The 72,089-nt window shown below is 40.5% G+C and overlaps 3 protein-coding genes and 1 pseudogene across 4 annotated transcripts; 2 read left to right on the top strand and 2 right to left on the bottom strand.

The window, feature by feature from the left end:
• Positions 1 to 348: 348 nt before the first annotated feature.
• Positions 349 to 22,657, bottom strand: LOC120864026 (zinc finger protein 177). Its single transcript, XM_040240795.1, is given in 9 exon segments — positions 349 to 1,606; positions 1,608 to 2,128; positions 3,584 to 3,666; positions 4,037 to 4,129; positions 4,554 to 4,680; positions 5,285 to 5,370; positions 16,172 to 16,254; positions 18,037 to 18,121; positions 22,148 to 22,657. Coding segments are annotated over 6 exon segments (960 nt in total). The 5' UTR covers positions 5,318 to 5,370; positions 16,172 to 16,254; positions 18,037 to 18,121; positions 22,148 to 22,657; the 3' UTR covers positions 349 to 1,503.
• Positions 22,658 to 26,741: 4,084 nt separating this feature from the next.
• ZNF699 (zinc finger protein 699) lies at positions 26,742 to 48,915 on the top strand. 2 transcript variants are annotated; one of them, XM_040240772.1, is made up of 5 exons: positions 26,742 to 27,170; positions 34,166 to 34,218; positions 35,428 to 35,554; positions 43,937 to 44,117; positions 44,469 to 48,915. In XM_040240772.1, exons 2-5 carry the CDS (start codon positions 34,171 to 34,173, stop codon positions 45,925 to 45,927), a joined length of 1,815 nt encoding a protein of 604 aa, XP_040096706.1. In that variant the 5' UTR covers positions 26,742 to 27,170; positions 34,166 to 34,170; the 3' UTR covers positions 45,928 to 48,915. The 2 variants fall into 2 exon arrangements, with proteins under 2 accessions (XP_040096706.1, XP_040096704.1); XM_040240770.1 differs by lacking the exons at positions 26,742 to 27,170; positions 34,166 to 34,218; positions 35,428 to 35,554 and having other exon boundaries at positions 43,440 to 44,117.
• Positions 48,916 to 53,314: 4,399 nt separating this feature from the next.
• On the top strand, positions 53,315 to 54,535 carry LOC120864579 (annotated as a pseudogene).
• Positions 54,536 to 55,277: 742 nt separating this feature from the next.
• Positions 55,278 to 56,283, bottom strand: LOC120864580 (olfactory receptor 18-like). The gene has a single exon (XM_040241631.1). The coding sequence runs from the start codon at positions 56,130 to 56,132 to the stop codon at positions 55,278 to 55,280; it is 855 nt and encodes a 284-aa protein (XP_040097565.1). The 5' UTR covers positions 56,133 to 56,283.
• Positions 56,284 to 72,089: the final 15,806 nt, after the last annotated feature.

The following is a 72,089-nucleotide window of genomic DNA, read 5'->3' on the forward strand; positions in this document are numbered from 1 at the left end:
CTGAACTGAACTGAACTTGTTAGCATGTGAGATGAGTGCAATTGTGTGGTAGTTTTGAGCATTCTTTAGCATCTCCTTTCTTTGGGACTGGAATGAAAACTGACCTATACTCAACAATTACAGAATACACATTGTTTTCAACTATACTTGAAGGATTAAAAAATTTTTTTTTAATTGGAGAAGAACTGCTTTACAATGTTGTGTTGGTTTCTGCCATACAACCACATGAATCAGCCATAAGAATACATATGCTCCCTCTCCCTTGAAGGATTCTTAAAGCTTGACCATATATGAGATGCATCAGTTAAGACTGAAATCCACTGTAACAGAGTGTTCCCACACGAGTGATTTAAACCAGTTAGGAGTTTATTTTTCTCATGTTACATGAAATTCAGAAACAAGCAACTCATAGTTGCTTATATACAGCCAAAAAACACCTTACGTGTCTATTATATAATCAGTAGTCTATGACTGTCATCTTATTGGTCTATTCTCTAAGAAAAAAGAGATAAACCTTAGGGCAGATGGTAAAGTGAAAATGCCAGATGCCATGCTCCCATTTCTATGGAATTCTTTAGAATCCACAAGCAGTGACCTCTTGCTTCTTTCTCACAGACCAAGACTGTGAGCTCATGGGCACTCACAGCAGCAAGGAAAGCTGGGAGATGAGTCCTCAGAAATTATCTACACTGCTAATTTGAACACAACTGTAGTTCTGTTACTTGAAGGAAGCAAGGTAGAAATGGATATTGGGACAGGAACTTCTTGTATCTCACACATTAGGCAAGTCTCTAATAATTTTCTGTTTGTATGTTATTGAATCTATGTCATGAAGATCAGGCATTCTGTGGACAATGCAATTCAATTAGAAATCTATAACTGAAAGATAACTAAAATATGCCCAGTCTGCACATTAAAATATGTATTTCTAAATAAGCCATAGTTCAGTCCAAAATATCTTGATGAGAAGTGCACAATACTTAGTACTTAGTTATAATAAAAACATTACATACCTAAACTTTAGTGAGGGACTTCCCTTGTGGTCCTGTGGCTAAGACTCCACACTTCCAATGCAGAGGGCCTACCTAGGTTCAATTCCTGGGAATTCAGGGAACTAGATCCTGTATGTTGTGACTAAAGATCTTGTATGCCACAGTGACGACTGAGGATCCTACAGGCCACAATTAAGACTTGTTGTAGCCAAATAAATACATAAATATTAAAAAAGCAAAACAAAACAAAACAACAAAACCTTTGTGATGTTAAGGGGAATTTAGAGTGCTACATAATCTTTAATACTCATCAGCTAGTGAGTCATCACACTTTAAATACTGATAAATATAATCACAGAACCACAACATTTACAACGTTTGCCCCAGTATAATGTAACTCAAGAGTTGTACCTGATGGCTTTCTAAATTGGTCGTAATATGGTTTCTCTCCATAGTGTATTAGAAAATGACGGAGGGGGGAAGAGGCCCTTAAGGCTAGCTTGTAGTCATTTCATTCACAGAGCTTCTGCCCAGTATGTATTCACTTGTGCATAAGGTTAGTGCTAGTGCTGAATGCTTTTCCACACTGGATACATTTATAAGGCTTCTCCCCTGTGAGTTCTCATATGCACTCTTAGGCAAGAGGAATTCCTAAAGGCCTTCCCACATTCTTTACATGCACAGGTTTTCTCTCCAGTGTGAGCTCTCTTGTGCACAGTGAGATAAGAGCTTGTGCTGAAGGATTTTCCACAGTGATTACACTCATAAGGTTTCTCTCCAGTGTGAGATCGGGTATGTTTCTTAAGGGATGACTGATCAATAAAGGCTTTCCCACAGTCACTGCATTCATAGGGTTTCTCTCCAGTATGGGTTCTCATATGTTTCTGAAGGGATGAAAGAACAGTGAAAGCCTTGCCACATTCCTTACAGTCATAAGGTTTCTCTCCAGTGTGAATTCTTTTGTGAACGTTAAGATGAGAGCTCTGGCTGAAGGATTTTCTGCAGTGATTACACTCGTAAGGTTTCTCTCCAGTGTGTGATCTTACATGTTTCTTAAGGGAAGACTGAAAAACAAAGGCTTTCCCACAGTCCCTACATTCATAAGCTTTCTCTCCAGTGTGAGGTCTCATAAATATCTGAAGGGACAAGGGGCCAGTGAAAACTTTCCTATGTTCACTACATTCTGAGCTTTCTTTCACAGTACACATTTTTTTGTGGACACTATGGGAAGATCTTTTTCCACAGTCACTGCATCCATGGAGTTTCTCTTCAGTAGGTATTTGTTCATGTACTGAGAAGGAAGACTGTAATTTGAAGGACATAAGATGTTGATTACACTCAGATTTTTCTCCTGTGAGAGTTCTGAAGTGTTTCCTAAGGGATGACTCTTGATTAAAAGTTTTTCCATAATCACTGAATTCAAGAATTTTCTCTCCAATGTGAGTACTCAAATGACTCCTAAGAGTTGAGGGATAGTCGAAGTCTTTCCCATATTCTTTATATTTGTAGCATTTCTCGCCCTTGCAGTATCTTGTACGAATAAGGTGATAATTCTTTCTGAAGAATTTTCTACAGTGATTACATTCCAATGGGTTCTCACCAAGGTGGGTTGGTGCCTACAGGAAAAGGAGTAAATGATGACTAAAGGCTTTCTTGGGGCTTCCCTGGCAGCTCAAACAGTAAAGAATCTGTCTGCAATGCAGGAGACCTGGGTTTGATCCCTGGGTGGGGAAGATCCCCTGGAGAAGGGCATGGCAACCCACTCCAGTATTCTTCCCTGGAGAATCCCATGGACAGAGGAGCCTGCCAGGCTACAGTCCATACGGTTGCACAGAGTCAGACATGCCTGAAGTGACTTAACACGCATGAAGGCTTTCTCACTTTTATTACACAGGAATGCATTTCCATGTGGATCCCGTCATATATAGGCAGTATATTATTATGACTAACATTTTTGCCATTTTCAGGGTGTGTGTATATTTTTTGCCTTATTCTTTCAAGTTGAAATAGCTGAATACTCTTCCCAAGGCCCCATGGAATTCATTCCATCAAAGAGCATCCTAATTATAGAGTTTTTCTAATCATGGGTGAAGAATGAATGATTTATTAAATATTTAACAGTGGAATGACATTTAAGTAAATATTGTTGTTGTTGTTTAGTTGCTATGTTGTGTTTCCTTTGTGACTTCATGGGTTGTAGCCCACTAGGTTCCTCTGTCCATGGGATTTCCTAGGTAAGAATACTGGCGTGAGTAGTCATTTCCTTTTCCAGGGGATCTTCCCAACTCAGGGATTGAACCTGTGTCTCTTGCATTGGCAGGCAGATTCTCTACCACTGCACTACCAGGGAAGTCCAAGTAAATGTTTACTTTTTGATATTCTCTACAAGGATGCAAGTGTTGAGGTAGGTTTGGAGATTTCTCCAATTTTATGGGATTAACAAAGGATTTCCTGATGCAGCTTTCTGATGAGTGAATTCTACTTGCCTCAAGTGTCTCCTCTTGCTTGGGTGCTGCTGCTGTTTTAATTCCTTGAAATTCACAGAGATCTCCCAGTCTTAAAAAACAGGAATCATTTCTAGTGAATCTCACCATCTTTATGCCATTGGCAGTTTTTTCTCCAGGAACATTCTGCATGAGAATTACATCTTTCGATTCAAGTTGAGTAACCCCATCTGAAAATGAATGGGGAAATTTTTTTTTTATAATTATTGGGAGTAAAAGTAGGGGTGAAAGAAAAAAGGAGGCAGGCATGCTATGGATTTGTTTTCAATTAATAACACTAAATAAAGGAGGAAAATGTGAGAGAGAAGATGTAACCAGTGATCAGAGAAATTAATTTAGGAACTTGGCTCTGGGAAGAGATGCCAATGATAGGAACAAGCAACGGGAAATGAAAGATATTTTACATAGAATTCTGGAGGCTTGAGACAGAAAGCTCATGTAATGGTCTCAGCCTTCTTATCGCACAATGACTGACAACTGTACCACCCCTCACAGGCTGTGGCTATTCCATACAATGACCCCTTCCTGCCTGGGACTCACCTGTACAAGCACTTTGGAGAATTCCTCTCTCCTCTGGCCTCAGCTCTTCCTGTGCCACCTCAGTGATTGGACTGTGTTTGCAGAGATGATACCCTGCTCATGGGGAAAGACACATGATGTGGGGAGACTGTGAAGGAGACAAGGAATCTTTCCACAAAACTGATTCCAATACTTTGGTTTTCAAGGATTCTGAAGATAGGCAAGAGCAGCAGAAGAATCAGATTACATAGCCCTTTCACAAAGCACCATAAGACAAATACCCACACACCTTTTCCCACATGATCTGACCCTTGAATTCTAAGCCCAAGATCTGTAAATTACCTAAATTTTTTAAGGACTGAGGAAATACAATCACTGAATTTTCTTGGGAAGTGATAAGACTGCCCCACAAGGGCAGGAACCATCCATTCTGTGTTTACCATGTATAGCTGTTCTTTTCAGTTCCTGGGAGAGACAACTGATGAAGAACTAGTACATGCATGAACAAATGAATATGAAGGAATGAGGCCAACTTTACCCACTAAGGCCAGGTTCCTAAAGTTCTCCAACATCACATCTCTGTACAGGATTTTCTGAGTGGGGGCCAGCAGGGCCCACTCCTCCTGTGAGAAGTTCACTGACACTTCCTCGAAGGTCACCAAGTCCTAAAATGTATACATTCAGGTTTAGCCAAGAACTATCTCTAACTCTGAACCAGAAAGATGATGGGTGAGGCTGATAAGACTTGGGGAGAAGACCCAATGTGTAGTAAGCTCAGACATTCTTCAGAGGCCTCTCATCATCTCAGCCAAGTTCTTGGAACTTCCCACTTCTATTCTCACTCACTGGACCATCTCTTTCAGGCTCATGGTTTTTAGAAGCTTTTCTAACACAGCTTAGCTGATATTGCCACAACTAGGTTGCAAGGAGTCTTCTAATCTTATTCAAGATCTAGTACAGATTGAGCATACTACAGAATGAGAAAAATACTTGGAAAATGAATGTTTTTCCTAGTGAAAAAAGTCTTTATTTTCCTTCATGGCACCCAGCAGAATATGGAACTCTCACTCACCCTGGGGGATTATCTGAAACACAAAACAAATGTTGAAGCCTTTCCTTAAACATTCTCTCTCTCCCATTCTAAGAAGCCCAAAGAACTGAGGGACCCTGAGGCTAGCCTGGTTGGGCTGTGAAGCTCTGGGTCATGGACAAGAGATGTACCCTTTGGGAACAGTGGTGTTTTTTTGGAAAGAGTAACTTCCCACATACCTGTGACCAAGTTGTCAGAAATCCTGCAGCCATTCTTTCTTTTGTGTGTCTCCCTCCTGGCTTGGCAGGGTTCTGAGCATGAAGACCTAGAAATGAAGAAAGAAGCCATGAGATTCTGGGCCTGACAGATATTCAACACTTAGAGGCCTTGTAAGCTTCCTCATACTAGCTTGAGTAACCATATGCACCCAAATGCACATATAGAAACACATAATACAGTAAAGAATTTATCTCCCTACCCAAGAACAACTAGGAATTGGGAATACAGTATGTTCTTATTTTTAAAAAACTTTTCCCTAGATTGAGCCACCAAAATTGCCTAGAGTCACTAACAACTCAGGAGCAATGAGTCCTCTAGTATTAAAATTCCTCTGTATAAGAAACCAGGACTCCTTTGGGAACTATGTTCAGTGTGAAACAAGAAATGTTCAGCATAAGCCTGGAACAGTTTATACCAGAAAGGAAGGAATCTACCACACAGAAGACGACTTAAAAAGGTTCCCACTGGCTTACGATGGAACAATTTAATAAAGAGTAATGATTACAATCAGTTGAAATACACCAAATATAAAACACAACCATGAGTTCATAATGTTACTAGAAAACGGTCAGTGGTCACTGCCGGAGGTGGCCAAGATATAATTTTGTTATTCTGAAAATTCGTAAAAAAAAAAAAAAAATCAAGCCTGTATCATCCTGTCCCCTCCTTTATGAACAACATTTTATTATTACTAAACAGTTGTGATACAGGAAAGTTCTTTCCAGAATAATCATACAAACTTTATTCTAAGTTTCATTTAATATGAAGAAAATGCTAGAATCAGAAAGTCACCATTTTAATGCACTTAAGCAATGACAATCAATGGTTACTAACATATTAGGTGAAAAGTGAATGGGAATATTTATTTTCAACTTCAAGCTTTGAAAAAATTTCAAACTCAAAAGTTGTAAAAATTAGTGTAAAAATGATGAGCTTCCCTATACTCTTTACTAATTGTTAAAGTTCTGTCACATTCGCTTCCTTTCTCCTCTCTGTAGGGGTGTGTGTGTGTGTTTCATCAAGAATACTGAGAGAAAACAACTTGAGAGGAAATTGCAGGTGTCAGACCCTTTTTTCCTATATATTTCAGAGTGTCATAGGAACTTGGGACTTTCCCTAACAGGATCAAAACCAGGATTTAATATTTATTATCTAACATATAATTCATATGCAGAATTTTACCAACTAGTCCAATAATATCCCTTACAGCAGCCACTTTAAAATTTCCCATCCAGAATTATGCCCTCAGACTATGTTTCTTTCATCTTCTTTAATCTGGACCAGTCCCTCGGCCTTTCTTCATCTTTCCAGGTTTGAAAAGTCCCAGGTCAAATGTTTTATTACAGATTACATCTCAGTTTTAGTTTCTCTGTTGTTTTCTCATGGTTAGATTCACCAAGTTTGTTTTTGGATGATGTATTTTGTAACTGATGCTTGTCCTCAGTGAATCACTTTAGGAGGCATATGATGACAGTGTGTCTGATTACTGACGTTAATTTTGATTGTTGGTTAAGGTGGTATGCAGCAGGTTTCCTCGTTAAGTGACACCCACCCCCCATTTTTTTTGTAACTAAGAAGAAACCTGAAGGGGATAATTTTAAAACTAAATAGATGTGCTGGGCAACTTTATAAAGGAAGATCAAGCTGATAAACCTTAACATCTTAAAGAGACACCTGGACACCATAAATTCTAATATGATGCAATAACAGACAATACCAATTATAAAATATTTTTTGCTAAAAAAAAAAAAGTCCTAACAAATCCTTTCATCTAATTAGCAGTTTATAGAAGAAGGGTAAGAGAAGGGGACAGAGGACATGCTAATGATATATAGAGGACATAATCAGAAATATCCAGTTTGGAGGAGAAAGAGGAAAGGAGAACTCTTCCTGGTTAAGAGACTTAAGAGGTGTAACAATTCACTGCAATGTGTGGCCCTTACAGCTTAAAAAAAAAAAAGATAATAATGTTATTTATTTTAGGCTGTGCTGGGTCTTCATTGTTGTGTGGGCTTTTCTCTAGTTGCAGTGAGTGGGGGCTACTCTCTAGTTGTAGTGCATGGGCTTCAGTAGTCGTGGAAAATGGGTTCAGTAGTTCAGTGGAAAATGGGTGCTTGGGCTTAGGTGCTCTGCAGCATGTAGGACCTGCCCAGACCAGGGATTGAACTCATGTCTCCTGCACTGGTGGGTGGATTCTTTACTACTGAGCAACCAGTTCAGTTCAGTCGCTCATTCGAGTCCGACTCTTTGTGAACCCATGAATCGCAGCACGCCAGGCCTCCCTGTCCATCACCAACTCCCAGAGTTTACCCAACTCATGTCCATCGAGTTGGTGACACCATCCAGCCATCTCATTCTCTGTCGTCCCCTTCTCCTCCTGCCCCCAATCCCTCCCAGCCATCAGGGTCTTTTCCAATGAGTCAACTCTTCGCATGAGGTGGCCAAAGTAGTGGAGATTCACCTTCAGCATCAGTCCTTCTAATGAACACCCAGGACCAATCTCCTTCAGAATGGACTGGTTGGATCTCCTTGCAGTCCAAGGGACTCTCAAGAGTCTTCTCCAACACATTTTAAAAGCATCAATTCTTTGGCACTCAGCCTTCTTCACAGTCCAACTCTCACATCCATACATGACTACTGGAAAAACCATAGCCTTGACTAGACGGACCTTAGTCGGCAAAGTAATGTCTCTGCTTTTGAATATGCGATCTAGGTTGATCATAACTTTTCTTCCAAGGAGTAAGCGTCTTTTAATTTCATGGCTGCAGTCACCATCTGCAGTGATTTTGGAGCCCCCAAAATAAAGTCTGACACTGTTTCCACTGTTTCCCCATCTATTTGCCATGAAGTGATGGGACCAAATGCCATGATCTTTGTTTTCTGAATGTTGAGCTTTAAGCCAACTTGTTCACTCTCCTCTTTCACTTTCATCAAGAGGCTTTTTAGTTCCTCATCACTTTCTGCCATAAGGGTGGTGTCATATGCATATCTGAGGTTATTGATATTTCTCCTGGCAATCTTGATTCCAGCTTGTGTTTCTTCCAGCCCAGCGTTTCTCATGATGTACTCTGTACAGAAGTTAAATAAGAGGGTGACAATATACAGCCTTGATGTACTCCTTTTCCTATATGGAACCAGTCTGTTGTTCCATGTCCAGTTCTAACTGTTGCTTCCCGACCTGCATATAGGTTTCTCAAGAGGCAGGTCAGGTGGTCTGGTATTCCCATCTTTCAGAATTTTCCAATTTTCCACTGTTTATTGTGATCCACACCGTCAAAGGCTTTGGCATAGTCATATAAAGCAGAAACAGATGTTTTTCTGGAAGTCTCTTGCTTTTTCCATGATCCAGCGGATGTTGGCAATTTGATCTCTGGTTCCTCTGCCTTTTCTAAAACCAGCTTGAACATCAGGAAGTTCACGGTTCACATATTGCTGAAGACTGGCTTGGAGAACTTTGAGCATGACTTCACTAGCATGTGAGATGAGTGCAATTGTGCGGTAGTTTGAGCATTCTTTGGCATTCCCTTTCTTTGCAATTGCAATGAAAACTGACCTTTTCCAGTCCTGTGGCCACTGCTGAGTTTTCCAAATTTGCGGCATATTGAGTGCAGCACTTTCACAGCATCATCTTTCAGGATTTGAAATAACTCAACTGGAATGCCATCCACCTCCACTAGCTTTGTTCATAGTGATGCTTTCTAAGGCCCACTTGACTTCACATCCCAGGATGTCTGGCTCTAGACGAGTGATCACACCATTGTGATTATCCGGTCGTGAAGATAATTTTTGTACAGTTCTTCTGTGTATTCTTGCCACCTCTTCTTCATATCTTCTGCTTCTGTTAGGTCCAGACCATTTCTGTCCTTTATCGAGCCCATCTTTGCATGATATGTTCCCTTGGTATCTCTAATTTTCTTGAAGAGATCTCTAGTCTTTCCCATTCTGTTCTTTTCCTCTATTTCTTTGTACTGATCACTGAAGAAGGCTTTCTTATCTCTTCTTGCTATTCTTTGGAACTCTGCATTCAAATGCTTATATCTTTCCTTTTCTCCTTTGCTTTTCACCTCTCTTCTTTTCACAGCTATTTGTAAGGCCTCCCCAGACAGCCATTTTGCTTTCTTGCATTTCTTTTCCATGGGGATGGTCTTGATCCCTGTCTCCTGTACAATGTCACGAACCTCATTCCATAGTTCATCAGGCACTCTATCTATCAGATCTAGGCCCTTAAATCTATTTCTCACTTCCACTGTATAATCATAAGGGATTTGATTTAGGTCATACCTGAATGGTCTAGTAGTTTTCCCTACTTTTTTCAATTTAAGTCTGAATTTGTAAGGAGTTCATGATCTGAGCCACAGTCAGCTCCTGGTCTTGCTTTTGTTGACTGTATAGAGCTTCTTCATCTTTGGCTGCAAAGAATATAATCAATCTGATTTCGGTGTTGACCATCTGGTGATGTCCATGTATAGAGTCTTCTCTTGTGTTGTTGGAAGAGGGTGTTTGCTATGACCAGTGCATTTTCTTGGCAAAACTTTATTAGTCTTTGCCCTGCTTCATTCTGCATTCCAAGGCCAAATTTGCCTGTTACTCCAGGTGTCTCTTGACTTCCTACTTTTGCATTCCAGTCCCCTATAATGAAAAGGACATCTTTTGCAGGTGTTAGTTCTAAAAGGTCTTGTAGGTCTTCATAGAACCGTTCAACTTCAGCTTCTTCAGTGTTACTGGTTGGGGCATAGACTTGGATTACCGTGATATTGAATGGTTTGCCTTGGAGACGAACAGAGATCATTCTGTCATTTTTGAGATCGCATCCAAGTACTGCATTTCAGACTCTTTTGTTGACCATGATGGCTACTCCATTTCTTCTGAGGGATTCCTGCCCGCAGTAGTAGATATAATGGTCATCTGAGTTAAATTCACCCATTCCAGTCCATTTTAGTTCGCTGATTCCTAGAATGTCGACGTTCACTCTTGCCATCTCTTGTTTGACCTCTTCCAATTTGACTTGATTCATGGACCTGACATTCCAGGTTCCTATGCAATATTGCTCTTTACAGCATTGGACCTTGCTTCTATCACCAGTCACATCCACAGCTGGGTATTGTTTTTGCTTTGGCTCCATCTCTTCATTCTTTCTGGAGTTATTTCTCCACTGATCTCCAGTCGCATACTGGGCACCTACTGACCTGGGGAGTTCCTCTTTCAGTATCCTACCATTTTGCCTTTTCATACTGTTGATGGGGTTCTCAAGGCAAGAATACTGAAGTGGTTTGCCATTCCCTTCTCCAGTGGACCACATTCTGTCAGAACTCTCCACCATGACCCGCCATCTTGGGTTGCCCTGCAGGCATGGCTTAGTTTCATTGAGTTAGACAAGGCTGTGGTCCTAGTGTGATTAGATTGACTAGTTTTCTGTGAGTATGGTTTTAGTATGTCTGCACTCTGATGCCCTCTTGCAACACCTACTATCTTACTTGGGTTTCTTTTACCTTGGGTGTGGGGTTATCTCTTCACGGCTGCTCCAGCAAAGTGCAGCCGCTGCTCCTTACCTTGGATGAGGGGTGTCTCCTCACCACCGCCCTTCCTGACCTTCAACATGGGATGGCTCCTCTAGGCCCTTCTGCGCCCACACAGCTACTGTTCCTTGGACATGGGGTTGCTCCTCCTGGCTGCTGCCCTTGGTCTTGGGTGCCACCCCTGTCCTTGGGCGCTGCCCCTGGCCTCGGATGTGGGGTACTCCTCTGGGTTACATGTGATTATATCTCAATAACACCATTACAATTAAAAGATGCTCCTTGGAAGGAAAGCTATGACAAACCTTGATAGCCTATTAAAAAGCAGAGACATCACTTTGCTGACAAAGATCCATATAGTCAAAGCAATGGTTTTTTCAGTAGTCATGCAGGGATGTGAGAGTTGGACCATAAAGAAGGCTGAGCACCGAAGAATTGATGCTTTTGAACTGTGGTGCTGGAGAAGACTCTTGAGAGTTCCCTGGACTAGGGAGATCAAGCCAGTGAATCCTAATGGAAATCAACCCTGAATATTCACTGGAAGGACTGATGCTAAAGCTGAAGCTCCAATACTTTGGCCATCTGATGGGAAGAGCTGACTCATTGGAAAAGACCATGATGTTGGTAAAGACTGAAGGCAAAAGGAGAAGAGGGCAGCAGAGGATGAAATGGTTAGATAGCATCACTGACTCAATGGACATGAATCTGAGCAAACTTTGGGAGATAATGGAGGATAGAGAAGCCTGGAGAGCTACAGTGCATGGGGTCACAAAGAGTCAGGCATGACTTAGCAACTCAACAATAACAACAATGAAAACTATTACAAAAAATAATGTTAATAAACAAACAAACAAAAAGCAGCATAAAAGGAAATGTCTTTAAACCTGAAAACATGTCAAAAATATACAGCAAGTGTTTCAATTTACTAAGTAAAAGCTGAAGGCCTTTGAAACACAGAAAAACAGTGGCTCCTTCTACTAAGCATGTTACAGACAGCACAGTAAATTGGGGAGAGTGGACAACGATGGGGAGACATGAGAGGCTAGAAGATAATAAAGGAAGAATATCATCCTGCCATTCTTGGATGATATGACAGTGTGTAAACATCCAAAAGCATCTACAGTTAAGATTAATTGAAAACTGGGAGATATGCAGCTTGCTGGATACAGAATATAGCTCTGAGGACTCAAAACAGAACAAGGGGGCAGTTTGCAGTATACAGGAACAGCACCTATGACCCAAAAACTCAAGTTCTAAAAATCGACCTTAAAATTTAAAATACTAAGTCCATAAATATGAAGAAACATGGACAAACCCATTCAGATGGAACAACTCAATCGTCCACCAACAGGATGATTCCACACAACAGAGCTGTAGAAGAGGTTTAAAGAAAAAAAAGGCAGATCTCCGTGAACTAATGAGAACTTCAAGACACGTCATTAACTTAAGAAAATGAGACACAAGAATGGACATCTTATGGATACGCAGTCTGACTTCGGCGAGGCTTTTTAAAGAGGGTGGACAGGAAATGGAGAAAAGACCCCACACACGTGCCCTGTCCGCATCTCCTCCTCGGTACAGACCAATCAATTGAGCAGTCTTTCTGGAGGTGGGAAAAGCGCGGTCCCAACAGGTGGGGATGGAGTTGGTCGCTGCTGGGAGTAAAAGCGGCGGGTCTTGCAGCCCCATGCACGCAGCTAGGGCTAGCAGTCGTGCGAGAAGCTTGGCAACAGGCGCTGCGGTCCCGAACAGCTCGCGCCTTCTATCATACCCATGATCCTTCCCCGTTCTCCAAAGGCCATCCCAGACTCGCAGTCAGAACCTGGGCTTGGGTCTGGCCGGATCGGATGTCAAAGGACCACGCCGTTCACGGAGGCGCACTTCTGCTTCCGGTCTCAACCTTAACTCCGAAGAGTGGGCAGGGCTGCTGCTGCTGCTAAGTCACTTCAGTTGTGTCCGACTCTGTGAGACCCCAGAGATGGCAGCCCACCAGGCTCCCCCGTCCCTGGGATTCTCCAGGCGAGAACACTGGAGTGGGTTGCCATTTCCTTCTCCAATGCATGAAAGTGAAAAGTGAAAGTGAAGTCGCTCAGTCTTGTCCGACTGTTCGTGACCCCATGGACTGCAGCCCACCAGGCTCCTCTGTCCATGGGCTTTTCCAGGCAAGAGTACTGGAGTGGGGTGCCATTGCCTTCTCCGGTGGGCGGGGCTAGGATGCGGCAAAGCAGAGAGTGGCCAAGGCCCAGTGAGGCTGCTGGGCCACAAGCTGAGGACAAGCCCAGTAAAGTTTGGGGGTTTGCCAGATGTGTCGTGTTAAAGAATCCACCTGGCAATGCAGGAGACAGCAGGTTTCATCCCTAGATTGAGAAGATCCCCTGGAGTAGGAAATGGCAACCCACTCCAGTATTCTTGCCTGGAAAATGCCATGGGCAGAGCAGCCTGGCAGCCTGAAGTCCATGGGGTCACAGAAGTTGGACAGCCTGAGAACCCATGCAGGACATTTTATTTTAAGCAAAAGAGGCTTATCAAGTAAAGTAACTTACTCTTGATGTCACATTAAAATATAAAATGATCCCCAGGTACATGAGCCCAGGTCTTTGACTCCATTTGCTCTCCCCAAGGGAAAACATAGAGGTCCCCAAGGTTTTGAAAAGGAGACCAAGCAGTCAAAAGGAGTCCAAACTTCACTTCCTCAGCCATTATGGATTCTCTTGTGTAGTCAATGCCTCTCCCTTCTTCCTAACCAAAATAAGCCCCCCAGAAGTCAGAGACCTTTCTGTCCCAATTCTGATTTAAACAATGATTATCCTGGTATTAAAAACAAATAACCAGAGAGTCTAGATCAGACTTTAAGCTACCTGCTGAGACAGACAGACAGAGACAGGCAGGCCACTACAAATCTGAGAATGGCCAAAATCTGATACTAATAATGACAAACTCTGGTGAAGATATAGAACAGGAAAGCTCATTCAGTGCTGGTGGAAATACAAAATTGTATAGCCACTTTGGGATACAATTTGGTGGTTGCTTATGAAACTAAACATAATCCTACCAAGTAATACAGTAGTCACACTCTTTGATATTTAACCAAGTAAGCTGAAAACGTATGTCCACACAAAAACCAGCACATGCATGCTCTGGTTTTCGGGGGGAAGGGGTTGTTTCTTTGCACACAAACGTTTATAGCAGTTTTACTCATAACTGCCAAAACTTAGAAGCAGTCAAGATGTCCTTCAGAAGGTGAACAGATAAGCAACAACAGATTACCAGAGCTAAAGTGAATGAACTATCAGGCCATGAAAAGAACTTAAATGCATATATATTAAGTGAAAGAAGCCATTCTGGAAAGATTAAATACTGTATGATTCCAACTAAAAGACACTCTGGAAAAGACAAAATTGGAGACCAGTGATTGCCAGTGATTAGCGAAAGTGATTGGTAGAATATATAAGCAGGGCACAGAGGATTTTTAGGGCAGTGAAAATACCCTGTATGATACTATAATGAATATATACCATTACAGTTGACCCTTGAACAACAAGGGTTGATCTGAACAGGTCTACTTATATGTAGATTTTTTTTTTTTTTCAATGAGTACGTACTAGAGTACTACACAGTTCATGGATGGTTGTATTCACAGGTACAGAACCCAGAAGGCTGACTGGTGAGTTGTACTGGGGTTTTTGACTTTGAAGAGGGTAGGGGCTTTAGACCCCATGTGTTCAGCATTCAACTGCAGTTCTCAAATGAGATTCATTCAAATGAGAAATTCACATCTGGTTCAATAGTTTTATGCCAGCTTCATCATTCCTGGCCTCAGGTTCTGCTTGGCACCTGGAAGCCATCTATGTGGGTACCCTCAGGACTTACTATTACATCAAATTAGTGTCCCCCACCCCTGTCCTAAATATTTTTATCCATCAGAAGTAGGAGCAGTGTTTGGCGGTCCTGAAGTGGAAGAACCTTGAGGTCAGGGCCAAAAGTTGTTTATGATTATAGCAGGGAGCAGAGCAAAGTTTGGTGAGAAGAGACATGCCACTTGTCTGAATTTCTGGGCTGTCTGACCCCTTCTGGAACTTCCTTCTACCTCCTCCCTCCCAAATTAAAACAATGGAATAGACCTCTTCAGTGAATTCTCCTTTCTAGGCTGTATCCCAGTGAATAAGCAGCCTGCCCTCTGTGTTTCTGTTGGTTGCAGCCTTGTCATTTCCTCTAGGAACAAAAGGCTCTGGGTTTCTAGTGAGATGCATGTATGGATGGCCAGGGCAGAGTTACTGGCAAAACGTGTGTGTGCTTGTATTTACAGTAGAGCTCAGGAAGGCCCTCTCTTTTTTCTGGTGATATATGATGTGGACCATCTTTTCACACGCTTATTTGCTATTTGTATGTCTTCTTTGCTGCTGTGTCTATTAAGGTCTCAGTACATTTTAAACCAGCTATTTGTTTTCTTATTGTTGAGTCTGAAGAATCTTTTATCAGTTGTCTTTTGCAAATATTTTCTCTCAATCTGTGTTTGCCTTCTTACTCTCTGGACAATGCCTTCAGCAGAGCAGAAATTTTTAATTTTAACAATGTCAGTTTATCAATTATTTCTTTTATGGATGTCTTCCATGTTATATTTTAAAAAGTATTGCCATTTCCCAAGGGCTTCTAAGTTTTCGCCTGTGTTATCTTCAAGGAGTTTTACAGTTTTGTATTTAATACCTAGGGCTGCAATGCATTTTGAATTAACTTTTGTTCAGAGTGTTAAGGTCAGTGTCTAGATTTATTCTTTTGCATGTGGATGTCTGGCTGTTCCAGCATCATCTGTTGAAAAGAATTATATTTCTACATTCCATTTCCTTCACTCCTTTGTCAAGGATCAGCTGACCATATTTATGCTTAACATCATTAGTCTTTAAAAATAAGAGTATATACAAGAAACAAATTGGTATGATTGAAGTTTTTTGTTTTTTCCTTTCATTTTCACTGCAGGCCTCACTGCTTTCAAGCAAAATGAAGTGATCATTCTGCAACAAAGCTCTGTTGTATTCTTTACTTTCATAAGGATTCTTATAGAGTTGAGCTGATAGTTGACCAAAATGAAATGATTTATCCAAAACTTCATCAGAATGACATATATGGGAATATTTAGCCAAGTGAATTCTATGTAAAGAAATACTTTGTGAGGGGTATTTCAAGTATCTGCCAAATTCACAATGCTCAGAGACTGAAAAACAGGTGAATGACACAAGCCTCAAATATCTGTCATGGTTATCGTGTTGCTTTTCTATTTTATGGAACTGTTAAACTTCTACTAGTGGAAGGGAAGGAATTATACCTTGTGAATCTTACCATGTTTACCACGTTGGATTTTTTCCCATTCAAAATATTCCACTAAGGTGCTGACCTTCTGGTATTGAGACAAATCTCCCAATCTGAAATAAGATTACAAAAAATTATGTTATTGGAAAATAAATGGAAGGAAGGTGTTAAAAATGAAGGCCAATGTGTATTTACTTTCAAACATTGACTTAAAATATATTTTAGAACAGAAAGAAAGAATAACTTAAGTTTGGCTGGATTAAGAGTTTGGCATGATAAGGTGCTGTGGTCAAATTGGTAGGTGATTTACTAAGAAACGATTCTATAAGTGTTGAAACTGACTATGAACAGAAAGCACTATGGAGGAAAACAATGGTGAAAGGAAATGGACAAAGAGCTTAAGGCAAATGCAAAATTTAAATTAAAAAATGGGACAGATTCTACTGTCAGGCCAAAAGAAAGTTTCCCAAAGTGAGGGAAAAGTTAAAGAGAAGAAAAGTTTGGACTTCCCCGGTCGTACAGTAGATAAGAATCCACCTGCCAATGCAGGGGATGTGGGTTCGGTCCCTGGTCCGAGAAGATCCCATTTGCTGTGGAATAACTTAGCCCATGTACCACAACTGCTGAGCCTGAAAGCCTAGAGCCTGTCCTCCACAACAGGAGAGGTACGGAAGGCTGACTGGTGAGTTGTACTGGGGTTTTTGACCAAAATGAGAAGCCTGTGCACCACAACAAGGAGTAGTCCCCACTTGTCACAACTAGAGAAAGCTGCGAACAGCAATGAAGACCCAGCACAGCCAAATAAATAAATAAATAGCCTTTTCCCTCTCTTGGAAAACTTTCCATTTTCTTCAGCTTTCCTCTTAGTTCTACCTGAAAGATCAGACGAGGTCTGCATAACTGGTGCCCTGCTCTGAGAGGAAGATGCCTGATATAAGCCTAACACATAAGGGATGACAAATACTTCCATAAATAAGGGGCCGAGAGTCTGCTCTTCAGGGATACCAAATACTCTCAGGTATAACTTGAGAAACAACAAAATGTTCATGTCAACGTTATCAAACCAGTAAACTTTAAAATAAAACTAAAACGCACACATATTCACATTCTCTCTCTCTCTAACCCAAGCTCAAGCTTATATACACCATTTTGAAGTCCTAAGCCTTTTATCCTAGAAAAAATAAAGTCAGTACAACGGACAGATCTTCATTTTTCAAGAGGAAGCCACTGTACTGTAAAGTCTGTGACCTCAAAGGTCACTAGATCCTACACCATCACAAACATCCTGGCATCAGGCAGTTGCCATCTCCATCAGTGTGCACTTGAAAAAGAGGAAGGGAGACCCAAAGCCTAGACAGGTTTCGTGTTCTCCCACCATCAACCCTGGGGCTTGATGGTCCTTAAGCCCCTTCTCCCCTCTACCTGGACATATTCATAGTGATCTCATTCAATTATGTAGCTTAAGAGCACCTCTCTCTCTCCTAACGATGTATCTCACCACAACTAGATTGTGACCTCTTCTAGTCTTAATTTTCTCTAGTGATAGGATTAGCAATAGTTCTGAGCACATTACAGACAATAAATGCTGGAAATGCATCAATCCTCCAGTGACAGCACAAATTCTCAGAATCACATGTCAGCTCCCTGTCTATTATAGCAAAATGAGGGCACACAATCAGCATGGATGATCAGACTGAATTAGTAAGTACTGGGATGATGGTATCATTCTCTTATGTAAATGAAAGGCCCTAAGATCTGAGTAAATTTAACTTGGACTCAGTCCCTAAGCAGCTTCTGTTAGAATAAAAAACTCTATTTCACTAGAAGGAAACACATCTACCTGGAAGGAAGAAGCATGTGCTTTTATAAAAGAATAGAATAAATTTCCTATTCACTTGAAAATAATTTGTCAGACATCCAGTCACAGTCCTTTCCCCTTCTGACGTCTCTTCATAAAGACAGAAAAAGTCCTGAGAAAGCCTTAAGGAGAAGAAACAAAACCTGAGAATTCAGGCTGCCCACAGTTCCCATACTCACAAGCCTGGAAACACCCCACACTAATTCTAAGTAAACACATACACACTGCTGCCATAAAATGCCCTACAATCTGCCTCACCTGAAATTAGAAATGGATTTTGATAAAAAGGAAAAAAAGTTTAATAATCTAATTTCATTTTACAGATAAAGTCTAGACAGGTAAAAATTTTTTTTTTTTTTGCTAACAGTGATAATTCATCATGTTATTAAGCAGAATTTCTCTCAAAAATGGGCAGACTTACCCCTCTCTCCCCAAGTCCCAGGATTTACACAACAGGATATTGTTATATACTTAAGCATCCTCCTAGACAGCCCAGAAGCAGGACTATGTAGACCCAGACCACAAAGACATTCTGCTCACAGGCCAGTAAAATACTGTCTCTGAAACGAGCATCAGCAAGTACTTGCCACAAGGGAAAAAATCAAGGGCTGGCATCTGTGAATCTGACAGTGAAATCTGCCTTATACATGTTATTCCCGAAGTCTCTTCAAGACAGTTCAATTCCGATTAAGTAGTAGTGGGAGTCTTGCCTCATGCCATCAATCTTTAAGCAGTAGGCATTACTGATTTGTCATCAAGCATCATTTATTAGCCATCGCTCTTAGAAGACGGCCATTATATATTATGTGAAAGTCATTAGAAACTGTAGATGACATGAATATAAATAACTGTCATTTACTGAGGACCCATTATGTACTGGAAACACTGAAAGCTCATATGATTATCAAGTTATTCTTACTGTCATTCAATAGTTGAGGCAATTCATGCGCAAACAGCAGTAGTAATTGGTCCAAGATCACCACTTAGGAAGTGGTGAGCCAGAGCCTGAATCGAGGTTACTCTGTCTCAAAAGCCTGAACTCCTAAGATTATTGTTAATTCTCCAATATGACTGGACAGTGATCACGAAATAGTGTGCAGGAAATGATTAACTTAGCAGGTCTGGGTTACCCAAAATTTTTACTAGGAATATGAGTATGAACCTATGATGTAAGAAAAAATATATTTTAATTGGGTTTTTGAAGAATAATAATATGAGAGTATGTTCACAATATAATTTATATGGAAAGGAGGATATAAAGTTATAAATATTTTTTAAAAAACTTACTTATTTACATTTTTGGCCACTTTGTGTGGCATGTAGGATCTTAGTTCCCCAACCAGGGATCGAACTTGTGCCCCCTGCAGTGGCAGCATGAGTCTTAAGCACTGAACCACCAGAAAAGTCCTGAAAATATCGATTTTAGATATCCACTGAAAGGCCTAGACACAATTAAACCCCAGGAGCACTGAGTCCATGTATCATACAGACCTTGGTATCTACAAGGAAACAGGCATCTTGGAGAAATCATTGATTATGGTCTGTTAACAGTCAAGTTTGGGGCTTCTCTGGTGCCTCAGCAGTAAAGAATCTGCCTGCAATGCAGGCAGGAGACCTGGGTTTGATCCCTGGGTTGGGAAGATACCCTGGAGGAGGGCATGGCAACCCACTCCAGTACTCTTGCCTAGAGAATTCCATGGAGAGAGGAGCCTGGCAGGCTACAGTCCGTAGGGTCACACAGAGTTGGATATGACTCAAGTGACTAAGCAGCAACAGTCAAGTTCAAAGTGAACTGGGAATTGACGTTCAAAGACTTATAGGGATGTGTTGAAAGGACACATGAATCAAATTAAAAGGACTACTCTTGGCCAAGTTTGGGAGAGCCTGAGCATCAAATAACAGCATCTGTTTATAATATGATAAATGAAAGAGAAATAGGGGAATATGTTGTGAAACCCTGAAAGGGAAAAAAAAATAGAGAAGGCAGGGTAAGTGGGGAGAGAAAGCTCTTGTTTACAAAAGACTGACAGCAAGAGAATGGAAAAATTTGGAAAAAAAGAATTAGAAACAACAACAACAACAAAAAAAACCACTTTTCAAGACTCCAATGTAAAAATAGGTAGAAGTGAAGATCAACAAGTGATGCTAAAACCACTGGGTGAAAGGGCTGGGCAACAGATTATTCCCCTGTTGCCAAGTTATCACCCTCAGATTGCTGTTGTTGTTTAGTTGCTGAGTCATGTCCAACTCTTTTGTGACCCCACAGATTAGCCCATCAGGCTCTTCTGTTCATGGGATTTCCCAGACAAGAATCCTGGAGTGGGTTGTCATTTTCTTCTCCAGGGGATCTTCCTGACAAAGGGATCAAACCAGCATTCCTGCACTGTGGACAGATTCTTTACCACCGAGCCACCTGGGAAGCTTATCACCTACAGATTACCACAAAGAAAAATGTGACTGTGCGAGACAGAGATGGGTACCTTAACTAAACGCGTTGCGCTCCTAATACACAGTGGACGACTTGCATTTATGTGCCTCCTGATGTGACATAACATGAAGTACACATCACCTGGGAAATTTTCAAGCCTTTAAACTTGCAGTCTAACGCAGTCGTCATTGTCTTGCTCTATGTGGCTATTGTGAGTATGAAATGTGGCTAGTGAGACTGAGGGGCTGAATTTGTCACTTTACTCACTTTTAATTAAATTTTAGAAATAAAACTGTTTAGTTACTAAAAAAATCTTTCAGTATGTTTGGAGCAATCTGGGTTTCCCCAAATATTTTTTTTCAACAGTCAATTTTCTGAAAGCTAAATACAGATCAGGAATTTCTAATAAAAATTTAGCATCCATACTGAGGTGAGCTTAGGTGTAAAATACATATCAGAGTCCAACAACTTGGTACAAAACAAATGTAAAATTTCTCACTAATAACTTTCTATTAGCTACATTGGTCATTAATTTCACCAATGGTTATATATTAATAACTGGGTAAATTGGGTTAGCTATGACATATTATTAAAAATAACTTCACATGTATATTTTCTCCTAATTTGACTACTAAAAATTTTTAAATCACAGTACATTTGTATTAGATACTACTGGCTGTACCAGGTGACTCAGTGGTAAAGAACCTGCCTGCAAAGGCAGGTGACCTGGGTTTGACCCCTGGGTCAAGAGGATCCCCTGGAGGAGGGAATGGCAACCCACTCCAGTAGTCTTGCCCAGGAAATCCTATGGACAGAGGAGCCTGGTGGGCTACAGTCCATAAGGCCGAAAAAGACACAGACACGACAGCACACACACCCTAGACTCAATGTCCACTTTATGAGATACACAATTACATGAAATTATAGGAAAACATCACCATATGCGAATGCCAACATTTTTCAATATAAATCTCCTGGACTGCAGGAACCAAAAATACTGGCAAATGTTTTAGGTAAAACAGATGTAAAACTTAAATGCAAGGTGCAAACCTTATTTGAATCCAGCTCCCTCCAAAACCAGACAGCTATAAAATATACTTTTGAAAACTGGAGAAATTTTGATTTTCTTGGATGTACAATGGAGTTTTGTTCTTAGTAGGAAACTGTCCTCATTCTTAGAAGTCAATGTCTGCAATTTACCATTAAATGGTTCATCATTTTATATATATATAAAATGACAGACAAAATCTTAAATTAGTGAACTTAGATTCATGGATATTCCTTTTACTGACCACAAATTTTCTTAAGATAAAAATTTCAAGATGAGGGAATTTCTTGGTGGTCCAGTGGTTAGGACTCCGCACTGTCAATCCCGTGGGCCAGGGTTCACCTCCTGGTGGGGGAACTAAGATCCCTCCAGCCGTGCAGCACGGGCGAAAAAAAAAGAGAAATTTTATGAATACCTAGAATAAAAATCTACCCGTCAAAACTCATCTTACGTAAATTCAGTTCCAACGGCGGCTACTAACGGAAAACAGCCTCGACTGGCTTCCTTCCCAGAGGCTTCTATATTTTGAAGGTTTGGGGCTTTACGGGGCTCTCATATGGTAAATTTATTATTTATATGAATCCCTTCACTCCTGCTCTTATTTAGATCAAACACACATGCTCTCTAATAACCTGCAAAGGTTTCTTCTCTTTCCAAAGGATTATGACTTACCAAACTTCAATAATCGACAACCACGGCCGGAGTAAAGCCACCGAGAGCTCACCGGGACCCGGGGAATCGAGAAGGACGGAGATACTATTTCTTTCCTTGTGGAGGAAGGACCCAAAGCCTGCTCTGGAGGCTTGGGAAATCCGGAGCAACGCAGATCGAGAGTAGGCCGGGCCGACCCGCCTCCTCCCGGAACTGCCGCCGGGACTGCGGCGGGCCGAGTGGGTCCGAGCTCTCGGAGGAGGGGCCGCCGCCCCGCAGCACCGGCGGGAAGCCAGGGCGGCCAGGTCAGCCCTCGAGGCCACTGTCCTTTGACTTCAAGCCTCCTCTTGGGTCTGTTCCCTTCCTGCTTGACCACAGAGAGACGAGACGAGAGAAACGAAAATTTCACCTCACACCCGAGCCGGGGCACACAAATAACAGAACTTCCGCATTGCGCACGCGCAAATACAAACGCGCAGGCGCACTTCCAGTGCCCGCGTGCAGCCTAAAGGGTGGGGCCTCGGAGGTTGGGCGGGCCCCAGAGGCCACTGCTTCTAAAGTCCCCGACCCGGGAGTTATACCCTTTTCCTTCCGCTGAGAGGCACTGAGGCGCAGGTTCCGGACCCGCATTGCGGGGCTGTGGCCCAAGATTGGCTCGGAGGTTTGTTTTCCTCAGTAGTTCGTGCATCTTACATGAATGACAATTGCTTTCAAATTTGGGTGCATAATTGAATAGTCATATCATAGAAGGAGGCAGATAATTAAGGTGACAGTGCACAGTTCACAATAAGCTTTAGGAATCCTAAATACGTGAACCGTGAATTTCCAGATGTTCAAGCTGGTTTTAGAAAAGGCAGAGGAACCAGAGATGAAATTGCCAACAACCGCTGGATCATCGAAAAAGCAAGAGAGTTCCAGAAAAACATCTATTTCTGCTTTATTGACTATGCCAAAGCCTTTGACTGTGTGGATCACAATAAACTGTGGAAAATTCTGAAAGAGATGGGGATACCAGACCACGTGATCTACCTCTTGAGAAACCTGTATGCAGGTCAGGAAGCAACAGTTAGAACTGGACATGGAACAACAGACTGGTTCCAAATAGGAAAAGGAGTCCATCAAGGCTGTATATTGTCACCCTGCTTATTTAACTTCTATGCAGAGTACATCATGAGAAACGCTGGACTGGAAGAAGCACAAGCTGGAATCAAGATTGCTGGGAGAAATATCAATAAGCTCAGATATGCAGATGACACCACCCTTATGGCAGAAAGTGAAGGAGAACTAAAAAGCCTCTTGATGAAAGTGAAAGTGGAGAGTGAACAAGTTGGCTTAAAGCTCAACATTCAGAAAACAAAGATCATGGCATTTGGTCCCATCACTTCATGGCAAATAGATGGGGAAACAGTGGAAACAGTGTCAGACTTTATTTTTGGGGGCTCCAAAATCACTGCAGATGGTGACTGCAGCCATGAAATTAAAAGACACTTACTCCTTGGAAGGAAAGTTATGACTAATCTAGACAGCATATTCAAAAGCAGAGACATTACTTTGCCAACAAAGGTCTGTCTAGTCAAGGCTATGGCTTTTCCAGTGGTCATGTATGGATGCGAGAGTGAGACTATAAAGAAAGCTGAGCGCCGAAGAATTGATGCTTTTGAACTGTGGTGTTGGAGAAGTCCCTTGGACTGCAAGGAGATCCAACCAGTCCATCCTAAAGGACATCAGTCCTGGGTGTTCATTGGAAGGACTGATGTTGAAGCTGAAACTCCAATACTTTGGCCACCTGATGTGAAGAGCTTACTCATTGTAAAAGACCCTGATGGTGGGAAAGATTGAGGTCAGGACGAGAAGGGGAGACAGAGGATGAGATGGTTGGATGGCATCACTGACTTGATGGACATGGGTTTGGGTGGACTCTGGGAGTTGGTGGTGATGGACAGGGAGGCCTGGCGTGCTGTGATTCATGGGGTCGCAAAGAGTCAGACACGACTGAGCAAATGAACTGAACTGAACTGAACTAAGTTGTCTTTCAGCAAAAGGAAATGGAATTTTTAAAACTTTATTTTACTTTATATTGATGTATTTACTTCGATGCATTGGATCTTAGTATTGGCGCACAGGCTTAGCTGCCCTGCAACATGTGTGATCTTAGTTTCCCCACCAGGGATGAGCCAGTGTCCCCTGCATTGGAAGGGAGATTCTTAACCACTGGACCACAGGGGAAGTCCCCAGGAAAGGGAATTTTTAATAGCTGTTATTCAGTTTGGTGTGAGGACTTGTTTCTCAGTGTTACATCATGAACTATACAATTAACCTACTAAATCTGATTTAATTATAATTTATCCTCAGAAACTTTGTGTCTTATTTCTTTAATTTTGGCTGGGAGGCTTGCAAGATCTTAGTTCCATGACCAGGGATTGAATCCAGGCCCCCTGCAATGAAAGCACTTATCCCTAACCACTGGATCACCAGGGAATTCCCAGAAACTGTATATCTTTAGATAACAAAGTTTTCCAGAGATAAAAATATTTCTCTTGGGAGGTTAGATCAGGTGAATATAAAAGTTCAGCAGAGGATGAGATGGTTGGATGGCATTACCAACTCAATGGACATGAGTTTGAGCAAGCTCTGGGAGATGGTGAAGGACAGGGAAGCCTGGCATGCTGCAGTCCATGGGGTCGAAAAGAGTTGGACAGGACTGAGCGACTGGACAACACCACCACCTAGAATCAAAGTAGAAGAATAGGGAGGTTGAAGGAGTTGGAGATTATGGTTGAGAAACTGGAAGAAGTAGGAGGGGATGTTAGTGAAGCCTTGTGACATCACACTTCCAGGTGTATTGTTTTGTCATACTAAAGTGAAAAGGTATTTGGAGTCAGGATGTAAAGGAATACTAGAGAAAGCTGAACAGAGACCTACTACTGTGAAGTATGCTGATTTCAGAAGTAAAGAAGCCAGAATGGCAGTTGGGTTGGGGGGCCACAGGAAATGCGGGCACATGATAGAATTTATAACCCTTAATTTTTTTTTTTTACAAAATAATTCCCCTTATAATTATTTTTTTAAGAGGATAGGAGTGTTTCAGAGATTAGTACAAGGAATGAGTAAGCTCTTGACTATGAAATCTGCAACAATAGATCATAGTGCCTCTAGTTCTTTGAGATTGTTGTTGTTTAGTTGATAAGTCACGTCTGACTCTTTTGCGATCCCATGTTATATAGCCCACCAGGCCCTTCTGACCATGCGATTTCCCAGGCAAGAATTCTGGAGTGGGTTGCCAGAACTGTGCCATTGCAGAGGCATTGTGATCTTTCTTTCCCTCACATCTGTAGATGAGAAGTCAGTTATTGAGAAAAGTAAATCAGAAAACTGAACTAATTAGTGAGCTGGAGAAACACGAGTGGAGGGTCTTTAAGGGAAGCCAACATAAATTAGTATATTAGGACATCAGAGCCTGAGAGATTAAAGAAGGGGAAAAAAATCTTTCAGGTGTGAACCTAATAGTGGCTCTTCATTGAGTCAAAAGTTCCCATCTAAATAGGTTAGTGGGGATGAAGAACTGAGAAAGATGTGTTGAGTATTAACGGTCCCAGAGAGACAGGCCGGAGAAGGCAATGGCACCCCACTCCAGTACTCTTGCCTGGAAAATCCCATGGACGAGGAGCCTGGTAGGCTGTAGTCCATGGGGTCGCGAACAGTCGGACATGGCTGAAGTGACTTAGCAGCAGCAGCAGCAGCAGCAGCAGCAGCAGCAGCAGAGAGACAGGCAAGGTTGGGAGAAAAAGACAGAGTGGGAGAGACCGTGGAAACATATGGTTGGTAAATCCCACCACTGAGAACTTTTTATTGCTCCAAGAAAGATCCATGGAAGACTGAGAGAAATTAACGGTGGAGAATATGTCTCAAGTGTCTTAAAAAACTGGATGTTTGATGGCAACTCACAAGTAGAGTTATTTTACCTTGCTGACCCAAGGGCCATTTGTAATGTAAGTTTTAAACATATTCACACCCTCTTGGTGTATGTGTGTGTGGCAGAATATCTTGACACGCAAATAAAGTTTGGGGTGGGGGTTCCGTTCTGTATCTGCAGAGTGACTATGACGATAGGATAACTGGTTCTGTGGATACCAGTAAGCCTCCTTTTCCAGCTGCTCTTGTCTCCCCAGTGGGCTCCGGAACAAAGTAGCCACGGTGGCAGGGATGAAAGTTATACATGGGCTCAGCAAAAACCTACTACCTCGGGACTTCTCTGGTGGTCCAGTGGTTAAGCATGTGGTTAAGATTCTGTCTTGCAATGCAGGCAACAGAGGTTCAATCCCTGATTGGGAAACTAAGATCCCACATGGGAATATTCAACTAAGCCACGCCCCTAGGCCTGGTCGTGTCCCAGCTCCGCCCCACAGGCCTAGCCAACCAAGCCCCTCCACGGGCCTGGTCCTGGTCCAGCGTCATCCAGCGCCAAGTCCTCGGCTGACCCGGCTCCAAGACTCACACGCGTCTCTCCCTGGAGGAAACTAGCACTTCTCCCCTTGCTGCTGGAAGCTGCTACCGCCCTCCCCAATTTCCCAGCCCCCGAGACCCCGCCCCTTACGCTGTACGTGGCTCGGAAACCGGAAGCAGCAGCACGCTTCTGCGCGTGCGCGAGCGGGCGGCCTTGTCTTCTTGCATCTCGGTCTAAATCTGATAGAAAATTTCCCACCCAGTTCGACCCAGCCGGCCCAAAGTCTGGTGCTCGGGAGGTGGAGAACTCGGCCTTGGGATCTGTGGTCAAAAGGCTGCCGCTTGGGCTCCCCGCCGCTCCCGGGGTCTGTAGCAGCCGCGGCTGCTCCCAAACTCACTGAATCAGGAACTCTGTGAGGGTCCAGCAGTCGGGGTGAATCGGGTGCAGGCAAGAGTTGAAGAGCCATTCTCGTACTTAATCGGCCTCCAAAAGCATCCTCTGCTCTCTTTCCAGAAAGGAAAAGCATCCTTGCCATTCGGGTCACGGGGACGTGAGCCTCCACCTCGTTTCTGTGCTGGTCTGTGGATTTCGGTTTGTTCGGTGAGTGCGGGGTGACGTTTGCTTAACTCCGTCTGCAACTCCCTTCCAGGTGCAAGAGATACATTTTAACCTGTTTTTTCTTTTTCTCTGATTGTGGGAGTTAGTTTGCTACATTATATTCAGCTACATACTAGTGAACTGATTACTTAGTATCTTTTTAACCGCTGTTTGCCAGTTGCTGCTCTGAATGTTGGTCAATTATCCATAGATTTTTTAAAATTTTCACACCGGAAGTGTGATCATATGCCAGTTTCAGCGTTTTCTTTTTTATTCCTTGTATCTTATACTTTTGTTTATTTAGTGCATTTGCCAGGATTTTCAGTTCAATGTAGAAAAGCATATAAGTTGCATCCTTGCCTTATTCCTGATCCCAGAGGGAATTCTGTCATTTCATTATTAAATAGGATGTTTGCTATAGCTGTTTGTAGATAATATATATATTTTCTAATTAAAGCCTATTTCCTTCTAGTCCTAGTGGGTTAAATTATTATCATCAATGGGTATTGATAGAGATCAGTCACTATTTTGTATTGAAAGGGATAAGTCATATGATCTTTTTCTATTGATGTGAATTATATTTATCGTTTTAACTATATAAATCATTTTAACCACCCATCATTCCTAGGAGGAAATGAACTTAGTTTGTGATTACTATCTTCATTATTAATTCCTGGACTGTACTTAATATTTTAATATTTTGCCCCTGTGTATACAAATGAGATCTTTCATCTGTGTGTGTGTGTATGTGTGTATGTACAGAAATACACATATGTTTGAGTTTTGAGTCCCTTTCTGGTCTTGGAAATACAAATGAAAACACCAACTCAACAACAAAAAAATGGAATTATGAATCCTTTGCTTGTTTGGTGAACCTGTCTATAAAAGTCTATAGCTTCTGTTTCCTTTGTAGGTATGTTCTAAACTGCTATTTTTTTTTTTTTCTTTAATGACTGGATGTAAACAGGTTTTGTATTTATAGTTTTATTTTGTTAACTTTTTTCACTTTATTTTTTTAAAATTGAAGTATGGTTGATTTTGAATATGCTATCTAGATTGGTCATAACTTTTCTTCCAAGGAGTAAGCGTCTTTTAATTTCATGGCTGCAGTCGCCATCTGCAGTGATTCTGGAGCCCCAAAAAATAAAGTCTGACACTGTTTCCACTGTTTCCCCATCTATTTCCCATGAAGTGATGGGACTGGATGCCATGATCTTCGTTTTCTGAATGTTGAGCTTTAGGTCCACTTTTTCACTCTCCTCTTTCAACTTTCATCAAGAGGCTTTTTAGCTCCTCTTCACTTTCTGCCTTAAGGGTGGTGTCATCTGCATATCTGAGGTTATTGATATTTCTCCCAGCAATCTTGATTCCAGTTTGTGTTTCATCCAGCCCAGTGTTTCTCATGATGTACTCTGCATAGAAGTTAAATAAGCAGGGTGACAATATACAGCCTTGATGTACTCCTTTTCCTATTTGGAACCAGTCTGTTGTTCCATGTCCAGTTCTAACTGTTGCTTCCTGACCTGCATACAAATTTCTCAAGAGGCAGGTCAGGTGGTCTGGTATTCCCATCTCTTTCAGAATTTTCCACAGTTTATTGTGATCCACACAGTCAAAGGCTTTGGCATAGTCAATAAAGCAGAAATAGATGTTTTTCTGGAACTCTCTTGCTTTTTCCAGATCCAGCGGATGTTGGCAATTTGATCTCTGGTTCCTCTGCCTTTTCTAAAACCAGCTTGAACGTCAGGGAGTTCACGGTTCACATATTGCTGAAGTCTGGTTTGGAGAATTTTGAGCATTACTTTATTAGCATGTGAGATGAGTGCAATTGTGTGGTAGTTTGAGCATTCTTTGGCAGTGCCTTTCTTTGGAATTGGAATGAAAACTGACCTTTTCCAGTCCTGTGGCCACTGCTGAGTTTTCCAAATTTGCTGGCATGATGCTTTTGAACTGTGGTGTTGGAAAAGACTCTTGAGAGTCCCTTGGACTGCAAGGAGATCCAACCAGTCCATTCTGAAGATCAACCCTGGGATTTCCTTGGAAGGAATGATGCTAAAGCTGAAACTCCAATACTTTGGCCACCTCATGAGAAGAGTTGACTCATTGGAAAAGACTGTGATGCTGGGAGGGATTGGGGGCAGGAGGAGAAGGGGACAACCGAGGATGAGATGGTTGGATGGCATCACGGACTCGATGGACATGAGTCTGAGTGAACTCTGGGAGATGGTGATGAACAGGGAGGCCTGGCGTGCTGCGATTCATGGGGTCGCAAAGAGTCGGACACGACTGAGCGACTGAATTGAACTAAATGGTTGATTTACAATGTTGTGTTAATGTCTGCTCTGCAGCAAAATGACTTATACATGTATACACATTCTTTTTTTATATAGTATATTCTTTTTCATTATAGTCTATCCTAGGATATTGAATATAATTCCCTTCGCTATGCAATAGGACTTTGTTGTTTATCCATTCTATAGTTTGCATCTACTAATTCCAGACTCCTAGTCCATCCCTGTCCTATCTCCTCTCCCCTTTGGTAACCACAAATCTGTTCTCTATATCTGTTGAGTCTTTTTCCATTTTGTAGATCGGCTTGTTTGTGCCATATTTTAGATTCCACATATAAGTGATATCATATGATATTTGTCTTTCACTTTCTGACTTACTTCACTTAGTGTGATAATTTCTGGCTGTACCCGTTTTGCTGCAAATAGCATTATTCCTTTCTTTTTTTAAATGGCTGAGTAGTGTTCCATTTTATATATGTATCACATCTTCTTTATTCATTCCTCCACTGATGGATATTTAGGTTGTTTACCTGACTTCACTGTTGTGAATAGTGCTGCTTTGAACATAGGGATGCGTGTATCTTTTTGAATTGCTTTACTCCAGATATATGCCCGGGAGTGGGATTTTTGCATCATATGGTAGTTCTGTGTTTAGTTTTTTAAGGAACCTTGCATACTGTTCTCCAAAATGGTTGTACCGGTTTACATTCCTACCAACAGGTAGTAGGATTCCCTTTTTTTCCATGGGAGAGAGTGTGTTCTAATTTCTTTGATTTACATGCAGCTGTCCAGCTTTCCCAGCACCCACTTGCTGAAGAGATTATCTTTTGCCCATTGTATATTCTTGCCTCCTTTGTTGACGATTAATTGACCACAGGAGTATGAGTTTGTTTCTGGGCTCTCTATTCTGTTTCATTGATCTGTATGCCTGTTTTTTTTTTTTTTTCTTTTTTTTGTGTGAGTGCAAATACCACACTGTTTTGATTACTGTAGTTTTGTAGTAGTCTGAAGCCTGGGATGGTTATGCCTTTTGCTTCATTCTTTTTCCTCAGGATTGCTTTGGCAATTCTGGGTCTTTTATGATTTCATATAAATTTTAGTATTATTTGTTCTAGTTTTGTAAAAAATGTCATGGGTAATTTGATAGGGATGGCAATAAATATGTAGGTTGCTTTGGGTAGTGTTGCCATTTTAGCTTTTCTGATTCTGTTTTAAGTTTTTAAAAATATCATGGGTGGTGGTTTAGTCACTAAGTAGTGTCTGACTCTTGCAACCCTGTGGACGGTAGCCTGCCAGGCTCCTCTGTCCATGGGATTCTCCAGGCAAAAGTACTGGAGTGGGTTTCCATTTCCCTCTCCAAAAAATATCATTAACTTTGTCATATATATATATATATTTACACCTTTATGTGGTTCTTTTTCTGCCATTATACATCAATGGTTAGCCTATAATTACTAATTTTTCTTCTATAGGAACTGATGATATTTATAAATACAATTAACCCTTGAACAACATAGGTTTGAAATGCATGTGTCCACTTATATGCAGATTTTTTTTTTTCACTATTAAATACAGGATGGGCCATTGGTTGAATCCTTGGATACTGAGGGCTGACTATGAGTTAAACTCAGATTTTCCATTGCTGGAGGGTTGGTACCCCAACCCCTGCAATTGTTTGAGGGTCAGTTGTGCATAAATGTATGTGCCACACCAGCCATTGATTTTTTGTGTTATTTGAAACAGTTGTTCTATTTATTTATTCTTAAAAAGTTATTTTTGGTTGCACTGGGTCTCCATTGCCAAGCATGGGTTTTCTTTAGTTGTAGCGAGTGGGGGCTGCTCTTCTTTGCAGTGCGTGGGCTTCTCATGGTGTTGGCTTCTTACTGCAGAGCACAGACTCTAGGTGTGTGGGCTGCAGTAGTTGCAGCATGTGAGCTTAGCAGTTGCAGTGTGAGGGCCCTAGAGTGCTGGCTCAGCAGTTGTGGTGCACAGCTTAGTTGCCCTGTGGCATGTAAAATCTTTCTGGACTAGGGATCAAACCCCTGTCCCCTGCAGATTCGTAACCACTGGACCACCAGGGAAGTCCTAAAACAGTTGTTTTAATTTCCTGCTTCTACCCTGTCACGTAAGTGGTCCTGACTTGCTAAAGATAAATGTGTGTGTATCTCCTTATCCCTATAATGTGATATATTTTTATATAGCATATACCATCACCTGATAATATTTTGGTAATTTACTGGTCCTCCTTAAAACAATTATAAGACTCAAGTACTTTAGGGTTTTTCTGTTTTGCTTAGTGCTGTGTCTCCTATGACTGCACATAGTTGGACAGGGCAAATATTACCTAAATAAATATGAGATGAAGGAGCAGGAGGTAGGGACCTTAAGGGGAGCATCCTTGTTGAAGACATAGGGCTTAGTCAAGAGAAGGAGCTCAAGGGCAGGAATAGAGATGCAGATGTAGAGAATGGACTTGTGGATACAGTGGAGGAAGGAGACGGTGGGATGAATTGCGAGAGTAGTATTGACATATATATGCTACCATGTGTACAACGGATAGTAGAAAGCTGCTGTATAGCACAGGGAGCTCAGCTTGCTGCTGTGTTACAACCTAGAGGGGTGGGATGGACATGGGTGAGAGGGAGACTCAAGAGGGAGGGAATATATGTAATTTGTAGCTGATTCACATGGATATATAAAAGAAACCAACATAACATTGTAAAGCATTTGTTGTTCAGTCACTAGTGAAAGTGAAAGTTGCTCAGTCGTGTCCGACTCTTTGCGACCCCATGGACTATACAGTCCATGGAATCCTCCAGGCCAGAATATTGGAGTGGGTAGCCATTTCCTTCTCCAGCGCATCTTCCCATCCCAGGGATTGAACCCAGGTCTCCCCCGCATTGCAGGCAGATCTTTACCAGCTGAGCTACCAGGGAAGCATTCAGTTGCTAAGTTGTGTCCAACTGCAGCATGCCAGGCTTCCCTGTCCCTCACTATCTCCCGGAGTTTGCTCAGACTCATGTCCATTGAGTCAGTGATGCCATCCAGCTGACATCCATCTTCTGTCATCCCCTTCTCCTCCTGCCCTGAATCTTTCTCAGCCTCCGAGTCTTTTCCAATGAGTTGGTTCTTTGCATCAGATGGCCAAAGTATTGAAGGTTCAGCATCAATCCTTCCAATGAGTATTCAGGGTTGATTTCCTTTAGGATTGACTGGTTTGATCTCCTTCCTGTCCAAGGGACTCTGAAAAGTCTTCCCTCCAATTAAAAATAAGTTAATAAAAAAAGAGAAGGAGCTCAAAGATAAAACAGTCGAAGGGAATACTTTATTTGTTTACTCTCCATAGTGTGCCCGACAGCATTCTAGGCTAAACCCCAGTAATGTTAGGGCATAGGGGCCTCACTGACAACTATATTATAAGGTATATGTTCAGAAACACACTCTTTGGGCATTTAGCTTTGAAGGTAAATACACCTGGATACACACCCTCCCTTAGCTTTCTAATTGGATAACACTGAGCACATGTCTAAGTGACTTAAGTTTCTATTGGCTCTACAATACATATATGGTCCACTGAAGTGAGAGAGACTGCTGTGTTTTCATTATTTGAAATTTATGCACTAGTGCTGTGGATGTTACTGTCAGAGATGACACATATGCCAACTTCACTTCAGGTATTCTTGTTATGCTGTGACTATATCTCCTGTACAGGCAAAATTTAACATGAGATGTCTTCTCTGCCACCTGCATGTAAAATTCAGTCAGTAGTGCTGTTTCTCAAAAACCAGGTTTTGGAGACCCTGCAGCCCTCGGAGGGGGAAGATCTCATAGTTAGAGATTGAGTAGTAATACATGTTGGCCAGCCAGGCAGTGCAGAAATTGGGTCTGGAACCCCTGGAGATCTGGCGTACAAGTCACGCTTTCCTTTGAGATGGAATGTATATTCTTACTACTGAAGGCATTCTCCTATATTTTTAATGTTTTCATTATCATGGGTAAATTGACAGCCAAATTTTTTAGACTCCGGCTGACTCACAAAATGGACTCTTAAACCTTTTTTTTTTTTTTTATGATCTACAAGAGTGAGAGAACTGTTTCTAGCTCTGGAGGAGATAAAATTGCTCCAACTTAAAAAAAAAAACCAAAACCCTTTTTATTTTGTATTGGGGTGTAGCTAATTAACAGTGTTGTGATAGTTTCAGGTGAGCAACTAAGACACTCAGCCATACATATACATGTATCCATTCTTCCCTAAACTCTCCTCCCATCCAGGCCTCCACATAACATTGAACAGAGTTGCATGTGCTACACAGTAGGCCCTTGTTGGTTATCCACTTTAAATATAGGAGTGTGTACATGTCCATTCTAAACTCCCTAACTATCCCTTTCCCCTGTCCTTTCCCCTGGCAACCATAATGTCCTTCTCTATGTCTGTGAGTCTCTTTCTGTTTTGTAAGTAAGTTACTATTATTATTATTTTTTCTTGTTCCATTTTCTCACAAGATCAATGTGTATTTGCTTGGGTGTGCAGGGGCTTTGCATGTGTGTGTGTGTGTGTGTGTGTTTTGAGGAGAATAATCACTCATAACAGATGTGCTGCCGAATCCACAGTCTTGATTGTGGAGACCATGGGGACACCCAGATTCTCATGTCTTCTTTCTCCTGTCTCAGCTGTAACATCTCAATACTCTGTCTTTCTTCATGAAGGGAACATGGAGGAAGAGAGAACAGCTGCTGAGTTACAGAAAAATGTGATACAGGTAAGTAAGAGCTAATAATTCTCCAAAAAAATATTTCAATTCCATCAGGTTATCTATGTCCTAAATTTAGACCAGAGATCAACAACCTATTCCTACACTGGGTCACATAGTAAGCATTTTAGGCCATAGTTTCTATTTTACTCAGTTCTGGCATTTTATTGTTTTTTGTTTGTTTTGGGCAGCTTGTGGGGTCTTATTTCCCTGACCAAGAATTGAACCTGTGCCCTCAGCAGTGAAAGCATGGAGTCCTAACCATTGGACTGACAGGGATTTCCTATCAGTTCTGCCATTTTAGTGTGAAAGCAGGCATATACAGTGTATAAATATTTTATTGTGTTCCAGTAAAACTTTACTTATATAAACAGGTGATAGGCTGATTTTAGTTCATGTTCTATAATTTACAGCTCCTGGGCCTAGAGTGTAAGAAAATATGACTGACTGTGGGCCTGGGTTGAATGTTGTGCTTCTTGCTGACTTCTGGGCTCCAGGTGTATGGAGGGAAAAAAGAAAAAAGAAAAGGTCCTTGTCTCTTGGGGATTTAAACCTCATCCAAATTTTATCTAGTGTTTTGTGTTGTGCTGATTGCTATGGTGGGGAATAAGGAAGCAGGTGAACTTGTTTCTGTAACAAGGATTTTTTTTTAATAGTTTTTTTTTGTTACAATAGTTTTTCTATTTTACAGTAAAATGTTTTGTTACAGTTGTTTTTTCTGTTTTCTGTTTTGGTTTTTTGGCCCCAAGGCATGTGGGATCTTAGCCCCTCAACCAAGGATTGAACCCACATCCCCTGCAATGGAAAGCACAGTCTTAAGCCCTGAACCTCCAGGGAAGTCCCTCTAACAAGGGATTTTTGCTTCTTTCAGTGTGGAAATTATTTCATTTTTAGAGCATTTCTCATTTCTGCAATATGTTCTGGATGTTTTTGATTATTGTAAGAATGGAACTGGTCACCATCAAACAGTGGAAAGATAAATTTAGTGTTTCAAAAATGTTGTTAAATCTATGAGACAGAATTTGATCAGTCAGGATGCTTAGATAGAACGAGAAAGATCTGATGACTGAATCCTAGGGTAGGTATTTGGGAGAAAAGAATCTTCTGAACTTCCTGTGAGTTGATTCTCAGTTCCCCAGTAGTGTCAGCCTCATTCACCCTCCTGCACATGCTGGGGGAGTTGGTACCTTTCTGAACAAAGTATGTGGAATGTTTTAGGACACAGTGGTCTTCGAGGATGTGGCTGTGGACTTTACCCAAGAGGAGTGGGCTCTGCTGAATCTCGCTCAGAGAAACCTCTACAGAGATGTGATGCTAGAAAACTTCCGGAACCTGGCCTCATTAGGTAAGGATGGTAACATTCCTCCAACGTTCTGTTATTTAGAAAGCAGCTTTATCTTATAAATTGCCCTTGTTCTAGGATTTGGGTTGAGAAACTGGAATAAATTGTTAAATAAGACAGACATGGTCACTGACCCCAAGGAGCTAGTGGAGTCTAGTGGCTTCACCATGAAAATAAACATATGTATTGTTAAAGTATTTCACCAATATAAAACAAGCAAAAGAATTAGTGAAAGTTTCCTTACCCATTTTGCCATTGGCACTGAATGCAGAGTTTTCATTTTCTCAGGGTTGTAAAGTTTTCACTTTCTCTCAGGGTACTGAAAGCATTATATTTCTTCATTCAGTCATTCTTTCATTCTTAAAGCATTTTTTTGAGGATGAATTTGTATCAAACCCTTTTGAATATATACTATAGACAATAAGATGTCATTGTATTCAAAATGCTTCAGTAATGGAGAAGATAAATATGAAATTAACATGAGGAAAAGAAAGAAAATAAACATATATATTGAACCTGCTTTTCCTGTTTTTTTGTGGTCAGAATCCTCAAGGCTTATTAAGTGTGTATGGTGTGGGCACAGGCTTCAGGGGTCACTTTGGGGGACAGGGAGAAAATTGGTGGTTTGGGACCTTTTGAGAATTTTACTGCTATTAATTCCCTGTACCCAAAGACCACCAGTTTAACAAGTTGGGTTTATTCCTTGGAGCAGTGAGGGAGAAACACATGTCATGGGGAACAATGCAGTGTGTTAGAAAGTAAATATTATAGGATTTATATACTTAGGTTGAATGATTTAGGGGTAGGTCTGTGACAATAGGCTGTTCTGTTTTCCTAGGCCTTTCATAACAAAGTGCCACAAACTGGGTAGCTAGGAACAACAGAAACTTACTCTTTTACTTTTTAAAAAAACTTCCTCTATCTCTACTCCCCAGTTTTATTCTATAGCTAGACAACTATTTTATTTATTTAGGCTCTGCTAGGTCTTTGCTGCACTTGGGCTTTCTCTAGTTGCAGTGAGCGGGGCTGCTCTTTGTTGGGGTGCATGGGCTTCTCACAGTGGTGGGTTCTGTTGTTGGGGAGCCCACGCTTTAGGTGCGAGGGCTTCAGTAGTTGTGGTGCACGGGCTTAACTGCTCCATGGCATGTGGAATCTTCCTGAACTAGGGATAGAACCTGTGTCTCCTGCCTTGGCAGGCATCTTCTGTACCACCTGTACTACCAGGGAAGTGTGAAATTTACTCTTCTAAATTTCAAGAGATTGGAAGTCTGAAATCAAGGTGTCATGATCCTTCTGAAGGCTCAGGAAAAAATCCCTCCTTGTCTCTTCCTAGCTTTTGGTTGTTGCTGGAGGTCCTTGGTTGGTAGCCATATCACTCTAATCTCTGCCTCCATCTTCATAGGGCCTTTGTCCTTTGTCTCTACATCTTTCTGTCCTTGTAAGGACATGAGCCATTGCATTTAGGCCTTACCCCAATCGAGTATAACTTTATGTTAACTTGATTACATATGTAAATATCTATTTCCAAATAAAGTAATGTTCTGAATTCTCGGTGGCCATGGATTTTTTTTTTCCAGTACACTCTATTTTTTTTTAGGGCAGTTTGTACACTCACAGCAAAATTAACTGGCAAGTACAAAGATTTCCCATAAATGCACTGCCTTCTGCCAGAGTAGTATATTCATTACAGTTGATGAACCTATATTGACACATCATTATTAAGGTAAATCTCAAGTTTATATTCAGTTCAGTTCAGTTCAGTTCAGTTCAGTCGCTCAGTCGTGTCCAACTCTTTGCGACCCCATGAATCACAGCATGCCAGGCCTCCCTGTCCATCACCATCTCCTGGAGTTCACTCAGACTCACATCCATCGAGTCTGTGATGCCATCCAGCCATCTCATCCTCAGTTGTCTCCTTCTCCTCCTGCCTCCAATCCCTCCCAGCATCACAGTCTTTTCCAATGAGTCAACTCTTCTCATAAGGTGGCCAAAGTACTGGAGCTTCAGCTTTAGCATCATTCCTTCCAAAGAAATCCCAGGGTTGATCTCCTTCAGAATGGACTGGTTGGATCTCCTTGCAGTCCAAGGGACTCTCAAGAGTCTTCTCCAACACCACAGTTCAAAAGCATCAATTCTTCGGCGCTCAGCCTTCTTCACAGTCCAACCCTCACATCCATACATGACCACAGGAAAAACCATAGCCTTCACTAGATGGACCTTTGTTGGCAAAGTAATGTCTCTGCTTTTGAATATGCTGTCTAGGTTGCTCATAACTTTTCTTCCAAGGAGTAAGCGTCTTTTAATTTCATGGCTGCAGTCACCATCTGCAGTGATTTTGGAGCCCCCCAAAATAAAGTCTGACACTGTTTCTACTGTTTCCACATCTATTTCCCATGAAGTGATGGGACCAGATGCCATGATCTTTGTTTTCTGAATGTTGAGCTTTAAGCCAACTTTTTTGCTCTCCACTTTCACTTTCATCAAGAAGCTTTTTAGTTCCTCTTCACTTTCTGCCATAAGGGTGGTGTCATCTGCATATCTGAGCTTATTGAGATTTCTCCTGGCAATCTTGATTCCAGCTTGTGTTTCTTCCAGTCCAGCGTTTCTCATGATGTACTCTACATAGAAGTTAAATAAGCAGGGTGACAATATACAGCCTTGACATACTTCTTTTCCTGTTTGGAACGTCTGTTGTTCCATGTCCAGTTCTAACTGTTGCTTCCTGACCTGCATACAGATTTCTCAAGAGGCAGGTCAGGTGGTCTGGTATTCCCATCTCTTTCAGAATTTTCCACAGTTTATTGTGATCCACACAGTCAAGGGCTTTGGCAGAGTCAATAAAACAGAAATAGATGTTTTTCTGGGGAACTCTCTTGCTTTTTCCATGATCAGGCGGATGTTGGCAATTTGATCTCTGGTTCTGCTGCCTTTTCTAAAACCAGCTTGAACATCAGGGAGTTCACGGTTCACGTATTGCTGAAGCCTGGCTTGGAGAATTTTGAGCATTACTTTACTAGCATGTGAGATGAGTGCAATTGTGTGGTAGTTTGAGCATTCTTTGGCATTGCCTTTCTTTGGGATGGGACCTTTTCCAGTCCCAAAAATAGAGGAGAGAAAGAGGTTGATATTCCTTGGTTTACGCAGAAAGCCAAAAAAGCCCCAGCACGAGACTTGCTCTGTTCACGTAAGCCACAGGCGCCCTCTCAAGTAGCTGAAGGTGCCCCACCTTGGGCACCTTCTCGAGTGGGTCTTAGAAGCCCAGGCAGGAAAGTGAACTCAGAGGGCCCCTGCGCTCCAGGGGATCAACCTGAAAAGAAAAGGGAAAGAGAGAGAAAGAATGACATGGGGAGACCAAGCTTTGGTGAGCGAGGCCCGTCTCAGAGGGAGCTTTTATACCCTGAGTTATACATTGAGCAAAGTGAAAAATGCAGAGTCAGCTCAATATTCCATCAGTTTTAACTTTTATCCATACCAGGTTTCTTCCTGCATACCATTTCATAAACAAGGGTCTTTTTTGTACATTATCTTCTGGCCCGGAGGCCTGTTGACATTTTATGACCCCTTTTTGATAAAGGTTGGTCAGCTAAAACACTTACTTTCCCTTGAAATGTTTTTTGTTAAATTCCTTAGCCCGCATTACCCTTAAAGTATAGAGTTACAGTTTTATGTAGCCAAGATTCAGTAGGTTACAGCAAAGAAAGAACTTATTAACCCAAAGTCTAATGTTGCTAATGCTAAGGCTACTACTTGTTTTTTCTACATCTTAACTGTATGCACTCCCAGGAACACAATGGATAAGGGATGTGGGAATTTGGCAGCAGGCATTGGCTCAACATTGTTGTAAGAGTCTGGATAAACCTGCCAAGTAAGCTAGAATGCTAACAGGGGGTTTGAATTGAAATACTCCTTTTACGCCCAGGAGATTTATCAACCAGAGCCCTAAGTTGACTTTTTCCAGAAAAAGTTGGTCGGGGATAACCCCCTGTTAATGTCAGAAGAGTTGGGGAAAGGCATAAAATAGTAAGACAGATTCTGGTTTTGGAGTAGATGCTCGAGCAGGTCCAGGGGGTCCCTCGAGTCCTGATCCGCCTTGCTCGTCAGGTCTCTTCCGCATGACCTTGTCATGGGTGGGATCGGCCCAGGGAGTCCCTTGAGTCCTGAAGCCTTGCTTGTCCGGTCTCCTTCGCATGACCTTGTCATGGATGGGCTCTCCCGTGCTGGCTCCTGGCAGAGTATAGTTTTGTGTATGATGTGAGGGTGTGTTGTTTCCTTGATACACATGAAACTGTCTAGTGTTCCCAATACCACTTGCTGAAGAGACTTTTTCTCCATTGTATATTCTCACTTTGGCCTATTAAAAAAAAATCAAGTTATTTACTTATTGTTGAGTTTTAAGGCTTCTGTGTATATTTTGGATAATAGTTCTTTATCACACATGTCTTTTGCCAATATTTTCTCCAAGTATGTGGCATGTCTTTTCATTTTCTTGACAGTGTTTTACTCAGAGCAAAAATTTTTAATATTAATGAAGACCAGCTTATCAGTTCTTCTTTCATGAATTGTGCTTTTCAGGTTACTTATTGGCTTTAAAAATAAAAAGTTATTTTACCAACAAAAAAATGGTTTACTTGGGAATAGCAAGGGAATTGCAATTTGAGATAAGAAAGCTATAACAAAAGCCATAGGCAAGTCCACAGAACAATGGAGAAGAATGTAATATTGTAGAGAAAAATGAAGAAATTGGGAGAGGTTGTTTTGGATAAAAGTCCACTGGATAAAGGTGAGAGTTCAGGGTGATGATGGCTGAGGTGCTGGAGTAGTGATTTCTGATAGGAGATGTGATGTACATCTTTTCCTGTTAGGATTATAATTGGTGATTCTTGTTGGGGTCTCTGATGGACAATTCTCCCTGTAATTAATGTTGTAAAGGATTAGATGAAAACTTCCTCTTCTGGCCTCTCAACTCCATTTAGTGAAGTTTTCCTTGATTAATTTTCACATATCTAACAAATCACTAGATCTTAGGGCACCTACATTTTTTCCCTGTTGTCTTTTAGGAATCCCATAGTTTTACGTTTTACAGTTAGATTTGTGATCCATTTTGAGCTAATTTTTTTACTCTCTATTGATGGACCCCAGTTATCCCAAAGCCCTGTATGCCTCCCTGTGAATCTTGAGTTAATTTTTTGCAAGTCTATGTCAAGATATATATATTTTAATGTACCTTAATGTCTAGTAGTTGTTTTAGCACCATTTGTTGGACTTATTTTTTTCTCTATTGTATTTCTGTATTGCCTTTGAAACTTTGTCAAAGGTAAGTTGACTATATTTATGTGGGTCTATTTCTAGACTCTCTATTCTGTTCTATTGGTCTATTTAGATATGAATTTTTGAGGGCCACTGTCACCCTAGTTCACGGGTGTTCATTTTAGATTGGATGCTGATAGAAAGCAGGGGAAATTCTAGTAATACTTTGCCCCTAGGCTGAATCATGAAATAGCCTTATTTTGTTTCATTTTATCATGGTATTAGAGTAACCTTGTCTAAAATTGGTATTCAGAGATTATTTATCTTCAACAGGAGAACAACATATCCTGCCTGGGAGTATTGGACCAGCTTCTAATAATATTGAGGTCTATGTGTGAATATCAGATCAGTTCTATTCATCAGACTGCCCCATCCCCTTAAAATTAAATTAGATATTTTGTTGCAGTTAAACTCACACCTGTGAACAGTTCACTTCAGATTGGGACTTGAACCCGTGTGTCAGAGTTTGAACTCATGTTCCAGGACTCGAACTTGGGCCAAAATCCAGTTTGGGACTTGAACTCATGAGGCTGGAACTTCATCCTTGCCAAAACCCATGGTCTTCCAACTGAGATCACATACCTGGTTTCTGGCCTTAATGATGGTGAGATTCTTTGTATTTCAGTGCAAAAGGAACAGCAAAAAGCAAACTGATAGGCAAAAAGTAGATTTATTAGTATAAGATGCTTGCAAGAGATCTAAGTGGATAGGTGAGGGAGCCCTGCACTGAGGATTAAGTGGGCTATAATTTTATTGTCAAAGGAAAGTGGGGGAGGGGAAAAAGACTGCCTTCTTTGAGTTGATTTCAGGCTTACATCACTAGTTCCTCCATTGTATCAGGCACAAGAATGTCTGACCCTGTGTGGTCAAACTAGAATTGTCATGTGTGCATGCATGCTCAGTCATGTCTGACTCTTTGATCCCATAGACTATAGCCCACCAGACTCTCCTGTCCATGGAATTTTCCAAGTAAGAATGGTGGAGTGGGTTGCCATTTTCTACTTCAGAGGATCTTCTCAGCATAGGGGTTGAACCTGTGAATCCTGCTTTGGCAGGCAGAGTTTTGACCACTGGTGCTACATTGTCATAGCACTTATTCAAATCAGTAGAAGGGTGGTGACATTTTTATTTCACCTAATAACCTGGGACATATCTTTTGCTTTTATAAATGGCATTATAGTTAAACAAGCCTGCTTTGTTCCACCACAGTCTAATAGCTTTTTGAGCATCATTAACTTTCACAGAGTACATCATGAGAAAAGCTGGGCTGGAAGAAGCACAAGCTGAAATCAAGATTGCTGGGAGAAATATCAATAACCTCAGATATGCAGATGACACCACCTGTATGGCAGAAAGTGAAGAGGAACTAAAAAACCTCTCGATGAAAGTGAAAGAGGAGAGTGAAAAAGTTGGCTTAAAGCTCAACATTCAGAAAACGAAGATCATGGCATCCGGTCACATCACTTTATGGGAAAACGGTGGAAACAGTGTCACACTTTATTTTTTGGGGCTCTAGAATAACTGCAGATGGTGATTGCAGCCATGAAATTAAAAGACACTCCTTGGAAGGAAAGTTATGACCAACCTACATAGTATATTGAAAAGCAGAGATATTACTTTGCCCACAAAGGTCCATCTAGTCAAGGCTATGGTTTTTCCAGTGATCATGTATGGATGTGAGAGTTGGACTATAAAGAAAGCTGAGTGCCGAAGAATTGATGCTTTTGAACTGTAGTGTTGGAGAAGACTCTTGAGAGTCCCTTGGACTGCGAGGAGATCCAACCAGTCCATCCTAAAGGAGATCAGTCCTAGGTGTTTATTGGAAGGACTGATGCTGAAACTGAAACTCCACTACTTTGGCCACCTCATGTGAAGAGTTGACTCATTGGAAAAGACTCTGACGCTGGGAGGGATTGGAGGCAGGAGGAGAAGGGGATGACAGAGGATGAGATGGCTGGATGGCATCACTGACTCGATGGACATGAGTTTGAGTGAACTCTGGGAGTTGGTGATGGACAGGGAAGCCTGGTGTATTGTGATTCAAAAGTTGCAGAGTTGGACACAACTGAGCAACTGAACTGAAGTGAACTTCCACTGGTCTGTCAAAGTTCCCTAGGTTTCCCTCTTTATCTCTAATCCACTACTGGGACTTCTGCATAACTATCCTATCCTGTATAACTATCCTATTCTGTCCCTATCACTTGCTTTAGAGTATCAGAAGAGCAGTTTTTGCTCTGTTTCATAGAAGTATTTGTGGTAACTCATTGTTTTCCCTCGCGATATAGCTTTCTATGTGAACAGGGTATCCACTACACAAACCGTATTTGATCTTACAGTGGAAACAAGAGGAGGACCTAGAAACAGTGGAGAGAAGACTGTCTCTCCAGGGGGAGCATCAGTAAAGCAAGAATACTTGATGTGGTTGGGGGATATTACATTTGGGAAAAATAACATAAAATCAAAATGAAACTTTGTTTTGTCTGAGGAAGCTGAGCTTCCACAGATACCTTGGAATACTATTTTATTTATTAAAAAAATTTATTTTTTACTGTGCTGGATCTTCATTGCTTTGCATGGGCTCTTCTCTAGTTGCAGAGAGTGAGGACTGCCCTCTGGTTGCAGTGCTTGGGCTTAGTATTTGCAGCTTATGGGCTCGAGGGTGTGGGCTTAGTAGTTACTGCACACTGGCTTTGTTGCTCTGTGGCATGTGGAATCTTCCTGGACCAGGGATTGAACCAGTGTCCCCTACATTGGCAAGTGGATTCTTAATCCACTGTGCCACCAGGGAAGTCCTTGATTACTATTTTGACTTTTCTTCAGTCCTCTCACCTGTTCCTTGTTCTTGGGAAAGACCACATTTTGTCTTCATAATGTAGTATTTGGCCATGTGTGTTTCATTCCGTTTCTTTTTGTTTTATTCTCCTAGTAATATCTTATATATGCTGCCATCAGTTTCCATATTCATGGGATTATTCCTAGTCACTTTACTATTTCGACCATGTGCTTATTACCAAAGTCCTGAACCAGCTGTACTGCCAAAGTCCTTTGCTCATGGGTGCCTTTGCTATTTTGTTTCAGGTTTCGAGATTCAACTTAAAATTAATGAATCAGTTGCTCCACAAGATACTTATGGAAAAATATCCAATGAACACGATGTAGTAGGACTCAAAAAGAGTGATTCCTCATTGTCCATTTTACATAAAATCTGGGAATACCATGTTATTGATTATCAGAACAAAAACCACAAGAGACGTTTGAGGTAAGTGCCATTCATATAAGAGAAAAGTAGTGTCTCAGGAATGAATCTTAAATATCACAGTATTAAAAAAAAGAAAAATTTAAAACTTAGTCAAAAATTGTAATTTCCTAAAGACTTTTCATAAGATATTTTTTTCACAAGTGAGACTTGAGCCCTTCCATGTTTGACACATAAATCATTAAGCAACCATCAGAAAAATCTAAGTCAAAAACTCAGTCATAATATTGTCTGTCTTAGAGCAGAATGTGAGTACTTTCATCTTATCATTGGACAGGCCAGAAAAACACACATAGGCACTGAAAATGGTAAAAATTTACTTGCCACTAATAATGTGCTTTTTATTTTTGAAAGAATTCATGGGGTTGAGAACATCTACGAACATAATGAAGAAAATCAGTGTGGCCAAACCTTCAGCCAAATTTCACACCTTAATATACTCAAGAGTACTACCGAAGTAAGAGCCTTTGAGTGCCGTGTGTGTAAAAAGCCCTTCATAGATCATTTATCCCTGAAGAATCACATTAGGTCTCACACCGGTAGCAAACCCTATCAGTGTAACGAATGTGGGAAAGCTTTCCATTTTTTTGCTTGTTTTAAGAAGCATATGAAAACTCCCACTGAAGAGAAACCCTACGAATGTAAGGAATGTACCAAAGCCTTCAGTTGTTCTTCCTTCTTTCGGGCACATATGAAGATTCATGCAGGAAAGACAAGTTGCGAATGCAGGGAATGTGGGAAAACCTTTAGCTGTTCTTCATCCCTCACAGAACACAAAAGAATTCACAGTGGAGATAAGCCTTATGAATGTAAGGAGTGTGGGAAAGCCTTTAGCTGTTCCTCCTCACTCTCCAAACACAAAAGAATTCACAGTGGAGATAAGCCATATGAGTGTAAGGAGTGTGGGAAGGCCTTCAGTTCCTCCTCTCACCTTATCATACATATAAGAATTCATACTGGAGAAAAGCCTTATGAATGTCAAGAGTGTGGGAAAGCCTTCAGTGAGTCCTCGAAGCTCACTGTACATGTTAGAACACATACAGGTGAGAAACCCTATAAATGTAAGGAATGTGGGAAAGCCTACAACTGTCCATCCTCCTTGAGCATCCACATGAGAAAACACACAGGGGAAAAACCCTATGAATGCCTAGAATGTGGGAAAGCCTTCTATCTTCCCACTTCCCTGAATACACATGTGAAAAATCAGAGTAGAGAGAAACCGTATGAATGTAAAGAATGTGGAAAAGCCTTCAGTTGCCCTTCGTCCTTTCGAGCACACGTGAGAGATCACACTGGAAAGGCGCAGTATGAATGTAAGGAATGTGGGAAAGCCTTCAGTCGTTCCTCATCCCTCACTGAACACTTAAGAACTCACAGTGGAGAAAAGCCTTATGAATGTAAGGAATGTGGGAAAGCCTTCATCAGCTCATCCCATCTGACGGTACATATAAGAACTCACACTGGAGAGAAACCTTATGAATGTAAGAAATGTGGAAAAGCCTTCATTTACCCCTCAGCCCTTAGGATCCACATGAGAACACACACTGGGGAGAAACCCTATGAATGTAAGGAATGTGGGAAAGCCTTTCGCCATTCTTCATACCTGACTGTCCATACAAGGATGCACACTGGAGAGAAGCCCTTTGAATGTCTGGAATGTGGGAAAGCTTTCAGTTGTCCTTCATCCTTTCGAAGACATGTAAGAAGCCACACTGGTGAGAAGCCCTATGAATGTAAGGAATGTGGGAAAGCCTTTGTTTGTCCCGCTTACTTTCGAAGACATGTGAAAACTCACACCAGAGAAAATGTATAAAGTAAGGAATGAGGGAATGTCTTTAATGCTTTTTCAAAGCTTAGGGAGCATGTGAGATCTCACACTGTGAAGACACCCTATGAATGTAAGAAATTGTCACTCATCTTTTGGAAAAACCCATAACTGAGAGAAACTCTGTGTATGTAAATCATGTGGTAATACCTCCATGACCATCACTTATTGTGTTCTAAGAAAATTCATACTCAAAGCAAAGATTAGTGCCTCACCCTTAAAGTGGGCTACTGCTTGATCATTGATTTCCAGTTTAATTTTCTGATATGAATGTTTAAGGTGATAAATTTCCTCTAATACCTTTCAGCTTTAGCCACATATGTTTTATTATGAGGTGCTTTTATTATGGTTCAGATGTAAATGTTATTTCTATTACAGAGTTTTCTGGACCCATCAGGCATTTAAAGTATTTTTTTTTAATATGTAGGCATGAGTGACCTTTTATTATTATTATTAGCTACCAATTAATTCTCTGTTCTCTAAGTGTGCAGTCATTGTGGTATCGACATTCAAGTATTTATGGTTTCTTTGGTAAATGGTAATTTCATTTGATCTAGTATGGTGGAAACTGGAAATTGCCTACCCACTATTCCCCAGCCCCCGCCTCTCTCTCTCTCTTTTTTTTTTTTTACAAAAACATTATTAGTTTTTACCATTAAAAGCTTTCCCTGTCTAATAAGTAATCCAGTGGAAATCAATAAGTGCAAAAGCCTTGATAGAAGAGTCTCATCTGTTATGGTATTTTTGTATTTTGTTCTTTATCCTTACTTATGACTGGGAATTGGACCCAATATTTTGAACTTTTATAAAAGAGACCTTGCAACAGGAAAGCTACAAGTAAAGTTGGTTGAGCTGTCATATGTTGTGGTACTTTGGACGTGGCTGGGACTGCATTTCCCAGAGTCAGTTCTTTATCTAGTTCCAGGTTTGAGTTGTCTAAAGTAAGAGTTTGTGTGAGAATTGGAAGGCAGAGGGAAGAAACCATTATTCTGAGTTTGTGGGGGCAATGAGACAGGGAGACAGATGCATCGGGGCCTGCCAACCTTCAATTTCCAGCTTTTTTCCTAATTATTGGACTCACTGATCAACACTGGCTCAAAGTAGAACACAAAGTGCTTGACTTTCATTATCTCAGAGGCAGCCACTCCATAGACCCCTCCATAAATTTCTCCATCATGGCCATACACAGCTTCTTGGATTTTTCTGGCAAGTTCTTGCATTGTAATTTTGCTGATATTACAGGCCCTCTGGCACATCTGTTGACTGCATAGAGTTGGCTCCAGTTTGGATCAGGGTTATTGTCATCTAAATGGTCCAAAGTGTGCTAATCTTAAGTGTACAGCTTGATGAAATTTTACACTAAATACTGTGACAAACAGAACTTTTCCAGGATTTCAGAAAGTTCATTTATCTGCTTTCTCAATAATTGCTCTGGGGACTTTCCTGGTGGTCCAGTGGCTAATAATATGCCTGCCAGTGCAGGGAGCTGGGGTTTGATCCCTGGTCAGGGAACTAGATCTCATATGCCACAACTAAAGATCCTGCATAATGCAACTAAGACCTAGTGCAGCCAAATAAAAAAAAATATTAAAATATGTTGCTCCACAATTTTGGCTTTGATTATAATTTATTAAATTTGCTTGTTCTTGATCTTCATGTAAATGTTAAGATACAATATGTACAGTTACATATTTGGCTTCTTTTTTCAATGTCTAATTTGCCTCTTAATTGCTATTTTGGCAGACTATGAAATTATGTCTCTTGTTACATACTTTGAATATAAGAATGAAATTACTGAATCATAGGATAGACTTTTGGTAGGTATTCCAGTTTTTCAAAAGCAATTCCACTTATAATCCTAAAAGCAATGAATGAAGGTCCTAACTGTTCCACATGCCTAAATAGCACTTTCTAATTTTTAGCTGTTCAACACAGAATGTACTGTTATCCTGTTTCTGGTTTTAATTTGCATTTACCTGATATGTAACAATGGTGAATACTTTTTAAATATGCTTATTGATTATTTGGATATCTGTGGTTTTTTTTTTTTGGCTGTGTGACTTGCAGGTTTTTAGTTCCCTGACCAGAGATTGAACCTGGGCCATGATAGTGAAAGCCTGGAATCCTAACCACTAGGCAACCAGGCAACTCTCTGTATATCTTCTTTCTGGGGGATACCTGTTGAAGCATTTCACCCATTTTTGGTTCCTTTTCTGTTTGAAAGGTTTCCTATGGTTGTGTGTGTGTGTGCTCAGTTGATCAGTCACGTCCAGTTCTTTGCAACCCCAGGGACTGTAACCTCTAGTCCCCTCTGTCCATGGAATTCTCCAGGCAAGAATACTGGAGTGAGTAGCTGTTCCCTTCTCCAGGGGATCTTACTGACCAGAGATAAACCCCAGGTCTCCTACAATGTAGGTGAATTTGTTGCTGTCTGAGCTACCAGGGAAGTCAGATAAGCCCTGACTATAGTTAGATCTTGAGAATTTATTCATCTTTTTTCTGGCAGTTTGCATCCTTTGATCAATATCTCCCCATTTTCCCCATCCCTAGTCCCTGGAGAAACTGGTTGCGTGAAATCAAGATTAAATTGTGTAGAGTCCACAGAGATAAGAAAAGAGTTCTATACCTGTGGCAGTGAATGTAGGAGCATGTGAGAATACATAGCTGAGATCTAAAAATGTTATAGAAAACTGTAATTTTTATTGGCCCCATTTTAAAACTAAGAAACTGACATTTCAATAGGCTGGGTAACAAAGTTTTTAGAAACAGGTATTAATAGTTTCAGCTACAATTCATATTTAGAATTACAAGTTGATTCAAAAGAGGAAATATGGACTTCGCTTTCATGAGAGGACTATAAAAGAATTTGGGAGCCATGTCTTAAAACTGCCACTTTTGTGCATGATCAGTCACTCAGTCATGTCCGACTCTTTATGACCCCAAGGACTGTAGCCCACCAGGCTCCTGTGTCCATGGGATTTCCCAGGCAAGAATACTGAAGTGGGTTGCCGTTTCCTTCTCCAGGGGATCTTCTGAGCCAGGGATTGAACCCACGTCTCCTGTGTCTCCTGCGTTGGCAGGAGGATTCTTTTGCACTATACCACCTGGGAAGCCCTTCCTCTGGTTACTTATCCTTTTTAAATGTATGTATATGTCTCTATCTAGTTACATACATATACATAAAACATCTGTTGTATATTATATCTATGTAAATTATGTATACTATATATACCTGTATTGCAGGTATATACTATATATAAACTGTATTGCAGATAATTTTTCCCAGTCTCTGGCTTGTCTTCATTCTTTGCATTTTTGTAAACTATAAAGAGAATTAAATAGTTTGATTACAGAAAAATCCTTGGGTATAACGAATTGCAGAGATGGCTGGATCCTGGAGCTAAAAAGATGTTATCTGGGTGAATTCTGTCTCCATTCCTTGACTGTGCATCTTTCTGCATTAACTATTGTTGCTGGTGGGCTCTTTCTCTCCACAGTGGCCCTCAGAAGATCCAAGCGCTTTCTTTCCAGGTTGATGTGTCAGGGAGAAGAGAGTGATTATCATTCTGACCAATTCCAATATGCCTGTTACAGTTCAATCTGACTGGCTTACTTGCCAACTCAATCAATTCACTGTGGCCAGAGGAATACGATTCTTTGGTTGGTTTAGGACTGGCTTCTCACTGAATCTTGTTGTTCAGTTGCTAAGTCGTGTCAGAATCTTTGTGACCCAATGGACTGAAGCACACCAGCCTTCCCCGTCCTTCACTATCTCCTGGAGTTTGCTCAAACTCATGTCCATTGAGTTGGTGATGACATCCAACCATCTCATTCTCTGTCACCCCCGTCTCCTCCTGCTCTCAATCTTTCCTGTCATCAGGGTGTTTTCCAATGAACTGGCTCTCTGCATCAGGTGGTCAAAGTATTGGAACTTCGGTTTCAGTAATGGTCCTTCCAATGAAAATTCAGGGTTGATTTCATGATGTATATGGTGAAGGGAGAAGGCAGCAGGGGCAGATAGGGTATAGTAATAGATGTAATAATAACATTAGCCAACACAATCTGATCTTAGCAGTGGGAGGGATCTAACAAGTCTGGGAATTCCCAGCCAGCCATAGTTCAAGAAATCTTTCAGAAAGGTTTGATTATGTTACCATCTCTTTTGATTGCTGAAGATGATTTCTCAGTCTTTACATAATTTTGCAATATTTTTAGATACTTGGTAGCAAGAGCCTTCCAACCTTTTTATTCATCAAGATTGTCATGCCTTCTCTATTTCCCACTTGATTCTATATTAATTTTAGGATCTCCTTAGCAATTTTCACAAATCTTTTGGGACTCTGCTTGGAATTGCATTGATTTTATAGAATAACGTGAATAAAATTAACGTTTTTACAACACTAAGTCTTCTAATTGATGAGCCTAATATAATTGTTCATTTATCTAGGTCAGCTTTAATTCCTCTCAACAGTGTTTTTTTGTGGTTTCTATTGTAGAGGTCTTGAATAACTTTATTTCTAGACTTGTGGTATGTCTTCCTTTGTAGATATTTTAATTTAATTTTTGATTTTGGAGGCTAGCACATAGAATTGCAGTTTCCTTTTGTACATTGACCTTTTATCCATGACATTTATAAATTCAATTATTTATTCAAATGGTTTATGTGTTATTTTGGATTTTCATTGTATACAATCTTGTCAACACCAATAAAAGAAAGTCTTACTTGATTTCTAAATTTTACCCTTTCTTTTTCTTCTTTATAGTAATAAATAGAAATGATGAAAGTGAACATCTTTGCATTCTTCCTGATCTTAGGGGAAAATGTTCCATATTTTGCCATTAAGTATAATAATAGTTATAAGTTTTTCATAGATAACTTTTAAAAAGGAAAGGAATTCTGTTCTACTATCTATTCCTCAATTGTGAAGATGTTTTTGAAAAAATACCTTGTAACTTAAAAAAATCTTTATTGGAGGATAATTGCATTATAATGTTGTGTTGGTTTCTGCTGTACAATAACATAAATCATCCATAATCAGCCATAAGGATATATATATATGGGAAGAGTTTTAAAAATCATTAATGGATAATGGATTTTATCTAGTGCCTTTTCTGTCTATGTCAAGGTCTTTAAAAATAATTCCTTGGTCTCTTAACGTGGAGAATTACTACATTCCCTGATTTTCAAGTGGTAAGACAACATGTATTCCTGGAATAAACCATACTTGGGAATGTTATAGATTAGCTTATTAACCTATTCATTTTGCTAGATTCAAAATGCTATTAAAAAATATTTCTGTGTCTGTGTTAATGAGGTTTGTCTTGTAATTTCTTTTATGTCAGTATGCTTTGTATCAGGTTCATGCTGCCTCATAAAAGTTGGAAACTGTTCTGAAGACTTTATATGAAATATGAACTATGTATATCTATTCCTTATATGTTTGGAAAAATTCACCATGGAATCTGTATTTGGGTTTTCTTGACAGGAAGATTTTGTAAAATAGTTTTACTGGTGAATTTGTATGTGTGTGTGTAATGCTCAGTTTTGTCCAACTCTTTGAAACCCCATGGACTGTAGCCTGCCAGGTGCCACTGTTCATGGAGTTTTCCAGGCAAGAATTCTGGAGTGGGTTGCCATTTCCTAAAAGATTATTTAAAATTTGTATTTGTTTTGCTATATTGTATCTGTCCATTCCATAGCTTTCCAAATTTGTTGGTCTAAAGTTATTAATAAAATCCTATAATTTATTTTTAATGTCTAAAAGCTGTAATGATAATAATATCTCCTTTTTCATTCCTGATCTTGGTAATTTATGTGGTCCCCCTTTTCTTCATCTTGGTAGGGATTTAGATATTTTAATTGTTTTTGAAGAACCAACTCTCAGTTTTATTCTACTTATAATTCTTTAATTTTTGGTTTTATTCCTTCTACTGAATTTGGTTTTAATTTTCTCATGTTTTCCTAGCTAGTTGTGATAGATGCTTATGTCAGTGCCTGTCTTCTGTTTTGTGTAGTTTGCTTATAGAACCATCCCATCAGAATATTCTACTATTAACATTATCAGTTGCGATGCCTTTGAGATGTATGCAGAGAAACACCTTTATGTGCCTATTGTCATAAGGGCACAGGGTTTCCTTGTTGGAATGTAAAGAAAACTGGTCTGGGAACCAAGATACCTGATTTCTAGTCTTCACTTTTCAACTCATTACCTCTGTGACCTTAGAAAAAAGTCATTTAAGCTTTCTGGTCCTTAGTTTAGTGTATCAGAAAGGCACATAGGAAGTGCTACTGCAGTGGCCGGGGTGGGACTGCATCCTTTCTGTGCTATCAGAAACCCTTCCTTCTCAGGGACTTCCCTGGTGGTCCAGTGGTTAAGACTCTGTGCCTCCAATGATGGGGGTGTAGGTTTGATCCCTGGTCAGGGAACTAAGACCATTGGAACTAAGATGTCACATGCCATGGGGCCATACCCATGTCTCATACCGTGGAGAAATTTGCTGTTGCTGCTGCTGCTAAGTCACTTCAGTCGTGTCCGGCTCTGTGTGACCCCATAGACAGCAGCCCACCAGGCTCCCCCGTACCTGGGATTCTCCAGGCAAGAACACTGGAGTGGGTTGCCATTTCCTTCTTCAAGGCATGAAAGTAAAAAGTGAAAGTGAAGTCGCTCAGTCGTGTCTGACTCTTCGCAACCCCATGGACTGCAGCCTACCAGGCTCTGCCATCCATGGGATTTTCCAGGCAAGAGTACTGGAGTGGGGTGCCATTGCCTTCTCCGGTAGAGAAGTTGAGAAGACTTAAATTTGTTTCAGAGAAGGCTTTGAAGAGAAGGGGCTTATTTGGTTTTATGATAAGAGGGAAGAGGTAAGAGAAAAATAAAATTTAATATTTCATGAGTTTCATTCTGTGTCATTCATATCTTAATACTCAAGATATTTTGATTGTCATAAAAATTTATGAGGCAGATACTTATCCACTTGACACAAATAGTGAAACAGCACACATGAGCTCAAATAATTGGTCAGTGTTATACATGTAGTGAAACTATGTCTGAATTCAGAGTGCATGATTTTTATAACTACACTATATTGCCTCCAGTGAAAGAATTCTGAAGAACCAGTTAGAGAAAGCAGGCTTATCTGTGGTTAGACAGGGAACTGCTAGGGTCAGCTGAGACTGAGACAGCATTTTGGAGTGACCTTCACTTGGCATCTTCTAGGCAAGCTCCAGATATCTTTCCAATTATCCACAGAATATGAACTCCTTATCTTATGGAAGGAGTGTGGTTACAAGGGAAGGAAAGAATCCATTTAATAAAGTATAAGACCTAATTAAAAAAGACACATGCACCCCAATGTTCATTGATGGATCTAGAGAATGTCATACAGAGTGAAGTAAGTCAGAGAAAAGCAAATATTATATATTCATATATATGAAATCTAGAAAAATAGTATAGATGATATTTGCAAAGCAGAAATAGAGACAGAGGTGTAGATAACAAATATATGGATACCAAGGGGAAACGGTGGGGTGGGAGGAATTGGGAGACTGATATTGACACATATATACTACTTATACTGTGTATAAAATAGATAACCTACTGTATAGCACAGGGAACTCTACTTAATGCACTGTGGTGACCTGAATGGGAAGGAAGTATGTACAAGTATAACTGATTCATTTTTCTGTATAGTGGAAACTAATACACCATTGTAAAGCAACTATACTCCAAAAAAAAAAAAAAATGAGACCAATACATACAGCTCATTGTTAGCAATATATGCATATTAATAGTTTGATTCAATTGAAATAGTTATGGTTTATTGAACTGTTTGTTACTCTGTGCAGGGAACTCTTTGAAACACTTTATAGCTCCAACGTATTTACTCTTCACACACAAAAATTTTGAAATACCTCTTTTCCAGCTGGAACCATGAAGTGTGCAGAAGAGAAAAAAAGAGAAGGTTCCTATTGTGCCTGAAATCCCTAAGAAGAAGCAAAAGAATTTCACAGAGCTTAAGATTAAGCACCTGAGAAAGAAGTTTGCCCAAAGATGCTTTGAAAGGCAAGGAGGAAGCTTATCTATGAAAAAGCTAAGCATTACCACAAGGAATACATGCAGAAGTACAGAACTGAAATTCGAATGGCTAGGATGGAACAAAAAGCTGGCAACTTCTATGTACCTGCTGAACCCAAATTGGCATTTGTCGTCAGGATCAGAGGTGTCAACGGTGTGAGCCCAAAGGTTCAAAAGGTGCTACAGCTCCTTCACCTCCGGCAGATCTTCAGTAGCACCTTTGTGAAGCTCAGCAAGGCTTCAGTTAACATGCTGAGAATTGTGGAGCCATACATTCCCAAGAGATCGAGCAATCAACACGTTACCTGTAGGGCAATTTGCTTCTTGCTGATTTTTCCATAACCATGTTTGTTACAGACTTAGATTTGGGTACCCCTGGTGTGCTGCAATTCATGGGGTCGCAAAGAGTCGGACACGACTGAGCGACTGAACTGAACTGAACTGGTGCAATGTATGGCTCCATAATCCTGTGAATGACACAGAGTGAAACTCATGAAATATTAAATATTATTTTTCTCTTACCTCTTCCCTCTTATCATAAAACCAAATAAGCCCCTTCTCTTCAAAGCCTTCTCTGAAACAAATTTAAGTCTTCTAAACTTCTCCACCAGAGAAGGCAATGGCACCCCACTCCAGTACTCTTGCCTGGAAAATCCCATGGATGGCAGAGCCTGGTGGGCTGCAGTCCATGGGGTTGCAAAGAGTCAGATATGACTGAGCGACTTCACTTTCACTTTTCACTTTTCACTTCCATGTCTTGAAGAAGGAAATGGCAACCCACTCCAGTGTTCTTGCCGGGAGAATTATTCATCTTTTGAGGATGCTTGGGCTACCAAAGATAAAATATAGAATCTCCATAGATATAATGAGACTCATTCAAGGAGTGATTTTGATACAAAAAGGCTCTTAGAATTCCCCACTGTCATGTTAAACCATGTGTGTTTGCACGTGCTCAGTCTTGTTTGACTCTTTGCAACCCTGCAGGCTGTAGACCACCAGCCTTCTCTGTCCATGGGATTTCAAAGGCAAGAATACTGGAGTGGGTTGCCATTTCCTCCTCCAGGGATTTTCCAGACTCAGGGATTGGACCTGTGTTTCTTGTGTCTCCTGCATTGGCAGGGGGATAAACCTTGAAGAGAAGTAATATTCAGGTAGAAAGTGAGGAGAGACATGAAGGCCATAAGAGCTATAAAAATGGTGTCATGACAGAGGTGGAATTTTTAGATCTCCAGGTTTAGTTTTGCTACATTTTTTAGTATACACTCAAATGGGTTGCGAGGTCCTAAGTTGAGTTTGTGCTACCAGGAACCTCCACAGGGCCCTTTGGATATCTTTGTTCCTCAGGCTGTAGATGAAGGGGTTCAGCATGGGGGTGACCACAGTGTACACCACCGAGGCCATTGCATCCTTCCTGGGAGATTGTGAGATGGCTGAGCTGAGGTACACATCCAGGGCTGTTCCATAAAATAAGCAAACAACTGCCAGGTGAGAACCACAGGTGGCAAAGGCTTTGTACATCCCACCTGATGAGGGGACTCTCAGAATGGAGACAAGAATTTTATAGTAAGAGAAAATGATTCCTGAGATAGAGAGAAAACCAGTCAGGGCACCGATAGTATAGCTGACTATGTTATTGGTGAAAGTGTCAGAACAAGCAAGGTTGAGCAGTTGAGAAGGGTCACAGAAGAAACTAGAAATTTCTACATCCTTGAAACAGGTAAGTTGTAACACAATCACATTGTGCACCTGGGAGTCCAAAAGGCTAACACAGAAGGACACCAAAACTAAGGAGCAACACAGGCATGGGTTCATGATGACCATGTAATGCAGTGGGTGACAGATGGCCACAAACCTGTCATAGGCCATCACAGTAAGAAGCATACAATCCATACATGCAAAAAGGATAAAAATAGACATCTGAGTCAGGCAACCTGAATAGGAGATGACTCTGCTGTGAGATTGGATGTCCACAATCATTTTGGGGACTGTGGTGGAGATGAAACCTATGTCAACCGAGGACAGGTTGGAGAGGAAGAAGTACATGGGGGTGTGGAGGTGGGGGTCAGAGGTGACGGCTAATATGATGAGCAGGTTCCCCAGCATGGTGACCAGGTACATGGACAGGAAGAGGACACAGAGCAAAGGCTGCAGTTCTGCATCATCTGAGAGGCCCAGGAGGAAGAATTCTGAGACACTTGTTAGATTTCCAGTTCTGTGTATCTCGGACACCTTTGGAAAAAGAAAAGAGGGCTGGAAACAAAGGAAATAAGTAAACAGGCATTGGGACTGTGTCCATATTTTGGATTCAAGCAACTTATTTTTAAGATTATACACTCCTGTTCCTCCAGCAATATTTCTCACTGTGACCAATTCTATTTGCTTAAAATTTTTCCTCCTTGGTTTCTGTTAAACACATCTGTCTACAAACTCTTAGATTATAAAACTTCACAGAAAAGTGAAAGGGAACAAGAACATTAGAATTAATACATCTATGATCTCAGTAAAATACAGCCTACTTCTTTAGAAGTAATACAGAAAGAGAAATTCCCTTCCCCCTTTAAGAAAAAATATAATTCAAAGAAATTAAACATATTTGTGTAAATTAAATCTTATTTAAATTAAATTCTAGTTATTTCCTTTATTTGGAATATTTTTACATCTCTATGAAATGAAGAAATTGTTCATCTGGATTCTAAACTAAAAATGAATGTTCAAAATCAGAAAACATATTTAGGTGATATTCAGAGTTTTATTATTGGTTTTCCTGTCTTCCCTCCTTCATGAAATAAGTGATTACTCAATTATCAGGGTTGCATTTTAAAAATCATTTAGTATATACTTCATTTGACTTTGGTGGACTTAAAATTTTATCTGTATGGTTTAATTCAGTGCACGTGATCATACAGAATTAGTGACTATAATTATGACATTAGCATACAGAGCATTGTCAATGATTAAATGATAATGAAATTTTAGAAACGTTCTTGAAATTTTTTTTTTAAAAATCGTATACAGTGTTTGTTTCCATACCAGCTCAGTTAAATGTCTAATGTGTGAGACCACTTTACATTTTTTGGAGTCCATTCTTTGCTGGTGAACTAATACTCCTTAATTGTTTTTCTTTTCTTTTCTTTTCTTTTTTTCAGTTTATTGAAGTGATAGACAAAATTGCTTATATTTGGGTTTTGCCACATGAAGTTTATGAAAACATGTGCAAAATGATTTACTACAATACAAATTGTGACTACCACAATCAAATTAATTAATGTATATGTCACCTTACATAGCTTCTGTTTGTGCTCACGTGTATGTGGTGTAAGGTAAACAAACCTCTCATAGCAGATTTCAAGAACACAATACAAAATTATTAATTATAGTCATCAGACTGCATATTAGATCCCCAGAATGTATTCATTTTTTAGCAAAAGTTTATATCCTTTGACCAACATTTCTCTACCTTCTCCACCACTAGGCCTCACAACTACAGCTCTTTTAAAAAACTTATTATTAAAAAAAAAACAAACTTCTTATTTTATATTGGGGTGTAGTCAGTTAACAATGTGATAGTTTCAGGTGGACAGCAAAGGAACTCAGCCATACATATAAATGTACCCATTCTCCCTCAAAATCCCCTTCCCGTCACACTACCACATAACATTGAGCAGAGTTCCCTGTGTTATACAAAAAGTCCTTGTTGGTTGCACATGTGTACCTTTGGCCAATTCATGTCAATGTATGGCAAAAACTATCACAATATTTTAATTACCTTCCATTAAAATAAGTAAATTAATTAAAAACATAAATGTAACACAGAACAAAAAAAATATAACAGAGGGTTCATGTTGATTCCTCTCTATATCTCCCCTAATGCCTGAGTAATATCCCATTGTTTATATACACTCCACATTTTCTTTACCTGTTCATCTGTCAACAGACATATATCCATATTCTATTTCAAAAAATATTGTAATGACAAGGGAGTGTGTTGTGAAAAAGATTTAAATAGAATAATGCAAACACATCTGAGCAGTTTCCTTATCTATGAAATTGTGATAGTAATTGAACCTACCAATAGGACCATTGCAAGAAAGTTTAAAAAAATCATTTACATTGATTAGAGCAGTGATTTTCATTTCCATTTCATCAATTATTTACATGTGCTTATTTAAAAATGCTTAGTTACACACTGACCTCAACCTAGAACTGATTTCAGCACCTCTATAGGTGAGTGTCTCCCTTCTGTGAACCAGGGCTTGATCAACACTGCCTTAGAATGAATATTGCCCCACACTTAGAAAAGTCTCCATGAATATTATTGATTAATACTGTCATGAATACCACACATTCTTAAAATATAAACATGTAATAATATTTCTTCAGATCCCACATATTATAGAAATTTGAAACATTAATGATAAAATTTAACTTCTCTTGGAACCTCAGTTCAATCCCACTTCCCTGCATACACGTCCCCAAAGCAACCCGTGTGATGAACTTGACATGTTTTCTTGTAAATGTTTTCATAATGTCCATATTCATTTACATATCCATAACCAGCTTCTAGGGTTTCTGTAGTAGCTCAGACAGTAAAGAATCCACCTGCAAAGCAGGAGACCTGGGTTCAATCCCTGGGTAAGGTAGATCCTCTGGAGAAGGAAATGGCAACCCACTCCAGTATTTTTGCCTGGAGAATTCCATGGATAGAGGAGCCTCATGGACTACAGTCAATGGGGGTGCAAAGAGTTGGACAAGATGGAGCGACTAACACACATACAACCAGCTTTTAAAAACTCTTCCCTAAAAAAAATAATATCCTTACTGCCTCTGAATGCACTTCGTTACCACACCATTTGGTTAAGTCTCTTGTGAAGTACATACAACTACATCAAACAGTTTTCTGACACACATTATTACATAAGGAAAGACAGCATTTTCTTCAGTTGGTAAATTTATATTTATATAAATTAATTTCACTTTAACAAATTTAACACATTTAAGTGCAGTAATATATAATTTGATATATTTTGAAAAAGCAAGAGAGTTCCAGAAAAACATCTATTTCTTCTTTATTGACTATGCCAAAGCCTTTGACTGTGTGGATCACAATAAACTGTGGAAAATTCTGAGAGAGATGGGAATACCAGACCACCTGACCTGCCTCTTGAGAAATCTGTATGCAGGTCAGGAAGCAACAGTTAGAACTGGACATGGAACAAAAGACTGGTTCCAAAAAGGAAAATGAGTACGTCAAGGCTGTATATTGTCACCCTGCTTATTTAACTTCTATGCAGAGTACATCATGAGAAACGCTGGGCTGGAAGAAACACAAGCTGGAATCAAGATTGCCAGGAGAAATATCAATAACCTCAGATATGCAGATGACACCACCCTTATGGCAGAAAGTGAAGAGGAACTAAAAAGCCTCTTAATGAGAGTGAAAGAAGAGAGTGAACAAGTTGGCTTAAAGCTCAACATTCAGAAAATGAAGATCATGACATCTGGTCCCATCACTTCATGAGAAATAGATGGGGAAACAGATGGGGAAACAGTGGAAACAGTGTCAGACTTCATTTTTTTGGGTTCCAAAATCACTGCAGATGGTGACTACAGCCATGAAATTAAAAGACGCTTACTCCTTGGAAGGAAAGTTATGAGCAACCTAGATAGTATATTCAAAAGCAGAGACATTACTTTGCCGACTAAGGTCCGTTTAGTCAAGGCTATGGTTTTTCCAGTGGTCATGTATGGATGTGAGAGTTGGACTGTGAAGAAGGCTGAGCACCGAAGAACTGATGCTTTTGAACTGTGGTGTTGGAGAAGAGTCTTGAGAGTCCCTTGGACTGCAAGGAGATCCAACCAATCCATTCTGAAGGAGATCAACCCTGGGATTTCTTTGGAAGGAATGATGCTAAAGCTGAAGCTCCAGTACCTTGGCCACCTAATGTGAAGAGTTGACTCATTGGAAAAGACTGATGCTGGGAGGGATTGGGGGCAGAAGGAGAAGGGGACGACAGAGGATGAGATGGCTGGATGGCACCACTGACTCGAAGGACGTGAGTCTGAGTGAACTCCGGGAGTTGGTGATGGACAGGGAGGCCTGGCGTGCTGCAATTCATGGGGTCGCAAAGAGTCAGACACGACTGAGTGACTGAACTGAACTGAACTGATATATTAAATAAATATCTAGTTTACATTACATATATTATTTTTATTTTTATTAGTTCCTGCTTACAACAATCCAATGAAAATTCTTGTACATTTCTTTGTTTCAGACAAATGGAAATTAGTACAAACGTGAGTGGTAATTAGTTAAGTTCTCTCAGTGGGTGCATAACCAGTTTGGTATGTGCACGCTCAGTTGTGTCTGACTCCATGCGACCCCATGGACTGGAGCCCACCAGGCTCCTCTGTAAGAATACAGAGGAGCCAGGCTCCATGTAAGAGTACTGGAATGGGTTGCCACTTTCTTCTGCAGGGAATCTTCCCAACCCAGGGATCAAACCTGGGCCTCCTGCATCACAGGTAGATTCTTTGTTGTCTGAGCCACCAGGGAAGCTAATTCCCTCTTCTCGTTTCAGTGCAAATATAATATTCTGTCAACTGCATCCATGCCATTTTCACCTTGTATAGGAAATCTTCTCAACCTTAAATTTCAAAGCTGGACTGCAGTTTGCATGACTATTCACTGAAAACGTTACAGTCATCCACGTTAGTGCCATTATGACCTCTGTAAACTGCGGCCTCAGTCCCATGATTCACAGATTCTCACTGTACCAAAAGAGGATGAAGAAATTATCTACCTTCCTATCACCTATGGGAGCCAAGTAGGTTTGAAAAGAAACACATTAGCTACAGTGGAGATGACTGAGAGCTGGTGCAGGAAAAAGCAGATCAGTGATAAGAGTCCTGGGTCTTTCATCCTTGTAAGTGAAATATGTGCAATTATCTCAAGCTCTCTGTGCTTCTCTTCTTGGACATGAAGATCTAACACCCACTCTAGAATACATGTGGCACCAGAGGGAAGTTGGAAACAATAAATATTTGGTCAGTTGTATAAAGAATTTTAATCATTATTGGGATAATGTGTTTATTAATAGGGCTTTCCATGAGGTGCTAGTGGTAAAAATCCTGCCTGCCAATGCAGGAGACATAAGAGATGCAGGTCAGAAAGATCTCCTGGATGAGGGCTTGGCAACCCACTCCAGTATTCTTGCCTGGAAAACTCCATTGACAGAGGGGCCTGGCAGGAGACAGTCCATGGGGTAGCAAATAGCTGGACACAACTGAATTGACTTAGTACACATGCATGTTTATTAATTAAGTACAATGCCCAAAATGTAATGATGTATCATGGAGTATATGACAGAGAGATCAAAGCCTTTCCTATCTCAGAGGTGGAGCACAGATAACATCAAATCCTAAAATATGGCTAGGCACATGAATTAAAATGTGCATGTCTTCTTCTTTTCTAACTCTCCCCCCCCCATATTTACCAAAATTTTTTCAATGACTTCTCAATGATTGAATGTTGCAGATGCTATTAAATGGAAAATAACAAGTCTCAAAGGAAGTCCATGAAATAGACAGAAACAACCAGTGTTTTAACTTTTCTCTAGTCCTGTGGGACTTTCTGAAAAGGATGAAAACACTGACATAATTGGTCCACCGTGTGGACCATATTGCTCACATGTTGTTTCCATGAAAAAAAGAAGAGTTTATTCAACACTTAACTGGGTATTTTTATCCTTGGTGTCTCTTCTGCACCAACAAGATATAGGTTTTGGGGAATCAGAAATAAATGAGCCTCACTCAGTTCTATTAGTCTAGGAAGAATGTACTTGTAGAAACAAAAATAAAATGTCCTTGCAGGGATGTAAGGAAACCACAACATCAGATCTAGAGATATTTAAACCTGATGATATGACAAATAGCCTTATCATTATTAGTAACAAAATCAAATATGTATTTTTCCCTTTCTTTGTGCATCCATCACATAGTTATTGCATTCAGGGTGAGCCTGTTTGCTTAGTCCCAATCCAGTGCTTCTGTATTAGTGAGGAATCCCTCAGTTGATAATCCTAAATCTCAAAGATTCTAAGAAATTACCCCACAGTACACTAAGAATGAGTGAAGCCCTTAAGGCTCTGGCTCAACATAATAAAAGCTATCTATGACAAACCCACAGCAAACATTATCCTCAATGGTGAAAAATGGAAAGCATTTCCCTTAAAGTAAAAAACAAGACAAGGGTGCCCACTTTCACCACTACTATTCAACATAGTTCTGGAAGTTTTGGCCACAGCAATCAGAGCAGAAAAAGAAAAAAAGTATCCAAATTGGAAAAGAAGTAAAACTCTCACTGTTTGCAGATGACATGATCCTCTACATAGAAAATCCTAAAGACTCCACCAGAAAATTACTAGAGCTAATCAATGAATATAGTAAAGTTGCAGGATATAAAATCAACACACAGAAATCCCTTGCATTCCTATACACTAATAATGAGAAAGTAGAAAAAGAAATTAAGGAAACAATTCCATTCACCATTGCAACGAAAAGAATAAAATACTTAGGAATATACCTACCTAAAGAAACTAAAGACCTATATATCAAAAACTATAAAACACTGATGAAAGAAATCAAAGAGGACACTAATAGATGGAGAAATATACCATGTTCATGGATCGGAAGAATCAATATAGTGAAAATGAGTATACTACCCAAAACAACCTACAGATTCAATGCAATCCCTATCAAGCTATCAATGGTATTTCTCAGACAACTAGAACCAATAATTTCAAGATTTGTATGGAAATACAAAAAACCTCGAATAGCCAAAGCAATCTTGAGAAAGAAGAATGGAACTGGAGGAATCAATCTGCCTGACTTCAGGCTCTACTACAAAGCCACAGTCATTAAGACAGTATGGTACTGTCACAGAGACAGAAATATAGATCAATGGAACAAAATAGAAAGCCCAGAGATAAATCCACACACATATGGACACCTTATCTTCGACAAAGGAGTCAAGAATATACAATGGAGTAAAGACAATCTCTTTAACAAGTGGTGCTGGGAAAACTGGTCAACCACTTGTAAAGGAATGAAACTAGAACACTTTCTAACACCACACACAAAAATAAACTCAGAATGGATTAAAGATCTAAACGTAAAGACCAGAAACGTAAGACCAGAAACTATAAAACTCCTAGAGGAGAAGATAGGCAAAACACTCTCCGACATAAATCACAGCAGGATCCTCTATGATCTACCTCCCAGAATACTGGAAATAAAAGCAAAAATAAACAAATGGGATCTAATTAAAATTAAAAGCTTCTGCACAACAAAGGAAACTATAAGGTGAAAAGACTGCCTTCTGAGTGGGAGAAAACAATAGCAAATGAAGCAACTGACAAACAACTAATCTCAAAAATATACAAGCAAATTATGCAGCTCAACTCCAGAAAAATAAACGGCCCAATCAAAAAATGGGCCAAAGAACTAAATAGGCATTTCTCCAAAGAAGACATATGGATGGCTAACAAACACATGAAAAGATGCTCAACATCACTCATTATCAGAGAAATGCAAATCAAGACCACAATGAGATACCATTTCACACCTGTCAGAATGGCTGTGATCCAAAAGTCTACAAGCAATAAATGCTGGAGAGGATGTGTAGAAAAGGGAACCCTCTTACACTGTTGGTGGGAATGCAAACTAGTACAGCCACTATGGAGAACAGTGTGGAGACTCCTTAAAAAACTGGAAATAGAACTGCCTTATGACCCAGCAATCCCACTTCTGGGCATACACACTGAGGAAACCAGAATTGAAGGAGACATGTGTACCCCAATGTTCATTGCAGCACTGTTTATAATAGCCAGGACATGGAAACAACCTAGATGTCCATCAGCAGATGAATGGATAAGACAGATGTGGTACATATACACAATGAAGTATTACTCAGCCATTAAAAAGAATACATTTGAATCAGTTCTAATGAGGTGGATGAAACTGGAGCCGATTATACACAGTGAAGTAAGCCAGAAAGAAAAATACCAATACAGCATACTGACACATATATATGGAATTTAGAAAGATGGTAATGATGACCCTGTATGCAGGACAGCAAAAGAGACACAGATGTGTAGAGCGGACTTTTGGATTGTGAGGGAGAGGGAGAGGGTGGGATGATTTGGGAGAATGGCATTGAAACATGTATACTATCATGTAAGAAACAAAGCACCCGTCTATGTTCGATACAAGATACAGGATGCTTGGGGCTGGTACACGGGGATGATCCAGAGAGATGATATGGGGTGGGAGGTGGGAGGGGCATTCAGGATTGGGAGTTCGTATACATCTGTGGCAGATTCATGTCAATGTATGGCAAAACTAATACAGTATTGTAAAGTAAAATAAAATAAAAATAAAATTTAAAAAAAAAAGAATGAGTGAAGCAAACAAGATTCAAAACTAAATGTTTTTCTTCTCTGAGTCCCATGCCCTAAATTTCATTTTTTATAGACTTTCTGAAAGTTTTCAGCAGAGGTAGAGAGGTATAACTATGGATACATCTGGAGTATATTATTTTAAATGTTTTCATTTTCCTTAATAGGACTGGACCCTAAGACTGATTTTGTGTCTCCTTCATGATTGACTTAGCTCATTCTAACTATAGAGGAGAAAGTGGACAGGTAAAGTGAAATCAAAGAACAGCATCAACAGAGATCTACCCTAAAGTATCAGGTGCCAGTTATTTCTATGGCTTCATCTGTGATCTCAGACATTCTTCCTATAGTTTATGTGGCAAGTGATACCTGCCCAACGCTGTGCCCTCCAGACAACTCCAAGGGGAAGGGCACAGTAAGCAGGGAGTCTCTGCCAGGAAGTGACAGGACTGTTTGGGTGAAAAGGGGAAGTCTGCCCTGATGCTCTGTGTCTGGAGTCAGTCTGCCCAGACTGACAGGCTTCAGACTTGGCTTTAACACTTTAACACGAAGTGGTAGATATGACAAAAAAATGCTCTGCTTCTTTCCTCTTATTTAAATAATAATAATGTGTGCACTAATAATTTGGGAAAGATTATGCAGACAGAATCAAGCAAGAAACATAAAACGTACCTCAGAGCCTGATACTTAGGAAGCCTTGAATAACAGTACATGATGTTATGATTAGCTTTATCCTCCTCATTTTCATCATCTATTCATCACCATTTCATTTTATTTAAATGTGTGAAAGAAAGTTTACGGAGACCCATTAGGTGCTCTGATGGGAAGGATGCCAGTCAGAACCAGAACCAGTAAGGTGTATGCAGAGTTCTCATATGCCAACCAGAACCAAATACATAAATTTCAAAAGTCACTATTCCAAAACTATGTAGATGGGTGTCTTCCTACCTTTCTATGAAAACTATCATATTTGTTGCTCTTGAGGAGGAAATAATGCTGAAATAGTCCCGCTGTCAACCACTGTCTCCCTCTGCACTTACTGGGCTAGGCTGCATTTCTGCTGGAGCATGACCAAGGAGCACAGACTCACTGTCCCTCTCCTGCCTGGTGTGTGATGAAGTCTCAGGGTCCCTCCTCAGGATGGGCAGGAAGACACATTCAGACTGGACCTTCTGATGCAGGTTCCTACAAAGGATGGAGACATAGGTGTGGACTCACAATATTAGAACAGGCAAACTAAAGAGCTGGAGGCACTGGCCAATTATTTTTAATGGTATGACCTTAGGGCTCAATGCCCAAAGCTCATTAGTCAGTTGGTCCATGTTATCCCACTCTCTGGAGACTCATTAATACTAACAGAAAGGAAAAGGAGAAAAGTGAATGTCCTGGGCATGTCCCTCCTCTCCTCAGGTGGTTGTGCACCTCTCCGCTTTACTTCTTACTTCCAAGTTGCAGGAGGATAACATAAAATTCAGACTTTTTTCTCAATTTAATCACACAATGTGTGATTTTTGATATTTGTAAGTCTCTTTATTTATCATGAAATCTAGGCATTTTAGGACTTTTTACCAGGGTGTGATACACTTTCCATTTTCTCAGTTAGTTGCCTCTAGGTATAAATTATTGTTTTCATTGCTTTACTGCTTGCTTAGAATGGCATTTTATATCATGAAGATTTACATTTTTTACCTCTAATTTGAATGAGTCTTTGTTTCTGAGTTTTTCTCTAATGGAATTACATTGCCATATTAAAAAATATTATTAAAAAATTATTGGAATACAGTTGATTTACTGGTATGTTAGTTTCAGGTGTACAAGAAAGTGAATCAGTTATACATCATACATATCCACTGTTTTTTAGATTTTTTCCAAAATTAGTCTCACAGAATATTGAGAAGAGTTAGCTATGCTATACAGTTCAGTTCAGTTCAGTTCAGTTCAGTTCAGTTCAGTTCAGTCGTGTCTGACTCTTTGCGACCCCATGGACTGCAGCATGCCAGGCCTCCCTGTCCATCACCAACTCCTGGAGTTTACCTAAACCCGTGTCCATTGAGTCGGTGATTCCATCCAACCATCTCATCCTCTGTCGTCTCCTTCTTCTCCCACCTTCAATCTTTCCCAGCATCAGGGTCTTTTCAAATGAGTCAGCTCTTTGCATCAGATGGCCAAAGTATTGGAGTTTCACCTTCAGCATCAGTCCTTCCAATGAACACTCAGGACTGATCTCCTTTAGGATGGACTGGTTGGATCTCCTTGGAGTCCAAGGGACTCTCAAGAGTCTTCTTCAACACCACAGTTCAAAAGCATCAATTCTTTGGTGATTAGCTTGCTTGATAGTCTAACTCTCAAATCCATACATGACTACTGGAAAAACCATAGCCTTGACTAGATGGACCTTTGTTGGCAAAGTAATGTCTCTGATTTTTAATATGCTGTCTAGGTTGGTCTTAGCTTTTTTTCCAGGAGCAAGCATCTTTTAATTTCATGGCTGCAGTCACCATCTGCGTCGATTTTGGAGCCCCCCAAAATAAAATCTGTCACAGTTTTCATTGTTTCCCCATCTATTTCCCATGAAGTGATGGGACCGTATGCCATGATCTTAGTTTTCTGAATGTTGAGCTTTAAGCCCACTTTTTCACTCTCCTCTTTCACTTTCATCAAGAGGCTCTTTAGTTCTTCTTCACTTTCTGCCATAAGGGTGGTGTCATCTGCATATATGAGCTTATTGATATTTCTCTCAGCAATCTTGATTCCAGTTTGTGTTTCATCCAGCCCAGTGTTTCTCATGATGTACTCTGCATATAAGTTAAATAAGTAGGGTGACAATATACAGCCTTGATGTACTCCTTTTCCTATTTGAAACCAGTCTGTTGTTCCATGTCCAGTTCTAACTGTTGCTTCCTGACCTGCATACAGGTTTCTCAAGAGGAAGGTCAGGCGTTCTGGTATTCCCACCTCTTGAAGAATTTTCCACAGTTTATTGTGATCCACACAGTCAAAGGCTTTGGTGTAGTCAACAAAGCAGAAGTAGATATTTTTTTCTGGAACTCTTTCGCTTTTTCTATTATCCAACAGATGTTGGCAATTTGATCTCTGGTTCCTCCGTGCCTTTTCTAAATTCAGCTTGAACATCTGGAAGTTCATGGTTCATGTACTGTTGAAGCTTGGTTTGGAGAATTTTGAGCATTATTTTGCCAGCGTGAGATGAGTGCAACTGTGCAGTAGTTTGAGTGTTCTTTGGCATTGCCTTTCTTTGGGATTGGAATGAAAACTGACCTTTTCCAGTCCTGTGGCCACTGCTGAGTTTTCCAAATCTGCTGGCATATTGAGCACAGCACTTTCACAGCATCAACTTCCAGGATTTGAAATAGCTCAACTGGAATTCCATCACCTCCACTAACTTTGTTCATAGTGATGCTTCCTAAGGCCCATTTGATTTTACACTCCAGGATGTCTAGCTCTAGATGAGTGATTATATCATCTGGGTCATGAAGATTATCTGGGTCATGATTATTTGGGTGATTATCTGATTATCTGGGTCATGGAGATCTTTTTTGTATAGTTCTGTGTATTCTTGCCACCTCTTATTATATTTTCTGCTTCTGTTAGGTCCATACCATTTTTGTCCTTTATTAATCATCTGTCAATGAGTAAATGATAATAAAATTTAAGAACTCTCTTGAAATTTTGATTCATGGTGATGTTTGGCAAAAACCATCGCAACATTGTAAAGTAATTATCCTCCAATTATAGTAAATGAATTAAAAAATAGGCATAATATTCTCCAGGTCATTCCATGTTGTCAGAAATCACAGGATGTCCTTCTTTTTATGGCTGAGTAATATCCCATTGTTTATCTATACACCCAACATCTTTTACCTATTCATCTTCAATAGACACAATTTCACTATTCAAGTAATATGATGATTACAAGGGAATGCAAATATCTCTTAGAGGTTCTGATTTCATTTCTTTGGCACCTACCCTGAAGTGGGTTGCTAGATCCTATGGTAGTTCTATTTCAGTTAGTTGCAGCTTTTAATTTTTTTTAAGGAACCTCCATTCTGTTTTCTGCAATGGCTGTATCATTATTCATTCCCACCAACCAAGTACAAGTGTTCCTGTAACAGTGAGCAGGGAGCAGGGAGCAGGGAATCTCTGCCAGGACTGACAGGGAAGTGAGTGACATGATGGTTTGGGGTGGCAGAGGTATTGCCCACATACCTTGCATCTGGAATCAGTCTGTCCAAAATGACTGATTTCAAACATGATTTTATCATTCTTTAACTCCTGATCTGGTTGCTATTGTTTAGTCCCTAAGTTGTGTCTGACTCTTTGTGACACCAAGGACTGTAGCACGCCAGGCTCCTCTGTCCATGTGATTTCCCAGGCAAGAACACTGGAGTCGGTTGCTATTTCCTTCTTCAGGGGATCTTCATGACCTGGGACTTGAACCTGAGTCTCCTGTATTGGCAGGCAGATCCTTTTACCACTAAGCCACCGGGAAAGCCCCATGAACTGGTACATGTTACATAAAATATTTCACTTCTTTCCTCTTATTAAAATAATAGTGATGTGTGTACATATGATTGGAGAGAAATTATGCAGATGTACTCAAGAAGGAAACATAAAACTTATACGTCAGAGCCTGATACCTAGGAAGCCTTCAATAACAGGACAGGATGGTATGGTTCATATCATCCTCATCATGCTCGTCCTCATCCTCATCACTGATCTCATAATGAACTGAAGTGTTAGTGGGAAGGGGGACAGAGGATGAGATGGTTGGATGGCATCATCAACTCAATGGACATGAGTTTGAGCAAAGTCTGGGAGATGGTGAAGGACAGGGAAGCCTGGTGTGCTGCAGTCCACAGGGTTGCAAAGAGTCGGACACAACTGAGTGGCTGAACCACAACTGAACAAGGGGAAAGTTTACAGAGGTGCATTTGCTTCTCTAGTGGGAGGGATGCCAGCCAGAGCCAGGCCACTGAGGGTGAAAGCAGAACTCTGAATGAGAGTTCTCACTGCTCAACCAGAACTAAGAATATGAACTTCAAAGTGCTTTATTCCAAACCTGCATAAATTGCTTCCAACATTCCCTTCACCATCCCTCTCTCCCTAGCACTCACTGGGCTGGGCTGCATCTCTGCTGGAGCATGACCAAGGAGCACAGACTCACTGACCCTCTCCTGCCTGGTGTGTGATGAAGTCTCAGAGTCTATCCTCAGGTTGAGCAGGAAGACAGACTCAGGCTGGACCTTCTGATGCAGATTGCTATAAAGAATGGACACATAGGTGTGGATTCACGGTATCAAAACTGGCAAACTAAAGAGCTGTAGGCACTGGCCAATTATTTAAAATAGTATGACCTTAGAGCTCAATGCCCAAAGCTCATCATTAGCTCATCATTAGGTCCACGTTGTCCTCATCTCTGGGGACTTATTATTAACAGAACAGGAAAAGGAGAAAAGTGAATGTCCTTGGAAAGGTCTGGTTCCCTTTTCTCCTCAGGAGGTAATTCCGTGTACTCTTGTTCCTTACTTCAAAGTTGCAGGATTTTAAAATAAAATTACACATTTTCCCCCTCAATTTTGCCACTCAAAGTGTGGTTTTGATAGCTGCAAATCCATTGTATCAATCATGAAATCTATGTGGCAAGAGATCTAAACCAATGATGTGATACACTTTCCATTTTCAGAGTTAATAATTGTCTATACAGATAAAGTACTTTCATCTCCTTACTATAGCTCACAGTTGATGGGAGGAAATACACAATGGAATGAAAACCAGGAGTTGAGATCAGTGAAAGCATCTAAGGTCCTGCTCACCACACAGGCCTCATCTTCTATAAGGACTTTGTGCTCCAAACCCTTCAATAGTCATGTCTTGCCCATCTGCTTTGCAGCATATTCCTAGATTCACTGCACCAACATGATCTCAGCAAAAATTCCCTGGAAACAAACTAGAAATGGGTTGACTTTCCTCTCCACTGGGTACTTCTGCAGACCCTACTCTATAGCTTCAGGCCATGCAGTCTCAAGTAGACTGCTGGTTTATGATATACTAGAAGAGCCCCTCCATCAGCATCAGGACAACCTGTAGCTGCTCCATGAACAGATGTAACAAGTTTCCACATGATATGTTCCACATGTTTCTGATTTCTGTTAATTCAAATGATATCCACTCAAACCTGGGTATGTTTTCTCTTGGTTTCCTTGTGGTCTCAGCTCTTGAAGACTTTAATAAAATGTGGACTTGGCTTACCCATTTTTGCTAGTGGATAAAGTGGTATGTGTGTGGAGAGTGGTGGGATGTGACCTTCTCAGTCCTGTCCATGCAGTCTTCCTGACAGAGACTGCTCTCCTGATGAATGCAGAGGTTGATTTGTCATTACTGAAGTTGCTCAGTCGTGTCCGACTCTTTGCGACCCCATGGACTGTAGCCTACTACGCTCCTCCATCCATGGGATTTTCCAGGCAAGAGTACTGGAGTGGGTTGCCATTTCCTTCTCCAGAGGATCTTCTTGACCCAGGGATCGAACCCAGGTCTCCCACACTGTAGGCAGACTCTTTACCCTCTGAGCCACCAGTGACATGAAAAAACTTTAAACCAAAACAAAAAAAGAAAAAAGAAAAAACTTTAAACCAAGTAAAATTGGATATGGAGAGAAGAATGTTATTTAACTGTATGTGAATAAGTGACAGGATTTTTTAAGAGAGAGCACATAGCAGATATGCACAGGTGGATATGAGAGGAAGAGACTGGGTGTTGGGGCATTTAAATAATTTGTGGTTATTGTTGTTTATTCACTAAGTCATGTCCAACTCTGCAACACCAAGGACTGTAGCCTATCAGGCTCCTCTTTCCGTAGGATTCCCCAGGCAAGAATACTAGAGTGGGTTGCCATTCCCTTCTCCAGGGGATCTTCTCAACTCAGAAATCAAACTTTTGTCTCCTGCATTGGCAGGCGAGTTTCTTATCACTGAATCATTGGGGAAGCCCATCTTTTTAAAATTATTTACATTTATTTATTTTTAATTGCTTGATGATTGCTTTACAATATTGTTTTGATTTCTGCCATACATCTACATGAATTAGCCATAGGTGTATATATATCCCCTCCATTGTGAACCTCCCTTCCACCTCCCTTCCTTTTCCACCCCTCTAGATTGTTATAGAGCCCCAGTTTGAGTTCCCTGAGTCATACAGCACATTTCCACTAGGGATCTATATTGCATATGATAGCGTATCTGCTTCCATGCTATTCTCTCCAAGGCCATCTTTTAAACTAGAGTACTTTAACCTCCATGTGGTTAAAAATAGTTGGAAAGCATAAGAGTTTGTTTGTTTTTTGCTGGTTCACAAGCTAATGACTTCCAGGAGTTGATGCTTCAGATGAAATATATTACCTGAAAAACTTTTTAGCTGAAACAAAATACTGGCCTATTAACAAGGTGAATATGATAGTGTACACTTCTTGATCCACTACTGTGTCCAAACACTGTTCTGATAAGTACTTGCGATTGCCTTATCTCAACCACTCTCTCAGTTAAGAAATTTTGTTGAAATTCTCCTACAGATGAGGAAGTTGAAAAGATGTTTTGTATCACATGCACAG

This window comes from Oryx dammah, unplaced genomic scaffold, assembly GCF_014754425.2.
Source record: "Oryx dammah isolate SB20612 unplaced genomic scaffold, SCBI_Odam_1.1 HiC_scaffold_5, whole genome shotgun sequence".
Classification (NCBI taxonomy): domain Eukaryota; kingdom Metazoa; phylum Chordata; class Mammalia; order Artiodactyla; family Bovidae; genus Oryx; species Oryx dammah.

Bases quoted from the DNA above. Each gene is read 5' to 3' on its own strand.
- ZNF699 (XM_040240770.1), top strand. From the start codon at position 43,744: ATGTGTGTTTCATTCCGTTTCTTTTTGTTTTATTCTCCTAGTAATATC. The intron at 44,118-44,468 runs GTAAGTGCCATT...TATTTTTGAAAG, and splicing joins AACCACAAGAGACGTTTGAG to AATTCATGGGGTTGAGAACA.
- LOC120864580 (XM_040241631.1), bottom strand. From the start codon at position 56,132: ATGTACCTGGTCACCATGCTGGGGAACCTGCTCATCATATTAGCCGTC.